This window comes from Malania oleifera, chromosome 4 (genome assembly GCF_029873635.1).
Source record: "Malania oleifera isolate guangnan ecotype guangnan chromosome 4, ASM2987363v1, whole genome shotgun sequence".
Classification (NCBI taxonomy): domain Eukaryota; kingdom Viridiplantae; phylum Streptophyta; class Magnoliopsida; order Santalales; family Ximeniaceae; genus Malania; species Malania oleifera.
Genome location: NC_080420.1, coordinates 104,665,475 through 104,737,563, shown reverse-complemented (window position 1 = coordinate 104,737,563; position 72,089 = coordinate 104,665,475). Strand labels below are relative to the sequence as shown.

At 35.5% G+C, this 72,089-nt stretch overlaps 1 long non-coding RNA gene across 1 annotated transcript; it reads left to right on the top strand.

Annotated features, from left to right (window-relative positions):
* The first annotated feature begins 42,360 nt into the window (after positions 1–42,360).
* On the top strand, positions 42,361–43,507 carry LOC131152656 (uncharacterized). The gene is made up of 2 exons (XR_009136075.1): positions 42,361–42,696; positions 42,915–43,507. It is a non-coding gene; the product is annotated as an uncharacterized LOC131152656 (long non-coding RNA).
* Positions 43,508–72,089: the final 28,582 nt, after the last annotated feature.

The following is a 72,089-nucleotide window of genomic DNA, read 5'->3' as shown; positions in this document are numbered from 1 at the left end:
TTAAAAATATAAGTCGTAATGCCCGGATTAAGATGCCTAATTACACACTTTTGACGCGTAATCAGTAAGAAGCATTTCCTTGTACACAAAAATTGTATTTCAAATCTGTTGTATTCCAGGCACGGGCCTAAAGAGGGAGACTAACCCTGTTGAATAGTCCTGGGCTAGCTTAGACCCGGTTAGGAAAGTTACGTGCACCATTCTAGTAAGGCGTGTTGGTTGATGTCAGCCCCTTAAATTGACCTAAGTGTAACCAATGCCGCTCCACCCGTTAAGTGAGCCTTTAGTGGAATCCTCGGGCTTGCGAGTTATAGGCAGGGACGTAGGCACAGTTGGGCAGACCCCGATAACATTTAATGTGTGTTCTTTACATTTATGCACATGTATGTTATAGTTTGAATGAAGCGTATGATTTAATTTACGTTTCTTATATCTATCTGCGCATTTGGGATTGTATAGAAAGACCCTAGGTTGCCAAATCATATTGACTTCTGACTTAACATAGGAGAAAAGTTTAAAATTCCAATTCACCCCCCCCCTCTTGGGAATACACCAATTCTAACAATTGGTATTAGAGCCTAGTGGCATTGACTTAAACGTTTTTGCTAAAAGATCGAGACGACTCTCATTGGTATATCTCCATTCAGAAAGGGACAGTCACCTACCAATCCCCCATTGTTTTGTGGTGTCGATTACACCACTTGGAAAATTAGAATGAGTGTATTTATAAAATCTATGAATATGAGGGTCTGGTAGGTGATTGTTAATGGAATTTGTATGCCTGTAAAAAAAAATGATATCACCTTGATGCATGCAAATTCATATGCCATGGAACAATTATACTGTGCTTTAGATTCTAACATCCTTCTTGAGATCATGGCATGTCATAGCGCATAGGAAATCTGGAATGAACTTAAAAGAAAATATGGAGAATCCCAAGAGAATGAAATGACCACTCAGGGAGTGGCAAATGATGGGGTTAGTGCATTAACAGAACATGAGGTATATGATTCTCACTCCAGCTCGATTGATGATTCATTTGTTGAATGTTGTGTCGCTACATGTGGTGAATCATCTGCTGAATGTTGTGTTAATCCTGTCTGTGATGTATGCAATGATTCTTATGCTGAATGCTATATTGTGTCACATGCTGAACCATCTATTAAACATAATAATAATTCTATTAATATTGCATGTGATGATTAGTCTATTGATTCCTATAATATACTGAAATTAGGATAGCTTCCCAAGAGGGGGGTGAATTGGGAATTTAAAAGCTTTCTTTTTAATTCCTTTTAAGAATACTTAACTTCTTTTATTGTTTATCTAATTCTTTTACTTGTTTGTTTAATTTGTCAAACAATAACTTGGTTTCTTTTATAGAATCAACAACACAAGCACTTAAACAACTAAATCACCAATCAACCTTTCAATTAACCACACTATCCAAACTAACCAAACACAATTTAAAGGCAAACAACCAAACCAAAATTAAGATATACAGTAGTAAGAAATTAGGATGGTTGTTTGTTTATATATGCCTTATAAATATGAATCAAGCCTTGTAGTTGAATGATATGCTTGTTAAAATAAATTTCCTTCTTTTATATGATTTACAACCACACATCCACACTCTTCCCAAAATTCAGAATTCAAATAAACTCTTAGTTAATTTTCTTTAGGTGTTTTAACCAAGTAACGTACTCCCGTATGGTTTCTGCAAAGTATGGTTTAACCAACGTACTCCCTTTCGGTTTCCACAACCCAAATCAAAATTAAACTTTAAGTTTGTTTGATTTCCAAATAAACGTAGTGTATATGATTTCAAATTTAAACCATCCACGCAATATAAATATGCTGAAAATAAAGAGTAAGGGAAAGAGAGAGTGAGACACAGGATTTTACGAGGTTCGGCTTCAACACAGCCTACGTCCTCGCCTTTGGAAAAACCACCAAAGGATTCACTAAACCTGTTCCTTTATCGGGTAGAACAATACCTTTATACACTCCTTCAGAAGGCTAGAGCAGCACCTCTCTAAGCGATGATCCCTCGCCTAGCCAACGATCCAGCAAACCTGGAATCGTCACAATCTACAAGAATATAATATAAATTCTGCGTACAAAAAATACTCCCAAAATTTAGAGTATGTTGTACAAATTGAAATGTAAATTGTACTTCAAAAAACCAAAGAAAAATAGAATATATGAAGCTCTAAAGTTTTTAGAAGTCACCAATGGTTCGTTTAAAAGAGAAATGGAATTGCAACCCGGAACCAAACTTTGATATTTTCAATCTACCAGAATTGTAGAATTCCTCTCCAGCAAAAGATGTGAGCAAAGAAGAACTTCAGAAGAATTTCAGCACAAGATGAATTTCAAATTTTGTCTGATTTCTCTCTTTTCTTGTGTTTTCAAGTATTGTGTTTTTTCATTACCCAAGGAGGTATTTATAGGCAACTTAAAAGATCAACTTCCACATCAAATTAGGTAAACTTTGAAAAAAAATTTAATTTGTTGACTAAATTTTGAATTTCAAAATTTTTAAAGATCAACATTCACATCAAATTAGGTAAACTTTGAAAAAACATTAAAATTGTTGACTAAATTTTGAAATTCAAAATTTTGAAAGATGTTGTCCATATCAAATTAGGTAAACTTTGAAAAAACATTAAATTGTTGATTAAATTTTGAAATTCAAAATTTTAACAAGATGTTGTCCATATCAAATTAGGTAAACTTTGAAAAAACATTAAATTGTTGATTAAATTTTGAAATTCAAAATTTTAAAAGAAGCTTCCTGTTAAGATCTAAAATTTGCTCCACGTGGCAATCGTCTGCCATGACATGGCAGTCATCTGTCATAGTTAAAATTTAAACCCAGAATACTTTTATTAAACCCTTTAACTTGCCAGTTGTCTGTCCATAAATAGACAGTCATCTGTCAGGTGCACTGCTTATTAGAAACTCACTTTTTATTTTAAACACTTTCCTTCCTTTAAGACCTTTTTTACTTTAATTTCAAAAACAAGTTTTAAGCTCTTTAAAACAAAGTGTTTCTTAGTTTCTTTTGATTTTATAAGAGCTTCACATATCTAAATGACATTTGGTTTTGAAGTACTTACAACAGTTCTTCTAATTATGGTCTTCTTAAATCCTTCAGCCTCCTTCAGCCTTTTGAGGTTCACTTTTGACTTTGGGTTTGCTTGCCCTTAAGCTTCTTCATTTGTTATTCATTGCCTTCAATATTCTGAGGTGCTTTCACTAGATTAACATTGAGATTCAACTTATCAACCTTGAGAGTTCTTTTACCTAAAACGCATCACTTAACATCATATGTTAAAGCATCCTTCATTTTGTTATCATCAAAACAGGATTGAAAAGTCCAGTTAAGTCAACATATACTTTGTGATGAATCATCAAATATTTCTTATAATGATGATGGTATGAATGCATGAAATGATTCATGTGTTATTCAGGTTGATAAATCATATGATGAATCATTTGATGAGATACCTTCATGTGGAAAACTAGAAAAGACTCCATTTAAAATGCATAGAATTCTGGTTGAGATATCAAAAAAGAAAACATTTTTGAAAAATGAAAATGAAAAGGTGGCAAAGCACTTAAATGATTTGAAAGAATATCAAGCCACTCTAAAAAGTAGAAACATTAAGAATGTTTTGAAAATCATTTGCTTAGAAAGAAAAATTAAAAATTATTCTAAAATATTTTTCAAATCCTTAAGTGAGAAAGATAACCTAAACAACCCTTTCGGACTTAAAAAGAAAAATCTTTTCGAAAAGGATTCAAGTTGTTTGCATAAAACCAATAGTCTAGCCTCTCTGAGGAAAAATAGAATAAATAAGGACAATCTTGTATGTATATTCAATACTTGGTTATTTTGCAAAACTATGTGGCACGTATGGTTTAATTGCTTACTTAGAAGTGGAAGAGGCTTAGAAAAGGAAATGAAATAGATAATTAGCAAAGCAAACCCCGTAAGACTTAAGGTAAAGTTGATTCAAATTGAAATTATCTTTTGGTTAATCTTTCCTTAGTTTCTAAGTTTAGGGGTTGTAATGATTCTAAGTCTGGGAAGTGGTCTTCGCTTAAAATATCAAATCTTGGTATATGCTTTAACTATGTAATATTGTTTTACCAAGAACCGTTAGAGAATCACGTCAGTGTGGAAATGCATGAATAAATCCAATATGAACTTAAGGAGGGGTTTTTGGTCAAAATTAGGTAAAATCTGAAAAATTGACCATGCTCGGTTGACCTGGATATTGATCGTGACGATTTTGAATGGCCATACTCAGTGACGTCCTGGATACATGAACAGGATTTAACTATTGCCACTTTTGCCAATTTGACTATGTCTGATCCATTGGCCGCCAATCAGAATCACCCACCTCAGTATAGGCAGTTCATCTTAGAGGCCAAGATTGTATACCACTTGATTACATATAATATCCTGCCTAAGGAAGGATTTAGGGTGCATTTCTCCTTCTTAGACTGCTTTGTCATGTGGTGCCTATTTGCCCGGAAGAAGCTAGATTTACCCAGTTTGATGATATGGTGGATGATGGTCAATACGATTGAGCATAGGATCATAATGCCAAATGGGGGGATTTTGAACAAGCTATTTCGAGCAGTAGGAGTTACCCGATCCAATGTGGCAATGCTGAAAAGAAGGAGGTCTGCAGATATATTCTCCATTGTCACCTTGAGACTAATGGGATATAAGCTATATAGCAACTCAGGAGGAGGCCCCACAGGATATACCACCACAGCCCATGCAGCTAACGAACACTGATATGATGGCTGCCATCACCAGTCTCTCTGACTCCTTCGGGTAGTTCAGAGGACCCGTCCAGTCAGATCTTTGAGATCTAGCATCATCATCCAGTGCACTTCATGACGAGTTTAGACAGTTCTCGATCTCTTCCGCGAATCGGTTCACAGAGATGGAGAGGGTTATCGTGGTTAACTTCAGCGAGTTGAATGAACGGATCCAGGAGATGTAAGACAAGAGAGATAAGATGACGATGGATTTCGACTTCGATGCGGGCTATGGCGCCAATGGTGGCATAGATGGGGGCGAGATCTAGCTTCAGGGGAGCATTTTGCTAGATCAGGAACTGTCTTTATGATTCATTATCCTTTATATTCTCTGGTCTGTACTTATGAAACAACTTTTATTTTTATTTTATGTATTTTCTCTTCTCTTACAGACTACACTTTAACCCATTGTCCATTTTGGATTCTGCGGATAGTTGGGTTATCTGCTTTTATTTATATCTTCTGGTATGTATTGATTTGGGAAAGTCGTGGTTGTCTATTTCTTAGGTTTTGCATCACACTTAGTTTTGATAATGACAAATACTTAGGTATTTGATGGTTTTCAAGTGGTTGTGCTAGCTTAGATGAGCATCTCAAGGAATGACACTTGAAGCAACATGAAGACTCTGAAGATTTTAATTTGTATTGCCAATTCAATTATTGTAATATGTGTAACGACCTGCTATTTAACTTGTCTTTTTTTTTTTTTTTTTTTGTACTATGAGATTTATAATGCTCTGATACCAAATTGGATTAAACCCAACCATCAACCTAAGTAGCAAGAAGCAAAAATCAAATAAACATAACCATATATAATTATATACAATACCAGAGTGCTAAAATGTTTCCCAAAATACCCTTAACTGGCTAGAGCTATACAAAATTACTCCAAAAAATACTCACTTTACTGTCAGGGCAATACTGAGGCCCCTCTACCTGCGAGCTTGATCTGCTCGCCTACCTGGATCACCTGAAAAATGTCAAAGTAATGGGATAAGCCAACGCTCAGTAAGACGAAATATGCTATTGCTAGTGTGTGACAAATGAGTTACAATACTATGAAAATATGTTGCTATATAATCATGTATAACTGAATCTGTAATTACAGTACAATTAATATAAACCATCATCTTTTCCATGTTACTTAACATATCTATACTTTAGGTTTTTACTCAAAATACTTCTAATGTACATAAGTGCATTCTTTGTCTCTATAAATTTGTATATACATAATAATAACTAAAAACTTCCCTGTGGATAACTATGTGTCATGATTTAACCGCTCATGACAGGGTTGTGTGGCCCATATGCAGGATCTACCCTAACTAGCCGACCAGGATAAACCACTATACTCCATCGGTCTGATCAACCCTCCTCAACCCATATCTAATGGGGAGCCTATCCACTCGTGGGCTCTATATGATCGACCTTTATACCACGTATTATTTGAATAGGTGGTTGCACTCTATGTTGTATGTAGCTACGGTATTGTACTCTGTAAACTGTAATGGTCCAACAGGATCTGATACTATATAATACATTTCTGTATATTACTATCTGTTTTACCATGATTATTTAATAACTGTATAAACCATGACGCTGTGATAAACTGTATTTGTATCAACTGTATTTTCTGAAATAAACTGTAAAACTATATGTCATGGTACCGTAATATGTATCTGTATCAATTGTATGATCATGGTATTCTGTAATTACTATAAAATATATTCACCATATGTATAATCCGTAAAACATAGCTGTGAAAAATACTATAAAGCATGTCTCTGTACTATATTTATATTCTCAAGCCACACAGTAATTTAAAACATATTAAACATACTTGATAAACTGTATAAATTTCTACTGTGAATAATAATCTGATAAAAATATACATTCCATACTGAAAATCATTTAAAAACTACCTAGCATAGCATATTTCCCTTACCTAATTTCTTCTAAAATCCCCCTACTGTAGCGAGTCCTACACCCACAGGGTTCTCCACTTAACACGCTGAAAATCATAAATTCCAGAACAAAATATCATTATTTCTACGTCTACTACATTTCCTACAAATGCTACTAAACCAAATTTTGCTTAAAAGACCTTACCCTAAATTTGGGATGAAATCCAACTTCGTCCCATCAATGATCCGCTCCAGAAGACTTGGAGACAACTTCCCTAGGAGTGTCATGGTGGCCTCATATCATCGATTCGGTGAACGACGAGACCGAAATCGAAGAGAGATGGAGGTGGAGCTGTGGAAGAGAGAGAGAGAGAGAGAGAGAGAGAGAGAGAGAGAGAGAGAGAGAGAGAGTGAGTGAATTCGGTGGATTTTTCTTCGAGAAAACCGAGTTAAACACTATTTATACTGCGGGATTCATCGACGAGCCACGTCACCTCGTCGATGAGTCCTGTAGAAAGTTCGCCAATGAACCTGCACCCTCGTCAACGAATTTCAGACTTCCAAAAATCCTCTCTTGGCATATTCTCGTTGACAAGATCCTGAAGAACCCTCGCCGACAAAACTCCTGTATTCGTCGACGAGACTTGGAAAATTTCTTGAAACTCTCACCTTCAAAAAGCAACATCGTTGACGAACTTATTTCCATTTCTCTCCCTCTTTATTATTTAAATACCATTATTCTTCGGGTCATTACAATATGGGTCTGTAATAGTAACTTAGGAAATGGTCTGTGTTAATTACCTGCATATCATGCATATAAGATATATGGTAAGCTTAATAAGACCATAGTATGACTCTAGGTCCCCACACTCTCACACATATCATACAAAATAAAGGAGTGTTACAAAATGCACTTAATTGAATATTTCTAGGGAAATTGAGAGAGCTCGGGTGACCTAACCCTAGGAGTTCAAAACTCCTCGGGCGCCTGAACTATTGATAAGTCAACAGTTGACTTAGGCTCTCAGGCGACCGAACCATTTTGTACATATTGTCCATGGGCGCCCGAACCCTTTGAAAGGGATATTCCACCAACTCGGGCTACCGAGTAATATAGTTCAAATTGAGCCCCTGGTGACCGATCATACGAGTTTAGGCTACCGAACCTATGACTGGGCACCCGAAGTTACGAAGAAATATTTCTGGCTTTGTTTCGAGCCACTGAACTCAAACTCAGGCTGCTGAACTGAATTTAAAGACTTTTATTACTATGTCTATTCGGTCGACCAAACCATGGTTCAGCCACTTGAACCTTGGCAGGTTAAAATTATTTTAACCATGGTAAAATTGGGTTAATAATGTTTTAAATATTTGAAGCTTTTTCAATAATTTCCAACAAGTCCCAAACGGTTATATTTTTTACCTTACCTATAAATATAGGCTCATTTGTGATGATTAGTAAGAATTAACAATTTGATTAGCCAAAAAATCCTCTTTTTTCAAAATACACTCTTTGTCCAAATATTCTCAAATCTTCACTTCCTTGATATATTCTGAGATTGCGAGAACATTTTTGGAGTGCTTGTGATTGCTAGAATTACTAGAAACTCCCATTTGATTGATTGATTGTGATATTGTTTTTGGGAAGTTTAGCTTAAGTTTATCTCACAAATTTTGATATTATAAATCTTGTGCTGGGATAAACTAAGTGAGCTTAGGATATTTCCATTGATATTGCAAGTGTTCAATAGTTTTGATTTTTGTTGTGCAAAGATTTTTCCAACAAGCAAAATATTTTCAAACTAGTATTGTACTTATTTCATTGAAGAAAATCTACTTGGACTAGTTTGATTATCTGATTCATATCTTTGGAATATTGATTTGCTATTGAACTGTGCTTTACTTAAATTCCAAGATATTGCTTGTATTGAACACGCTAGAGTATTTCACGGATTATATCATATTGAGTGTTGATAGCACAACTATTTGCATCACTGAGCTTACACTATATTCATATCATTGATGTGTATGTGATTGTGCGTATTAGGTACATATCTGCTTTACATTAAAGCATAATCACTATACCATTTGATTGACAGAATACTGTTGTATTTCCAAGCGTGGCCCGAGGGGGCGATAATCCAGCCCGATAAGGATTGTGTAAAGGTTGAGGTCAGTCTTGTGCTAATTGACCTGGTTGTTTAGGTGCCGCTCCACCTATTTAAGTGAGCATTATAGTGGTAATCTGTTAGAATTGGTGTATTCCCAAGAGGGGGGGTGAATTGGAATTTTAAAATTTATCACTTAGGTTATGCTGGATAAACAGCAGTATATACACAACCTAGGGTCTGCCTATTCAATTTCCAAATGCGTAGATAAGTATAATGTGAAATTTAAGTCATACGCATCATTCACCCATAACATAAATGTGCGGCTAATATAAAGTGCGGAAATATAAATGAACACACGATATGTTATCGGGGTTCGGCCAACCGTGCCTACGTCCCCGCCTCGAGCTCGCAAGCTAGAGGATTCCACTAAGAGCTCACTTAAGGGTGGAGGGTCACCGTTTACAACCAGGTCAAATTAACACAGGGCTGACCTCAACCTTAACCAGGTCAATTAGCGGGGCTGACCTCAACCTACACGCCTTAACAGGACGACGCACCTAGCTTTCCTAACCGGGTCTAAGCCAATCCGAGACTATTCCAGGGCTAGTCTCCCTCTTCAGGCCCGTGCCTGGAAATACAACCAAAGTGTATTACAATGAGATGGTACAGTGATTATGCTTTCAAGTAAAGCAGATATGTACCCAAATTCGCTCAATAATATACACCACAAGTATGAAATAATTTGTAAGCTCAGTGTGGTCTAAGATGTCAACTCTCAAATAGATTTACTATCGTTGTAATGAGTGCGTGAGAGTGCAAACCTAAATGATCTTTGTATCACAAGATATTTAATCTAAGTGCTCAAACAAAGATATCATCCAGACTTCATATATTTCAATCAACAAGTTTTCTCAATACACATATGTACATGAAGATCTAGCAACGTATAAGTTTGGTTTGCAAAAGGATATTCAATCTTTGTATTCAGCAAAAGATATATGAGTTAACGAGTATTGCAACAAAGATTTTATCACACTATCAAATATCTCATCAAATATTTTCAAGATTAATAACACAGTAGATATTTGAAAATGTTTTGCAATCAAAATACAAATACTATCTTCTTAAGATGTTGCAATGGAGGTGCAAATCTTAGAAGATCTATCAAAGTTTTCTTAGGATAGACTTATTAATAAAGTCCCCTAAGAATACTCAAGGTTTAGCTCTCAAGGATAATAAAACAATCAAATATGAATGGGAGAGCAAACCTACTTAGACTAGCACTCAATCAACTTACAAAGGGTTTAATTTGTATGAGAAGGTAAGTATGAGTGTAGGAGGCTTAAGAATGAGTATTATAGGGTTTTGGATTTTCAAAGAATTTTCCCTGATCAAAGTGGCTAATCCATCTTAATCTTTGCAAATGAAGGCATATATATAGGCAAGGGAGGAAATATGACCGTTGGGGACCTATAGGGTATTATTAGAAAAGTTTAATGGAGTTTAATGCATTTTAACCCTGTTTAGAAAAATATTAACCACGGTAAAAATGGGAACAACCCGAGAGGTCCGGTCGACCAAAAGTGGTTCGGTCGACCGGGGGAATTTTGAACTAAGGGGTCGGTCGACCGGGCAGGGCGATTTTTCAATATTCCGAGGTTCGGTCGACCGGACACTTTTTGAACTACATGGCTCGGTCGACCGGACCGCTGGGAATTTTCCCGAGACCGTTCGGTCGACCAAGTTGTTGACGAACAAAAATGGTCGGTCGACCGGGAGGTCAAACTGTTGACCCCAAGGAGGTTCGGTCGACCGAGGTCAAATGACCTATAAGTGCTCGGTCGACCGGGCCTGGGTCAAACAGTTGACCCGGACGAGTTTCGGTCGACCGGGCCAAATTGAACTGAGTTGGCCGGTCGACCGAAAGTGCACCAAGTGTGCATTTCGGTCCCGAATTGACCCAACTCAATCAATTTTAAGTGCCTAATAAACATATGTGCATATGTGTGTGTCCTAAGGCCACTTGGGGTCCAATTTTGAAGACACCGAAAAAGTCCGGTGTCGGTCGACCTTCGGTCGCCCAAAGGTACACTCTAAGGTCTTTCTATGGTTCGGTTTGAGCTTACAAAGTAAATCATTCATGTGATGTGTGTGAGCTTATTACAAACCGAAAAACCCTAATTACTATTACAGACAATTTCACTGGAAAATATTATAATTAAGAGTTTATGAAATTGTCTTCAAGCCTTTCTAGCTTTGTGCACATCTTGATTTTATCATTCTTGATTCCTGCACAAAAGCTCAACCACTCATTAGATACAATGAGTATTTGTCATAATCAAAACCGGGCGTGACCAATAAGGTCAACATAATCCTTATGCTTGTTAGCCAAGGTAAGGATGTAGGTAATTTACTAAACCTCAATAACACTTCTGCGTGTCAATTCTCTTTACTGCTTTCTAGTACATGCTTAGTTAATTAAATTGCCTTATTTAATTTTTGGTACATATTACAATTGATTTACTTTACTTGCACTAAATTGACTTTAGGTTTGTGAATATACTACTGTTAGGCTACTGACCTAAGGCATTAATTTTAAAATACCAATTCACTCCCCCACTTGGGATCACGGTAAAGCTAACAAAATGGAAAACCGACGACGGTTTTCTGAGAGTGAGAGAAAATCAGCAACGGTTTTCTCTAGTAGTGCTAAAAGTATAAAAATCCTGCAAGCTCATTTGGTTTATAAAATTTATTTCTCTCCCTCTCTCTCTCTAAACCCACAAAAGCCCTCTCACTTCTCTCTAAAATTCTGCTTCGATTTAAGCCCAAATTGACAATGAGAAAACACCAAGACGATCAAGGGTCAATTCTCTACAAACTTACCAAAGTAGAATTTTGATTTGAGGAGTTCAGGCACCATCCCAAAACTGAGGTAAGGATGTTATCTAGGTGTTTATGGTTGGTTTATTTAATTTATTGAAGGTATAGGTTTAGCGTTGTGGATGTGAATGTAATTATGGGGTTTAACTGAGAGATTAGGATTTTGTGAAATACAGGGTTTGGTGCGAACACTGTAGGCATGGGCTAAGGATCTGAGTGGTGTTTCCTCAGGAACTTAGGTAAAGGTGTTAAAAGTTTATAGTTTAGGAAATTATGAAAATAAGGTTCGGGGAAAAGGTTAATATGATAATTATTTTGGATATTCAGTTGATTGACAAGGATATATACATATGTATATAATTTCAGGGTCTTGGAATCATGAACGCCGCAGGCATAAGTTAGAAAAATAGTAAACAAATTTTAGTTAGTTAGGTAAGGGAAATATGCTATGTAGTGACCTGAAGAATAATAGCATTTTCATAATAATGAGGGAGAGAAAATGGAAATAGAAACAAAAGGAGGTCGTAGACTTCTCGACGACATTGCATTTTGGAGAATATAATCATTTCAAGAAATTTTCAAAATTCGTCAACGAATACAGGAGTTTGTTGACGAGTGCATAAGGAAATTCGTTGACGAATACAGGGTTTCGTCAAAGAGAAAATACCGAGAGACGGATTTGGGCTACTCTGAATTTCGTCGACAAATACAGGGATTCATCGACGAATCAGGCCCTATAAATAGCTAAAAATCGGATTTTTATCCATTTTCAACGCCGCTCTCTCTCTTCTTTCTCTCTCTCTCTCTCTCTCTCTCTCTCTCTCTCTCTACATCCCTCTCTCACTTCTCTCTTCGTTTTTGGGCCTATTCCTCGCCGGATCGAAGATTTGAAGCCACCACGACGTTTTTGGCGGAGTTCTCTTCAAGTTTGCTAGGACAGATCGTTAGTGGGATCGAGTTGGAATTCATCCCAAATTCAGGGTAAGGCCTTTTAGTCCACTTTTGGCCTTATGAAAGTTATAAGAAATGATGTAGGTGAAGAAATACTGATTTTTTGTTCTGGCAAACGTTGTTTTTAGGGTATTATGTAGGAGGCCCTGCGGGTGTTTGGCTAGTATATCATAGGGGCTTTTCTGTAACCAAGTAAGGGAAATATGCTATGTTAGGTAATTTTAAAAATATTATATAGTTTATTAAATTATGAATATTATGTATTAAAGTATAGTGTGACTTGAGAATATGAATATAGTACAGAGATATGTTTTATGAATTTCAGTACCGTGATTTTATGAATTTCAGTACCATGATTTTATGAATTTTAGTACCATGATTATATGAATTTTAGTACCATGATTATACCAATTCCAGTATTATGATTATGCAGTTTCAGTAATATGATTATGTAGTTCTCAAATTATGACGTATAAATTACAGTACAGTTTATGTTTATTGCGATTATTTTAGAATCATGGTAAATCAAATAGTTGTATATAGAGATATATTATATAGTATCAGAACCTGTTGGACTATGCAGTTATAGAGCACGATATCATTGCTATAGATATTTATGTTGAGTGCAACCACCTATTTAGATAATACGTGGTAGTAGGTCGATCACCTAGGCCCTTGACGTGGACAGACTCCCCATCAGATATGGGTTGAGGTGGGCAGATTAGACCGATGGAGTATAGTGATTTATTCCTGGTTGGCCAGCTAGGGTACATCCCACTTACGGGCCGCACAACCCTGTCATGAGGGGTTAAATCATGAAACACAGTTATCCACAGGGAAAGTTTTCAGTTGCTATTACATATGTATAGATTTATAGAAACAGGGAACATACTTATGTATAATAGAAGTATTTTGAATAACAACCTATAATACTGTTATGTTAAGCATCATGGAAAGGGTGGTGGATTTTATTACTTGTACTGTATTTACATATTCAGCTATACATGATTATATGAAACAAATTTTCATAATATTATAGCTCATTTCCTACACACTAGTAATAGCATATTTCGTCTTACTGAACGTTGACTCATCTCAGTGTTGAATCATTTTTCAGGCGATCCAAGTAGGTGAGCAGATTAGGCTCGCAGATAGAGGAGCTTCAGTAGTGCCTTGTCAATGAAGTGAGTATTGTGGAGGATTTTTGTATATCCAGTATAGTTGAGGGTATTTTGGGGAACAAATATATGTGTATATTTTGGGAAACTTGTTAGTACTCTAGTATTGTATGGTATTGTATATATATTTACATATGGTTATGCTTATTTGATTTCTACTTCTCGCTGCTTAGGTTAATGATTGGGTTTACCCCCAGTATGGTATCAGAGCATGTTGATTATCATAGTATAAAAAAAAAGCCAGTTAATTAGGTCGTTACATGTTATGCCAGTAAAACTAGAAATTTTACTAATAATTATAGTATTTGGTTATGAGTTTCATAGTGTGATTTTTGAACAAATCAGAGCATAAGGATTATATAGTTTTAAAGATTTTAGTGTAGGGATTTTATTTATTTAACTGTGTGGCATGAGTAAGTATCAGTTCAGTACAAAATTTACACAGCTTTCAAAGTATTATGATATAGAGTATATATATACAAAAAGATGTTTTCTAGAATTTACAGAATCACGATTTATAGAATACACACAAAAATATGTTTTACAGCATTTTAAAAATACCGTGATGTACAGATTTTAGAACCATAACATTCAAATTTTACATGTTCAAATTTTATAGTTTATTCAAATGTTATAGTTTGTTCAGATTAGCTTTTACAGTGTTATGATTATTACAGTTGAAACAGAATCATGGTAAAATAGTAAGATATATTAAATAGTATTATAAATTATCAGGCCCTGATGGGACAGATAAGATTACAAAAGATGGTACTGTAGCTAATTCAGTATAGAGTGCAACCACATATCTTAAATAGTGTGCGGATTTTATTTGTAGTCGATCGTGCCTAGGGAGAGCTTGCAAACTCCTCGGTAGTCTGGGTTGAGGTGGCTGATCTTACCAAGGAGATTTCAGTTGACTTATCCTAGTAGGCCAACTAGTGTTAAGTCCCGCCTGCGGGCCGCACAACCCTGTCATGAGGGGTTAAATCATGACATACATCCATCTAGGGAAGTTTTTACAATTTTATATATATATATTTACATAAAACAACAATTATACCTATAGATACTAAAAGTATGATTAATTAGAAAGTTCAGAAATAGTTGTATTTTATGCCACATAGGTGTGAGTTAAATTGTATTTTATTTTACAAATTATATCAGTTTCGGTTAATTATAAGTATATTGTTTATGTAAACTCAATTGCTACACACTAGTAATAACATATTTCGTCTTACTGAGAGTTGTCTCATCCCAGTAATTTAAACATTGCAGGTGAACCAGTTAAATGAGCAGATCAAGCTCAGAGATAGAGGGGATTTTGTACTGCCCTATCTATAAGGTAAATGTTTTTTAGGGATGTATTTATTAGTAGATTCTAGATGATCTAGTGGAGAATACTGGAGAGATATGTATATAAATGTGTTGGGAAATAGTGAATTATGGTATTATAAATTATGGTTATATGATTTTATGTTTTTCGCTGCATAAGTGTGTTATCTTATAAATAGAGATTCCTCAGTGCCCACTTTGGGACCGAGTTGTTATAATCGATATTATAGGGGTATCAAAGCAATAAGATTTTATAGCATATAGAAAAAAAATGGTATGAATTTTTGGGTTGTTACAGTTTGGTATCAAAGCCTAGGTTTCTAGGTTCTATAGATTGTAGTGTACGATAGAAAACAATACTAGAATATCGGAATAGAATTTTGAGAAGGATAGAAATTTAGATAGAACATAATTTCAGTGAGTTAATGTTGGGAAATTAAGATGAGAATTTAGGGTTTTATTCTATAATTTTGAAGTAGGAACTTTGAGGTAGTTTTTGTGATTTTCTTGGAGAGACGATTTCAAGAAAGCCATAGTAAACTATTGTTGGGTTTTGTTTCTAAATTCCTGGACTGAATCTTAAATTGAAAATAAGGACATTAGAATGATTGATGATATGAGATTTTAGATAGATAAATGTATTAGTTATATTATGAAGATAGGATCCTCAGACCATGTTTATTTTTCTTTTCAGAATGGACCCTGGGAATAGTAATATGAATGCTGGAAGTAGTGGCAACATAGGGGCTTTTAGCATAGGTGGAAGTGATTCTGAACATATGTCGTGTAGTGCAGGCCAGCAGGTCATGGCAGGTATTGTGAAACTTTAGGGGAAACAACTACCCACCAGCTAGCACGGGATGCTTTATCGAGCGATTTACCTATATGAATCCTTTGACTTTCACTAGGGGAGATGATGCAATCGTTGCGAAGGAATGGATCCAAGAGATGGAGGGTATATTGGCAAGTCTCTGTTGAGCAAATAAGCAGAAAGTTTTGTATGCTGTTTTTAAAATGACTAGGGAGACCAAGCGTTGGTGGATGTCGATGAAGCTACTCGAGAAACAATGGCCATATTCAGCAACCCTAACATGGAACTATTTTAAAGAAATTTTCTATGAACGATACATTCATTCTCCCATCAGAGATGCTAAGGTGGAGGAGTTTATGAATTTGAACTAGAGGAAGAGGCCTACGCCTCTTGGATTTCAAGCAGGCTCTAGCCGGGGCCCATGGAGGAGAGGTGGTTATAGCGGTGGATAAAGGCTGGAGGTAGGGATTCGTGAGGTTCAAGGCAAGCAGACCTATCCTATTTGTCTGACATATGGGAGAAGACATAGGGGAGAATGCCGAGTAGGGAGGAGGGTCTTCTACTGATGTGGTAGACCAGGTCATGTAGCAAGAGTCTATCGTACACAATATATTACAGCTCCCAGATAATTCCAAGGTAATGCCCACGCGCCCCATGGAGGCCAGTGGAGGAATACAGCCCCGACAAGGGATTATGCATTGACACAAGAAAATGCCGAGGCTACAGGTGACATAGTGACATGTATTCTTATTGTTTTACTATATAAAGCTGTTGTTTTAATTTGACTCAGGTGCCACCCATTCATTTTGTATCATTGTGTTATGTCAAATTATATAGGGTTGAGGAACAACTGTTATATGATGAGTTTTTAGTAGCCACGCCAACTGGATCAACATCAAGGTGTAGGAGGGTACTTTAAAAAAAACTATCTAGTGGACATTCAAGAGAAAGTATTACCAACTGATCTCGTGGTATTAGACATGCATGGGTTCGATGTGATATTGGGCATGGAGTGGTTGATAGCTAATTATGCTAGCATTGATTGCCATAAAAAAGAAGTGATCTTTAGAGCTCATGTGAGTAGGAATTTAGATTCGTGGGATCACGTGTGCGTGCCTTGCCACAGTTAGTGTCCGCTATTCAGGTGAGGAGGCTGCTTTAATGTAATGACCTGCTATTTATTTTCCAGTTTTGATTTTTTTTTTATACTGTAAGATTTATAATGCTCTGATACCTACTAGACTAAACCAAACCATTAACCTAAGCAGCGAGAAGTGGAATTCATATAAACACAATCAAGATAATATACAATACCAGAGTGCTAAAATTTGTCCCCAAAATATACATATATAACTATTTCCCAAAATACCCTCAACTGGCTAGGGCTATTTATGAATACTCCCAAAAACACTCACTCTACTGATAAGGTAGAACTGAAGCCCCTCTATCTGCAAGCTTGATCTGCTCGCCTCCCTAGATCACCGAAAAAATGTTAAAGTAATGGGATGAGCCAATGCTCAGTAAGAAGAAATATGCTATTGCTAGTGTGTGGCAAATGAATTACAATACTATGAAGATCTGTTTCTATATAATCATGTATAACTGAATCTGTAAATTCAAGGACAAATAACATATAAAACCACCACCTGTACCTATGTTACTTAACATATCTATTTTTATAGGTTTTCCATTCATAATACTTCTACTATACATAAGTACACCCATTGTTACTGTAAAACTGTATATACATATAATAGTTGAAAACTTCCCTGTGGATAATTGTATGTCATGATTTAACCACTCATGATAGGGTTGTGCGGCTCGTAGGTGGGATCTATCCTGGTTGGCCAACCAGGATAAATCACTAATCTCCGTCAGTCGAATTAGCTCTCCTCAACCCATATCTGATGGGGAGCTTGTCCACAACTGGGCACGATCGACCTACCTACCACATATTATCTGAATAAGTGGTTACACTCTATACTGTAAATAGCAATGGTATCGTGCTCTATGAACTGTATTTGTATGGTCCATCAGGGTCTGATACTATATAATATATCTCTGTATACAACTATCTGTTTTTCCATGATTCTGTAATAACTGTATTAACCATGACGCTGTGATAAATTGGAACTATATTAGTTGTATCTCTGAAATAGATTGTAAATCTTTATGTCATGGCACTACAAAACTGTATAATCATAGTATTCTGAAAGATATTGTAAACCATTCTACTGTCTGTATATTTTGAAAAACATAAACCTAAAAACACTGCAAAACCTATTTCAGTATTCATTCCGTAAACATGATTCTGTGCTATATTTATAATCTCATGCCACACAGCAATTTTAAAACATTTAACATAATTAATATATTGTATAAAAATTTCTATTGTGAATAATAATCTAGTATAAATATATATACAATACTAGAAATCATACTAAATTTGCCTAGCATAGCATATTTCTTTTACCTGATTCCTGCTAAAAATTTTCTACTTTGACGGGTCCTACACTCTTAGGGTTCTCCACTCAATACCCTCAAAACCATATATCCCAGAACAAAATATTACTATTTATACGTCTACATCATTTCCTACAACTGCTGGAAAGTCAAATTCCAACAAAAAAGTTTTACCCTGAATCTGGGACGAAACTCAACTTTGTCCCACCGACGATCTGCTCCGGCAGACTTGGAGAGAACTTTCCCAGGAGCGTCATGGTGTCCTCAGATCGTCGATCTAGCGAACGATGAAGCTGAAATCGAAGAGAGAGAGAGAGAGAGAGAGAGAGAAGAAATCCTAGGAGAGAGAAAATGAGAGAATTTCGCTAAAAAATTATGCATTTAACCCGGATTTAGGCTATTTATATTGTGGAATTCGTCGACGAGCCACGTCACCTCGTTGACAAGTCCTATAGAAAGTTCGTTGACAAACTTGCACCCTCGTCGATGAATTTCAGACTTCCCAAAAATCCTCTCTCAATATCTTCTCGTCAACAATACGATACCTCGTTGACGAGATCGTGAAGAACCCTCATCGATGAAACCCCTGTGTTCATCGACGAGGCTTGGAAAAAATTTCTTCGGATTATTGCAGCCAAGGTGCAACATCGTCGACGAATGCTAAGCGTTCGTCGACAAAGTCGGCTGCCTCCTTCTGTTACTGTTTCCATTTCCCTCCCTCTTGATTATTTAAAAACCATTATTCTTCGAGGCGTTACATTCTCCCTTCCTTATATAATTTCGTCCGCAAAATTTACTATTCATATAGCACATCATCCCTTAAAGGCAAAACAATCTACTTTTTTTATTACCTGCCCTCACTTATGGTGGAGGAATACCATGGTTACATGGGTAGTTTTAGGAGATTACAATTATAAAAGAAAATTTCCCTAAAACCAAAATACTGTCTATCCTATACTTTACATTACAATTACATTGTACAAAATAAAATTATCACTACTTTAATTACACATCACTGCTATTACCCACTAAACAAGTGGGGTTATTTCTGTCTAATTTCATCTTCAAGCTCCCACGAGGCTTCTTCTACCGTGTGATTCCTCCACAGGACTTTTACTAGTGGTATTTTCTTACCTCACAATTCCTGTTCTTTTCTATCTGAGATCTGTACTGGAGATTCTTCGTATGCTAAATCACCACCGAGTTCCAATTCTACATAGCTGATGATATGGGAAGGATCTGGGACGTATTTCCTTAACATAGAAACATGAAACACGTTGTGAATCCTGAATAGTGATGGCAGTAAAGCCAGCTGATAAGAAACCGACCCAATCTTCTCGAGTATCTCGAAATGGGCTAATGAACCTAGGGGTCAACTTACCCTTCTTCCCAAACCTCATGATTCCCTTTAACGGTACTATTTTCAGAAATACGTGATCGCCCACTTTAAATTCCAATTCTCGACGGCAAGTGTCTGCGTAGTTTTTCTACCAACTCTGTGCTGCACTGATTCTATCTCTAATGAGTCTAACTTTATCATACGCCTGCTGAACTATCTCTGGCCCCAAAACTCGTCTCTTTCCCAGCTCACTCCAGTGTAAAGGGGAACGACACTTCCTACCATAAAGTGCCTCATAAGGAGCCATGCCAATGCTAGCCTGGTAGCTGTTGTTGTAAGAAAATTTCAGCAATGGCATATACTGAGTCCAGCTACCCCAAAAACCCAATACAGACGCTCGCAACATATCCTCAAGTACTTGAATTGTTCTCTCTGTCTGACCGTCCGTCTGAGGATGTAAAGCGGTGTTGAATGCTAGCTAAGTCCAAATGCCTCCTGTAAACTCCTCAAGAACCGCGATGTAAAATGTGGATCATGGTCCGAGACTATGGTACCGAAACTCCATGAGGTCAAACAATCTCTTGTTTATATATATCTCTGCTAACCTGTTCATTGGGTAACTAACCTTAATGGGTAGAGAGTGCGCTGTCTTTGTCAACCTATCAATAATTACCCAGATGACATTCTGACCATGTGACACCGACGGTATTCCAGTAAAAAAATTCATGGATACATGGGCCCACTTACATTTAGGAATGAAAAGTCGCTACAACTGACCAGCCGGCCTCTAGTGCTCAACCTTAACCTGCTGGCACGTCAAACATTGTTGCACAAATTCTACTATTTCCCTCTTCATGCCACTCCACCAAAAATACTCCTGCAGATCCTTATACATTTTCGTACTGCCAGGATGAACAGTGTATAGAGATCTTTGTGCCTCTTCTAGAATCATCCTCCTGATACTGTCATCCATAGACACACACAATCTAGTGTGAAATCTCAAAGCCCCATCATCAGAAATACTGAATTCTTCTCCTTGACCATCCTGTATTCTGGCTACCACTTCTGCCAATTCTGGATCATTCCTCTAAGTGGCTTTAATCCTTTCATATAGTGTAGGCTGTACAACCAGACTGGCAATAAACGTCCGAGGATCATCTACTACTAATTCCACATCGAGCCTTTCTAAGTCCATTTGAATTGGGTGTTGAACTACTGCTGCTAACTACACTGTATCTTCTGATTTACGAATCAAAGCATCAGCCACCACATTTGATTTACCTGAGTGGTAACTGATGGTATAGTCGTAATCCTTGATGAGTTCCAACCACCTTCTCTGGCGCATATTCAACTCTTTCTGTGTAAAGAAATACTTTAGGCTTTTGTGATCGGAAAATATTTCACATTTCTCACCATATAAGTAATATCTCCAGATCTTCAGTGCATGTACAACCACAGCCAATTCCAGATTGTGAGTAGGGTAGTTCTTTTCATATTCTTTCAACTGCCTCGACGCATACACCACCACCCTACCATGCTGCATCAACACACAACCAAATCCTTTCAAAGACGTGTCACTGTAAATTACATACACATCCTCTCCTGATGGAATCGTTAGTATTGGTGCAGTAAAGAGCCGCTGCTTTAATTCCTAGAAACTCTGTTGGCCTTACAAGGCATAAAATCTTGTTATCTTGTTTTGATGCTAACAAACAAGTGAAATTTAATGTATTTGTGTGAGTAATGATATTTCAGGGTTCATATATGTGAAAGTAAGGTCAAAGTGCCCACAAGGATCAAATATGATGGAAACAAGGTCAAAGTGCTCACAAGGATCAAATGAAGCTTAAATGAGCCAAGACATGAATTACTTGTTGAAGAACATAAGGACATGAATAAGTTGTTGAAAGTCAAGGCATATTAAAGTCAAAAGATCCAAATAAAGGCAAAGTAAGAAAGCTTAAAGAATACGGAAGCTTGAAGAAAAGATGGATTCAATCCAAGGACAAAGCATGAAGACTCAAGAACTTAGAATGTTAATATTTTAGAAGTCTCATGTAAGTGCTTTAATGTTTAAAATATCGTTTGAAATATTTTGAAACTCTTAGATTAACTTCTTAGACCTAGATACTTTTTAAAATACCTGAATAATATTTTTATAAGGTCAAAAATTATTTTAAAAAAGGTTAGAAACATTTTTGAAATAAAGAGCACCAAAAAGAGTTTTTTCCCAAATGCTGTCAGTTTTTATATAGCCGCATTGAGGTGAATTTTTATCTATCAAAAACTCATTATTTTAAAGAGTGGTAAACATGAAAGTTGTATTATTTTCTCTTATCTTTTTTTTGAAACCAATAACACCTAATTTAGAGTTATATAGAAAAAGTTATGGCCAAAATACTAAAATGGGGTAACTGCTGTCAGACATTTAAAAACTGTTCAACGGGCAAATTTTTAAAATTCTAATGTTTTAAATTATAGCCGTTTGAACCTTAAATATTCTAATAAATAGGGAAATTCTTTAAGGAAACTTTTTCAAGTTTTAAAGCCTATAAATACATGGTTTTGCAAAACAAATAAAAATGCTAAGAATTGAAAAATCTGTTTTGAGAAGCTGAAAGTACTCTTGTTCTTCCTAAGTTCTCTTGCTCACTCATTGAAAAATTCTTTTGTTGAGAACTCTAAAGTGCTGATCCTTCTTCCTTTGAATTCCTACTGCTAATCCTCTTTTAAGAAGGATATTGGTGAATTCTACACTTGAGCTTCATTCTATTTCCTATTGATATTTTACATTGAAGTATATAGTGCTAAAATTGTACTAACTTGCTCTTTGAGAGAGTATACTTGTACGCTGATTTTATCTTGTGTTTCTTGTAGTTCATTGACGTTCCGAGGTATTTGGATCGTTGGCTAAGTAAGGGAATATTGCTTAGAGAGACAGACTCTAGCCTATGTAAGGAGTGACCGAACGAGGGAATATTGTTTGGAGAAGGCAGGCTCTCGCCTTAACCAAGGAATGTTGTAATCGGTTTTGTTCCACCCGTCAACGCAACAAGTTTAGTGAATCCTTTAGTGGTTTGCCAAAGGCGAGGACGTAGGCTGGGTATAAGCCGAACCTCGTAAAAATCTCCGTCTCACTCTCTCTTTCCCTATTCTTTATTTTCAGTTCATATACAACTGCGTGGATGATTTAAATATCTAAATTATACATACTACGCATATTTGGAAATCAAGTAAACTTAAAGTTCAATTTTGATTTGGGTTGCAGAAACTGAAAGGGAGTACGTTGGTTACACCATATCTTGCGGAAACCATACGAGAGTACGTTACTTGGTTAACACCCCAAAGAAAAATTTACCAAGAGTTTATTTAAACTCTAAATATTTGGAAAGAGTGATTGCATTTATTTATATAGGGCTTTACTTTAGCAAGTGTAAATTATAATTCATAATCACAAGGCTTATATAAACAAACAAACTATCTCAAGATGCTTATATAAACAAACAAACTATCTCAAGATCTTATATTACCAAAGTGCTGAATACTTTATATCTTGGTTTGGTTGTTTGTTGTTTAACTTATACTTGGCAAATAAATTGATTGTTTGGTTTGAAGATTTTGTTTAATTGATTGGATAAAAGAACTAAGTTCTTGATTGATTAAAGAATTTTAAAAAACAAGTCAAGACTTGGTTAAAAGAAATAAAAGAAGTTTAAGGTATTTTAAAAGGAATCAAAAGAAATTTTTAGAATCCAATTCACCCCCCCTTTTGGAAAGCTATTCCTAATTTCAAACTCTACTCGCATTCTTCATCCCACATAAACTTGACATTTTTCTTGGTCAACCACGTGAGAGGTCTTGACAAAGCCAAAAATGTAACATCCTACTTATCTTAATCATATAATAGAACATAGTAAATAAAATAGTCAACCCGAACCCGTGGATAGCGGGGACACCTATCATACACAGTAGAACCTAGGTAGTAGTAAATGTAAACCATCAACCTCATTACCACAAAATACAAAATACTAGAGTCATCTATAATCCCAAAACACTGTATTTACATACAATCTCCAAAAATACCAAAATATACTCATATCTAGGGACCTACAACATGAATTTCCCGCCCCTAGATCAAAACTTACCCTCCTAACGGGGTAGTACCAGTCTATCTCAACGGCGGCCTTGATCCTCCGGTCTTTCTGGGTTCCCTAAAAATCATTTAATGTTTGGGGGTGAGAAACTTCTTAGTAAGGGAGAATAAACTAAATACAGCTGTGTGGCAACATGAATACTTAATGATATTATAGATATATAGTACAAATATCATACTAGAAACCATTCATCATTTAATAACTGCAAAAAAGTATACTTTCATATTCCTAATAAATCATACTAATCATAATTATTTGGTATACCTAATAATATTGAAAACATACCCAAAATGAATAACTAGCCGATGTCATGTATTACCCCCTATGACGGGTTGTGCAGCCCGAAGGCGGGACCCGACAATGGCTATCCGACCACTGCTGAGTTAAAAATGTATGTAAGTACGATGGGCCCGCCACACTTTGGTCCGGACTATCAGGTGGACGTCTGCACTCTACACTGAAAGCCACATCGATTATCCATCTCCCACCCCCTCGTGGGGTGGTTGCCACCAATTTGAACATAGATATCTGATTTATAAGCTACGGTACCGTGCTCTTGAACTAAACTAAACTAACATCCGGGTTCTGATAATATATAATACATGATAATATAGCATTTAACATAAATTGGATTGATAGCATTTTCTACATTTCATAAATACGGCCTTGTGCCAAACATTTCATAAATACGGCCTCATGCTAAACATTTCATAAATACGACCTCGCGCTGAAATCATACATAAAACACGGCCTCGCGCCGGCTATCAATCACGACCTTGCGCCGAATATCTCATACATATCATTTTGAATAATAAATCATTATCATGTACTTTAAAATCATAATGTACTGCATTCTTTCATAAATTCTGAAAAACATACTTCATTCATAACATTGTCATTTCATAATACTTCTCACGTAAAGTAATATTCATGCCACACACTTGCTGTATAAAACCATACATTGTATTCTAAAATCATAATTTCTGGCTTCACACACACACACACACACACACACACACACACATATATATATATATATATATATATTTCAATATAATAGTAATATCTTCCCAAATGTGCATTTCCTTCGTAATATACAGATATAATACATGTTTTCCTAAAAATTAATTTACTGATAAAGAAATAATAATTTGCATGGAAAATAACTGCTTTAGTTTATTCCCTTACCTAACATTGGAAAGAAACCCCCTAAAATACCGGTCCTACAGGGCTTCCCGAGCAACACCCTAAAACCAACAACTCTCTCAGAACTAAACTTCGGTATTTTTACGTGAATATCATTTCCTATAACTACAATGAGACCAAATTTGGTATAAAAAGTCTTACCTCAACTCAAGGATGAATTTCAACTAGCTTTCACCAACGATCCACTCCAGTAGATTTGGAGAGAACTTCCCCAGGAGCGTCGTGGTGGCCTCAGATCGTCAATCCGATGAACAACAGAGCCGAAATCGAAGAGAGAGGAGAGAGAAACCAAAGGGAGAGAGAGTGTGTGATTTTTCTTAATTTTTTGTGTTTAAATCCGAGTTTTTGCTATTTATAGTGTTGGATTTGTCGATGAGACACGTCACCTCGTCAACAAGTCCTGTAGAAAGTTCATCGACGAACTTGCACCTTCGTCGATGAATTTCAGACTTCACCAAAATCCTCTCTCAGTATCTTCTCATCGATGAAACCTGTCTTCGTCGACGAGGCCCTTTTGTACCCTCGTCGATGAATCCCTTATGTTCGTTGACGAGGACCTAATAAATTTCTTTAGTTATTACTCCCAAAGTGCAATGTCGTCGACGAATTCTGCTGCTTCATTCTATTTCTGTTTCCATTTCCCTCCCTCTTTATTATTTAAATACCATTATTCTTCGAGTCGTCACAAAAAACCCCTCAACAAACCGACCGTAATAACCTACCGGTCCTAGGAAACCTCTGACTTCCTACACGTTCTTCGGCCTGGCCCAATTCATTACTACATCAATCTTGCTGAGATCCACTGAAATACCATCTCCTGAGATCACATAGCCTAAAAATGTAACTTTCTCAAGTCAGAACTCACACTTTCTAAACTTGGCATAGAGTTTCTCTTCCCTGAGTGTCTGCAGAACCTGTCTTAAATGCACCTCATGATTCTCAAAACTCCTCAAGTACACTAGTATATCATCAATAAAAACTACTATAAACTGATCTAGATACTGGTGAAAAACTATATTCATCAAATCCATGAACACAGCTGGGGCATTCGTCATATCAAAAGGCATAATAAGAAATTCATAGTGCCCGTACCTGGTCCTGAAGGTTGTCTTTGCAACGTTCTTTGTCTTTACTCTCACCTGATGATAACCTGATATGAGGTCAATCTTGGAATACACCTGTGTACCCTGGAGCTGATCAAATAGATCATCGATATAGGGTAGAGGATATTTATTCTTAATAGTAACCTTGTTGATTTCCCTGTAATCAATACACATCCTCAAAGACCCGTCTTTCTTCTCCACAAACAACACTGGAGCTCCCCATGGCGATACACTGGGTCATATAAATCCCTTATTCAGTAAGTCTTGCAATCGATTCTTTAATTCTCCTAATTCAGATGGAGCCATATGATAAGAAACCTTAGAGATTGGCGATGTCCCTAGAGGCAAATCTATTGGAAAATCCACCTCGCATTCGGGAGGCAACCCTAGTAGCTTCTCTGGAAAAACATTTGGAAATTCTCGTATGACCGGGGTACTGTTGAGCTTCGATTCATTCTATAACGCTTCCTTTACAAAAGCCACAAACCCCTATCTTCCATCCAGAGCAATTTGTTCACCTGCGTAGCGGATACCAATTGCGACGGTGCATGTACACGTGAACCAGTAAACCTAAATTCTTTCTCACTAAAGGGTCTGAAAACTACTTCTCTCTGATGACAATCAATATTGGCGTGATTAGTTGCCAACCAATCCATACCCAGTATAACATCAAACCCACACATCTCAAACACAATCAGGTCTTCTGGTAGCACTCTCCCCAAAAATTCTATAGGATAACCTTTGAGCACTTTCTGACACTGTATCACTAACCCTGACGGTATAGCCATTGACAATTCCATATCTAATAATTGGGTCTCACTTCCAGATAATTTAACGTAGGATGCAAAGACAAATGAATGAGTAGCACCTGAATCAAATAAAATAATAATGGAATGTGATAAAACAGTAAAAAAACTTGTCACCATATCCATAGCAGTCTCAGCATCACCCGACGTCAACGCGTAAACCCTCGCTGGAGCCACATTCCTCTATTAACCTCCACGTGGCACATGATATCCTCCCTGATAAGGCCTAGGAGCTGGAACTTGGTCTGGCGGACTGGGGCATGCACGTACCATATGGCCAGGTCTCCCACAGCGATAACATATGTCTTTCCTAACTCGGCACTCCCCCAAATGATGTCTCGCGCACGTTTGACATACCAGGACATTCGGCACACCCTGATTCTCACGAGGTCCTACCATCTGCCTTTGATCTCCCCTATCACAACCTCCTCTCAATGGACCCCTACTGCAGCCAGCCTGAAAGCCCTAAGGCGCAAGCCTCTTCCTCTGACTCTGAGCCGTTATACCCCTCTCTATACCACTCTCAACGATCGCAACTATGTCTACAATTTCCGTAAATGTCAGAGCTCTGAAGCCAATCACTCGCTCAAAAAAATTTTGCCTCAGTCCCTCCTCAAATTTCTTTGCCTTTTTCTCTTCATTAGGTGCCAGATGTGGAGCAAAACGTGATAACTCGATAAACTGAACTACGTACTAGGATACAGTCATCTGCCCTTGTACCAGGTGCATAAACTCTGCTGCCTTAGCACTCTGAACGATAGTAGGAAAGTACCGCTCGAAGGACAGCTCCTTGAATCAGTCCCATGTCACTAGTACTGGAACTGGCCTCTACTCCTCTATCAATTGCGCTGATCTCCACTAGTGTTTCGCCTCCTTTGTTAGTTTAAATGCTGCAAACACTACCTTCTGCTCATCCAAACAAGGAAGCACAACCAACGTCTCTTCGATGCCCTAGAACCAATTCTTAGCTACAATCGGGTCATCTCCTCTAGCAAAGGATAGGGGCTTCATCCGCGTAGACCGCTCAATCGAACAGCCATGCTCCCCAGAGCTCCTGGCTATCTCAGCCATCACCTGCTGGGTTTCGCTGCGTAGTACAACATCAGTATCTCCTCCACCTATGCTAGAAGGTCCCGGCCTATCCTCCCCATCATTCGTACCACTGCTTCTCGGGTCCATCTTGAAATAAGAAACACATATAAATAGCTTATCTCCTACACAGACCTATGCTATACCAATTCAAAATTAACTGCCTTCCTTGACCTTAACTCAATATCCAGTTCTGTCACCTAGACACATGACTCAACAATAGCTTACTATGGTATTCCTAAAATTGTCACCCTAGAAAAAAAATAGAAACCACCACGGTAATCTTGTACCCAGACCACAGAAAAAACCTCAAATCCTTTCCTATACTCTGGTATTACTTCCGTTACACTCTAAAGTCTATGGAACCTAGCAACCTAGGCTCTGATACTAAATTGTCACGACCTTCTATTTATTTTCCAGTTCTAATTTTTTTTTTTTTTATACTGAAAGATTTGTAATGCTTTGATACCAACTAGACTAAACCAAACCATCAACCTAAACAGCGGGAAGAGGAATTTATATAAACACAATCAAGAAAATATACAATACCAGAGTGCTAAAATATGTCCCCAAAATATACATATATGACTATTTCCCAAAATACCCTCAACTGGCTAGGGCTATACATGAATACTCCCAAAAACATTCACTTTACTGATAGGGCAGAACTAAAGCCCCTCTATCTGTGAGCTTGATCTGCTCGCCAACCTAGATCACCTGAAAAATGTTAAAGTAATGGGATGAACCAACGTTCAGTAAGACGAAATATGTTATTACTAGTGTGTGGCAAATTAGTTACAATATTATGAAGATTTGTTTCTATATAATCATGTATACCTGAATCTATAAATACAAGCACAAATAATATATAAAACCACCACCTATACCCATGTTGCTTAACATATCTGTTTTTATAAGTTTTCCATTCATAATACTTCTACTATACATAAGTACACCTACTGTTACTATAAAACTGTATATACATATAATTCAACTTCCCTATGGATAACTGTATGTCATGATTTAACCCCTCATAATAGGGTTGTGCGACCCGTAGGCGGGATCTATCCTAACTTGCCAACCAGGGTAAATCACCATACTCCGTCGGTCGGATCAGCCCTCCTCAACCCATATATAATGGGGAGCCTATTTACAACTGGGCACGACCGACCTACCTACCACATATTATCTGAATAAGTGGTTGCACTTTATAATGTAAATAGCAACAGTACTATGCTTTGTAAACTGTATCTGTATGGTTCATCAAGGTCTGGTACTGTGTAATGCATCTCTATATACAACTATCTATTTTACCATGATTGTGTAATAACTATATTAACCATGACGCTGTGATAAATTGTAATTATATTAACTGTATCTTTGAAATAGACTGTAAATTTGTATGTCATAGTATTATAAAATTGTATAATCATGGTATTATGAAAGATACTGTAAAGCATTCTACTGTCTGTATATTTTGAAAAATGTAAACCTAAAAACACTGTAAAACCTGTTTTAGTAATCATTCCGTAAATATGATTCTGAGCTATATTCATAATCTCATGCCACACAATAATTTTAAAACATTTAACATAATTAATATACCATATAAAAATTTTTGTTGTGAATAATAATCTATTGTAAATATATATACTATACTAGAAATCATACTAAATTTGCCTAGCATAGCAAATTTCCCTTACCTGATTCCTGCTAAAAATCCCATACTTTGACAGGTCGTACACCCTCAGGGTTCTCCACTCAACACCCTGAAAATCATATATCCCAGAACAAAATATTACTATTTATACGTCTACATCATTTCCTACAACTGCTGGAAAGTCAAATTCCAACAAAAAGGTCTTACCCTGAATCTGGGATGAAACCCAATTTCGTCCCACCAACGATCTGCTCCGGAAGACTTGGAGAGAACTTTCCCAGGAGCATCATGGTGGCCTCAGATCGTCGATCTGATGAATGACAAAACTGAAATTGAAGAGAGAGAGAGAGAGAGAGAGAGAGAGAGAGAGAGAGAGAGAGAGAGAGGAGAAACTATAGGAGAGAGAAAATGAGAGAATTTCACTAAAAAATTGTTCATTTAACCCGGATTTAGGCTATTTATACTGTGGAATTCGTCGATGAGCCACGTCACCTCGTCGATGAGTCCTATAGAAAGTTCATCGATGAACCTGCACCCTCATCGACGAATTTCAGAATTCCCAAAAATCCTCTTTCGGTATCTTCTTGTCGACGATACGGGACCTTATCTACGAGATCCTGAAGAACCTTCGTCGACGAGGCCTGAAAAAAATTTCTTGGGATTATTGCATCCACTTCGTGTTGGTCGACGAAGTTAGCTACCTCCTTCTGTTACTATTTCCATTTTCCGCCCTCTTTATTATTTAAAAACCATTATTCTTCAGGTCGTTACATTTAGGGTGGTTGCAAAGGGTATGTTGCTTATATAAAGGTGATGCCAAAGGAAGAATTGAAGCAAGTTGATATTCTAGTAGTTAGAGAATTTCCATATGTTTTTCCATAGGAATTACCTAGTTTACCACCAGATAGGGAAATTGAATTAGTCGTGGATTTATTACCAGGGTCAACACCAATATATTAAGTGCCCTATAGACTGGCTCCAGCTGAACTAAAAGAATTGAAAGACCAGTTGCAGGAGTTATTGGATAAAGGGTTTATCTGTCCTAGCGTGTCGCTTTGGGGAGCACCAGTCCTGTTCGTAAAGAAGAAAGACGAGACTATGAGAATGCACATTGATTATAGAGAGATAAATAAAGTGACAGTAAAGAATAAATATCTCCTTCCCAAAATTAATGATTTATTTGATCAGCTCTAGGGGACCCGAGTCTACTCCAAGATTGACCTTCGGTCAGGATATCATCAGGTGAAAGTTAAAGTAAAGGACGTTTCGAAGACAGCTTTCCAAACCAGGTATGGGCACTACAAGTTCTTGGTGATGCCATTTGGATTGACTAATGCACCAGCAGTGTTTATGGACCTAATGAATCGAGTGTTCCATCAGTAATTGGATCAGTTTGTGTTGGTATTTATTGATGATATACTGATCCACTCAAAAATTTTTAAGGAACACGAAGGCCATCTGAGGCTGATATTACAAGTATTAAAGGAAAAGAAGCTATATGCTAAATTCAAGAAATGTGAATTCTGGCTGAGATAGGTCACTTTTCTTAGGCATGTGATTTTTGGGGATGACATATCAGTAGATCTGAGAAAAATAGAATCAGTGGTGAATTAGGTGAGACCAGGGAACGTACAAGAGATCAGGAGTTTCCTAAGTCTAGCAAGGTACTGCTAGCATTTTGTGGATGACTTTTCTAGATTATCGGGGCCGTTGTCATGACTCACAAGCAAAAAAATGTGAGATTGGAATGGACCGACGAATGTGAGTAGAGCTTCCAGGAGTTGAAGCAGCAGCTGGTCACTACACGAGTATTATCTATTCCATCAGGAGAGGATGGATTCGTTATATGTAGTAACACGTCCCAGAAGGGACTTAAGTGTGTGTTGATGTAGCACAAGAGGGTTATTGCTTATGCTTCTCGGTAGCTTAAGGAGTATGAAAAGAACTACCCAATACATGATTTAAAGTTAGCTGCAGCGATACATACTCTAAAGATCTTAAAGCGTTATCTTTATGGTGGGAAATGTGTATCTTCACTGACTATAAAAGTTTAAACTATTTCTTCACCCAAAAAAAATTGAATATGAGGCAGAGAAGTTGGTTGGAGCTCTTTAAAGATTATAATTGCATTATCTGCTACTACCTAGGGAAAGCAAACATAGTGGCTGATGCTCTGAACCGGAAATCAGTGGGAGTAGCAGTGTCAGCAGTGGAGATTTAGCATTCGATTCAGATGGATCAAAGAGGCTCAGTGTGGAGTTAGTAGAGGATGATCACTAGGAATTTATTGCCAACCTAGTGTTATAGCCTACCTTGCAGGAAAGGATTAAAGTTGTTTAGGGGAAATGACGCAAAATTGGTAAAGCTGATAGATAAAGTGCATGACGGACCGGGGGAGAAGTTTTGTATTTCAGATGATGGAACTCTGAGGTTTCATACTAGATTGTGCGTACATGTATATGTTGAGATTAGGAGGACTATCCTAGAGAAGGCACACAAATCCCTTTACACAGTGCATCTTGGAGGCACTAAAAGGTATAGGGACCTTCAGGAATCCTTCTGGTGAAGCGGCATGAAGAGGGAGATAGCTGAGTTTGTGGAGCAATGTTTGACGAGTTAGTAGGTAAAGACTGAGCACCAGATACCGGCGAGACAATTGCAGCCACTCCAAATTCCTGAGTGAAAGTGGGACATATATCTATGGACTTTGTTACAGGGTTACCGTTGGTGTTGCATGGACAAAATGCTATTTGGGTGGTTGTAGACCGATTGACAAAGACTACTCATTTTCTCTCTATTAAAGTTAACTACTCTATGAATAGGCTGGTAGAGTTATATATTTAAGAAATGGTTTGACCCCATGGTATGTCAGTATCCATAGTTTCGAACTGAGACCCACGTTTCATGTCACAATTTTGGAGGAGTTTACCGGAAGTTTTGGGGTCTCGGTTATCATTCAACATAGCCTTCCATCCTTAGACTAATAAAAAGACGGAGAGGATGATCCATATACTTGAGGATATGCTATGAGCATGTGTGCTGGATTTTGGAGGTAGTTGGGCCCAATATGTTCTGCTTGTAGAGTTTGCATATAATAACAGCTACTAGGCCAGCATTGGGATGACACCTTATGAGGCATTACATGGTAGGAGGTGTCATTCTCTACTATACTTGGATGAAATGGGCGAGAGGTGAGTTTTAGGACCAGAGTTAGTGTAGCAGGCGTACAATAAGTTTGATTTATTAAATACAGAATCAGTGCAACTCAGACTCGGCAGAAAAGTTATGTAGATACTCGCTACAGGAAGTTGGAGTTTGATGTAGGAGATCAGGTATTTTTTGAGAGTAGCACCAGTGCGAGGAGCTATGAGGTTTGGGAAGAAGGGTATGTTAAACCCTAGATTTATTGGCCCATTCGAGATACTTTAGCTAATGATAAAATACCAGTGCAGATTCTAGATAGAAAAGAACAGGAGTTGTGCACCAAGAAAATTTCACCAATAAAAGTTTAGTGGAGGAGTCATGCAGTAAAGGAAGCGTCATGGGAGCTTGAGGAGGAAATACAACAGAAGTACTCACATATGTTTGGTGGGGATCAATATTAGTCAAGAAAAGAAAGGTAATAGTTCAGATAGAGATAGTATTGATTAATAAAATAAGTAGCAAATGTTTCTCAGAGGATGGTGTATAGTACAGATAGCAAATTTTGAGGACGAAATTTTTAAAGGAGGGGAGAATGTAGAGACCCAGAAAATATAAAAATAGAAGAAATGAGGAAAAATGGATTTTTGGATGGGGAAGAAGAAAATCGGCGACGATTTTGGGTATTTACGGCGGGACGGTAACAGGTAAATAGTAATTCTGAGCCAGTTAAAGAGAAAACCTACGATGGTTTTATGAGTAGCAAAGAAAACTATCAACGGTTTTGGTAAATTACCACGATCGGGTAAAGGGTAAATGATAAATCTAGGCCGGTTAAATGGAAAACCGACAACGGTTCTCTGAGACTCAAGGAAAATCGACGATGATTTTCTCTGGTAGTGCTGAAAGTATAAAAATTCCAAAAGCTCATTTGGTTTATAAAATTTATTTCTCTCCCTCTCTCTCTCCAAACCCACAAAATCCCTCTCACATCTCTCTAAAATTCTACTTCGATTTAAGCCCAAATCGACGATCAGAAACCACCAAGATGATTAGGGGTCAATTCTCTACAAAGTTACTAGAGTAGAATTTTGATTTGAGGAGTTCATGAACCATCCAAAAACTGAGGTAAGGATCTTATGTGGGTGTTTATGGTTGGTTTATTTAATTTATTGAAGGTATAGGTTTAGGGTTGTGGATGTGAATGTAATTATGGGGTTGAAATGAGAAACTAGGATTTTTTGAAATATAGGATTTGGTGTGAACACCGCAGGCACGAACTAAGGATCCTAGTGGGTGTTTCCTTAGGAACTCAAGTAAAGATGATAAAAGTTTATGGTTTAGGAAATTATGAAAATGCGGTTCGGGAAAAATGTGAATATGATAATTATTTTGGATATTCAGTTGATTGACAGGGATATATACATATGTGTATAATTTCAAGGTCTTGGAATCACGAACACCACTGGCGTAAGTTAGAAAAATAGTAAACAAATTCCAGTTAGCCAGGTAAGGGAAATATGCTATACCAGGTAAACAAGAAATTTTACCCATAAATTATAGTATTTGGTTATGAGTTTCATAGTGTGATTTTTGAACAAATCATAGCATAAAGATTATACTGTTTTATAGATTTTAGTGCAAGGGTTTTATTTATTCAATTGTGTGGCATGAGTAAGTATCAGTTCATTACAGAATGTACATGACTTTCAAAGTATCATGATATACAGTATATATATAGAAATATGTTTTATAGAATTTACAAAATCATGATTTATAGAATATACACAAAAAGATGTTTTATAGCATTTTCAGAATACCATGATATACAGATTTTAGAACCATAACATTCAGATATTACAGTTTATTCAAATCAACTTTTACAGTATTATAGTTATTACAATTAAAACATAATCATGGTAAAACAATAAGATATATTAAATAGTATTATAAATTATCAGACCCTGATGGGACGGATTAGATTACAGAGCACGGTAGTGTATGTAATGACCTGCTATTTATTTTCTAGTTCTGATTTTTTTTTTTTTTACACTAGGCAATTTATACATTATAACATTTATAATGCTTTGATACCAAACTGGATTCAACTCAACCATCAACCTTAGCAGCAAAAAGCGGAATTCAAATAAACCTAACCATATATAATTACATACAATACCAGAGTGTTAAAATGTTTCCAAAAATATACATATATGACTGTTTCCCAAAATACCCTCAACTGGCTAGGGTTATACAAAAATACTCCCAAAAATACTCACTCTACTGTCAGGGCAATACTGAGGCACCTCTATCTGCGAGTCTGATCTGCTCACCTACCTAGATCACCTGAAAAATGTTAAAGTAATGGGATGAACCAATGCTCAGTAAGATGAAATATGCTATTGCTAGTGTGTGGCAAATGAGTTACAATACTTTGAAAATCTGTTACTATATAATCATTTATAACTAAATCTGTAAATACAATACAAGTAATATAAACCACCATCTTTTCCATATTGCTTAACATATCTGTACTTTAGGCTTCCACTCAAAATATTTCTAATGTACATAAGTATATTCTCTGTCTTTGTAAATCTGTATATACATAATAATAACTGAAAAATTCCCTCTAGATAACTATGTGTCATGATTTAACCCCTCATGATAGGGTTGTGCGGCTCGTAGGCGGGATCTATCCTTGCTGGCCAACCAGGATAAACCACTATACTCCATCGGTCTAATCAGCCCTCCTCAACCCATATATGATGGAGAGCCTATCCACTTATGGGCTCTATACGATCAACCTTTATATCACGTATTATTTGAATAGGTGGTTGCACTCTATACTATATATAACTACGGTGCCGTGCTCTATAAACTGTAATGCTCCAACAGGGTCTGATACTATATAATACATTTCTGTATATAACTATCTATTTTACCATGATTCTGTAATAACTGTATTAACCATGACGCTGTGATAATTTGTATTTTTATAAACTGTATTTCTGAAATGAACTGTAAAACTGTATGTCATGGTACTGTAAATTGTATCTGTATCAACTGTATAATCATGGTATTCTGTAATTACAATAAAATATATTCATTGTCTATATAATCTATAAAACATAACTCTGAAAAATACTGTAAAGCATGTCTCGGTACTATATCTATATTCTCAAGCCATACAATAATTTAAAACATATTATACATAATTGATAAACTGTATAAATTTCTTATGTGAATAATAAATTAGAAAAATATACATTTCATACTGAAAATTATTCTAAAACTACCTAGCATAGCATATTTCTCATACCTGATTTCTGCTAAAATCTCCCTACTATGAAGGGTCCTACACCCATAGGGTTCTCCACTCAACACCCTAAAAACCATATATCCCAGAATAAAACATCATTTTTTCTATGTCTATTACATTTCCTACAACTGCTACTATACCAATTTTTTCTTAAAAAACCTTACCCTGAATTTGGGATGAAATCCAATTTCATCCCACCAACGATCCGCTCCAGCAAACTTAGAGAGAACTTCCCCAAGAGAGTCGTGGTGGCCTCAGATCATCAATTTGGAGACTAATGGGGGCAAAATAGAAGAAAAATGGGAAAGGAACTGTAGAGAGAGAGGAGAGAGAGAGTATTTGCTGAAATTTCTGTGTAAAAACTGAGTTTAAGCACTATTTATACTATGGGATTCATCGACGAGTCCTGTAGAAAGTTTGTTGATGAACCTGCTCCCTCGTCGATGAATTTCAGACTTCCAAAGATCCTTCTCAGTATCTTCTTATCAACGAAACTTGTCTTCATCGACGAGACCCTCTTGTACCCTCGTTGACGAATCCCTTGTGTTCGTCGACGAGGACTTAATAAATTCTCCTGGTCATTACATCCCAAAGTCGACCGCCTCCTTCTGTTACTATTTCCATTTCTATCTCTTTTTATTATTTAAATACCCTTTCGGGTCGTTACACTGTAGCTAATTCAGTACAGAGTGCAACCACATATCTCATATAGAGTATAGATTTTATCAGTAGTCGATCGTGCCTAGGGAGAGCTTGCAGAATCCTTGGTAGTCCAAGTTGAGGTGGCCGGTCTGGCCAAGGAGATTTCGGTTGACTTATCCTGGTAGGCCAACTAGTGTTAAGTCCCATCTGCGGGCCGCACAACTCTGTCATGAGTGGTTAAATCATGACATACAGTCATCTAGGGAAGTTTTCACAATTATATATATATATATATATATATATAGTTTTACAGAAATCAACAGTTATACCTATACATACCAAAAGTATGATTAATTAGAAAGCTCAGAAATAGTAGTATTTTAAGCCACATAGGTGTGAGTTAAATTGTATTTTATTTTATAGGTTATCTCAGTTTCGATTAATTATAAGTATATTGTTTATGTAAACTCAGTTGCTACACACTAGTAATAACATATTTCGTCTTACGAAGAGTTGTCTCATCCCAGTAATTTAAACATTTCAGGTGAACTAGTTAAACGAGCAGATCAAGCTCAGAGATAGAGCGGATCTTGTACTGCCTTGTCTATAAGGTAAGTGTTTTTTAGGGATGTATTTATTAGTAGATTCTAGATGATCTAGTGGAGAATACTTGAGAGATATGTATATAAATGTGTTGGGAAATACTGAATTCTGGTATTGTAAATTATGGTTATATGATTTTATGTTTTCAGCTGCATAGGTGTGTTATCCTAGGAACAGGGATTCCTTGGTGCCCACTTTGGGACCAAGTTGTTATAATATATATTACAGGGGTATCAGAGCAATAAGATTTTATAGCCCATATAAAAAAAATAGTATGAATTTTTGGGTCGTTATAATAAGGGTCAATCTACTTCCTATAGAAAGGAAATTTGAGTCCCAGATGTGCCTACATGTTGATTTGGCTCTTAGTGGGAGTCCCAGGCATAAAGTGGGAAAAGAGTCCAGTTTGTAATTAAGAATTCTAGCTTTCTGCTCCACACCTTTTACTCCTTCAATTGGAAAGATGCCACTTTTGGGCAGATTCATGGTCTTTAATTTTTTAGCTAGCACATACGAAGATATGCCACTAAAGGTCATAGCCTTCCACCAATCCTCCATTTTCCTCTGCAGCCAATATATCATTAAGCAACTGTTATCAAATCTGAAAGGAGTTTTTCCCCACTTCAAGCCCTCGCAATCTAGCACTTTAGAGGCTAGTTACACACACACACACACACGTGTCTTTGTGTGTGTGTGTGTGTGTGTGTGTGTATACACATATCCCACTTATTCTCTTTCACCTCATTTCATGGTAGTAGACATCTTCTTCTTTATCGAAGCACAAATTTCCCCAAGCTATCCATTGATTTAAGATTTGTTTCATTTATGAGTAAAAATGAAGAAACTTATTTATGATTCAACCAAACTTCTTGATTTCAAACTTTATAAATATCTTAATTTATAACCAATAAATATGGAGTAGAAATCCTATGCTTTGATACCAATGTGTTGCAAAATGAGGCGATAAATAGTAAATTCTCATTACAGAAAAAGTAGTCAAAGGGCAAGAATATATATTGTAAATTAGAGAAATAAGAAAAAGTGGGAATGAAAACATGTACAAGTTTACACAGTTTGGCTCTAAAGCTAGCCTACATCCGCATGCACCATAGACATTGATTTACATTTACTCTATTGTCTTTGATAAACCCTACTTGCAACTCAAAGAAATCAGAAAAAAGTTTTTCATACTCAAGAAATCCGAAACAACTTTGGACAAAAGTTTCTAAAACATTTCTAAGAAACTAGTTGTCGAGATTCATAGTCTGATATCTAGGAAGCATATCTGTTGATTAAGGTGTAATCCCAAGAGGGGGGAGGGGTGAATTGGGCATTTTTTAAAAATTCTTTGAACCTATTTACCACTTAATCCCTATTTGTATATTTAACAAATCAATTGTTAGGATTTATGACTAACTTAAATTTGATTTTATCAATGAGTTATTTTTAATAAAAATGAATTGTGTGTGCGGAATAATATAATGTAGTGTGGAAAGTAAAGAGTTAAGGAAAGAGAGAAGACAAACACAATTTTTACGAGATTCAGCCAACTCGGCCTACGTCCTCACCTTGAGCAATTCACTCAAAGATTTCACTAAAATCCCTGCTTTTTAAATTGGGATGAAGCTTCCCTTACAATCCATTGCTTACAAGAGGTATAACTTCCTCCTATTCCGCTACTTATAAGAGATACAACTCTCTCCTCAGACCCTGATTCACAAGATGAACCGTGAATACAATGAATCTGTAAAACAATCAAAATTGCTTTCAACAAAAGCTAGTGAGTACAATTCAAATTCTTAATATATTAACATATGATTAAACTTGAAGTTCAGAATGTATGAAACGATGCAATCGTTTATGTATGATATGCTTCCACATACAAAATTCTTTTTATCAAATCTCCCAAAAATATTTATATAAATCACTACTATGCACTTCTTAGGATATCTAGTCAACTAGTTTAGAAGTAATCAAAATATCTCGTTTTTAACTTTGAACACACTTGAATGATTACTCTTTAAACAATGGCCAAATAAAAACTTTCTTAAGTATTCAACTTGTCAAAAACTATCCTTATATGAATATGAAATACTCAATATCAAACTTCTCTAAAGATATTCAATAATAGATATTGATATGAGAATCTCTTGGAAAAGCTAAATGAATCAACCAAACCTTAATACCAAGATGACAACAGTATGTGTAACGGAATCCCCTTTGATTTTCGGAGTAGACTTGCCTAAGCTTGATGAATATAAGTTTGAGTGCAGGCAATCGTATAACTTTACGATTAGATTTCTCAATTCTCTTTCAAACAAAGTTCTCTTCTCTTCTCTTTGATCTTGACTTTCTTTAGCTTACGTACTAGCTTTTAGATATTCAGTATAATTAATATAGTGTCTTACCCTTAGAATTGATCTCAACCGTTGGATCAAAGAAATATCTCGCGAGTACTTTTAATAAAAATCAGATTTTTAAGTTTTCCCACAAGTTCAAGCGATTGAGGTCAAAGCCTAGGCGATCGAAGTCCCTTAAAGTTTTGAAAAATTAACTTGAATTACAGGGTCAAGCGCCTAAAGTGAGGTTCAAGCTCCTGAAGTGGCGAGTTCAGGCGCTTGAAGTACTAGGTTTAGGCGACCGAAGTGTCTCGGCCAACTTTTTGTGTTTCCCATTAATTTTTCAAGCTACCGAACTTAATCTTCAGGCTCTTGAAGAAATTCTTTAGGAGACTGAGGTTGAGTTCAGGCTACTGAAGTGTCCTTTTCTGAATTTTTCTTTTCTAATTTAAAAATCTTCTTTACTCTCTTTCTTGACTCTTTTATAAAAATATTTTTCAAGGTTTTAATAATATTTCTAAGTCCATGAATGTCCCCTAATGATGTTCATGAAATGTATGAATCCTAAAGTCATTCTAAGGTATATGTTGAGCCTCAAGTTAAATCATACGAAAATGTAAATACATGAGTTTTAAGTACCCATGCCTATGACGTTCTTGAACTTTGCTGCTTGCATCTTGATTCTTATACTCTTTGAGTTCCATAGATCTCATCAAAACATGTATGTTTTACTTTATGACTTTCATAACTCGTTATCCTTCCGTGCATGCTTAATATAGTTCATGTTCACAAACTCAATGCACAGATCAAATACCAAGTGATTTGTTATTATCAAAATCGGATTGAACTCGTAGAGTCAACAATATCCTAACTCCTAAGAAATATTCTTGTAGATATCACAGAAGGGCACAAACTTGAACTGACATCTAGATACGAGTCACACTTTGGGAGAAGGAGACCGATATGCTAATTGGTAGGCCAAGTGTCTGGTTCGAACGGGAAAGCTCGAGTTCAAAATATGACATTTTGAATAAAAAATCTTTTCTTTCTATTTTTAGTTGACCAATTCAAGACTATTTTCTTTAGATATCCTTATTTTACTCCTTGCCCATATGCCAAAAAAAATGGAAAACAGTATACCTAGTTAGAAATCAGTCACCCTATTTTCAAAATCAGATGACATGTATATGTTGGCAAAATAGGATGACATAAATTGGTAGACCTCAACCACTGCATATGTAACACCTTTAGATTTAATGATTCTTTAATACACACAATTCAAAGGAGCAATTAATTGTCTCAAGAAACAGAAGTGCATATAAAAACCAAATATATATGTTTTTTAAATGCCAAAGTCAGACCTATCACTTTAATCACAGAATATTATATAATGCTCTAAATTAATGACACCTATATATATATATATATATTAGCTTATTGGCATTGATAATTGCATTTAGAGGTATAAGGCATAGGTGTCAATCAAACACAGGACCCTGCAGGCATTCTACCAATCAACTACAAGTTTCATTTATAAAATTATATATTACAGGAGAAAACCCTTAACTTACTTGCCATCACCAATTAAGAAACGAAAATTTGGAGATAATTAACAAAGCAAGTAAATGCAGAAGGAAGGCCAAGTAGCACATAGATCCAAGAGACAGAGGGATAAAGAGAGGGATGACTTTGATAGCCTGAGATGCTTTCCCTTTTTTCTCCTTTTTGTGTATGAAACTTCAACACCGGCCTAGGAAGTGCATGCAACATATCTGGTCCCCTATATTACTCTTTTATTTGTGTTTTATACTCTTTTTGTCCATTTTTGATGCTTACCTTACGATCCACAGTCACACAAGGAGAGAGAGAGAGAGAGAAATAGAGAGAGAGAGAGAGAGAGAGAGAGAGAGAGAGAGAGAGAGAGAGAGAGAGAGAGAGAGAGAGAGAGAAAGAGAGAGAGAGAGAGAGAGAGAGAGTTTTGTGCATGAAAGGGTCTTCCAACTAAAGTTAATAAAGGCTCTTAGGAAATTTAGAAACTCTCAAAGACCTGTCTGCATGTGGGGCGTGGGCGTGACAATATTCAATTTGTTTTGCTTTGGGACCACTTGCATATATCTATTCTTGGTTTTAATTTCTTTTTCAAAAAAAAAATAATAATTTAGTGTTTTACTTTTCATCCCTTCTATCTTTTTCAGTTTTCAGTACTACTCCCCATTTTTGTATTGTTAAAAGTTACCAAAATGAACCAATTAAAATGAAAACGTATGACCCAAGCAATTAATAAAATTCCTTTAATATAATTTTTTTTGTTATACGTTTTTGCCATTAATTACAATTAGTCACAGTTATGGTCTTTCCCCTATATGACCATAATTGTGGCTGTAATATCACATAAGACAAAAGAAAATGACACTGGAAACAGCAAAGGTTTGTCTGGAAGAAGTGATGCTCTATAGAACCCCTCATTTAACTCTTCTCCTACTCTCTTCTATTTATATCCTCTCATCTCCTTCTTATCTCTATATGAACTTGTCTCACTGATAAGAAAAAGATAAAGAAGAAGAAGAAGAAGGAAGAAAGGAGAGGTGTAAGGAGGATCGAGGCATTTCAATATTGATCCTTATCGTGCACCACTAGCAGCTGAAGCTGCCAGCATGATCTGAGCTATCCTTCACAACAGGAAAGACTAGATCATGTGGCTGCTTCATCCGTTGATGGGAGCACGAGCACGAGCATGGGCTTAAACCCTAATTCGATCTTCTTATCCGCTTTCTGCTATCCACCCATTAGTGTTTGATTCCCTGGAAACCCCAAGAAAAGGTGTGTTACCTTCTTTGGCATGATGTATTCCATGATTTCTCATAACTGTTTCTTTCTGGTGAAGTATATATACGTCTCTACATGATTTATTCAGAGCAGATTTTTTATGTTTTGTTTCTTGTGCTTTTTCTTTTCTTCTGTTTTCTTAATTTCTATTGTTCTGGAGAATAATGATATGGGTTTTAAGCGATAGAAGTTTTCTGTCTTAAACCCTGTAGGTTCTTTTGGGATCCCTGCAGCTCGATCGCGATGGTGCCTTGGGGAGATGACCCTCATGTTCATGTACTGTGCATTTCAATTTGTGTTACATATTTATTAATTCTTAATTTGTATTCATGTCTTAATCTGACTATTTATATATATTTTTAATTAATTTTTTTTTTTTTTTTTTTTTTTTTTGAAGTGGGGTTTCCTCATACACATGATTTACCATTTTTAAGTTTCCAATCAGAGAAGAGGTTAAAGTGATGCTCTATTCCTCTCTCTCTCTCTCTCTCTCTCTCTCTATATATATATATATATATATATATTTGAAATTTACATATTTCTGGATATGTAAAGATTGGGAAGCCTCATTATTGCAGTGATGATATATGGTATGTTCATGAAAGGGCAGGGTATCGATCTGGAAAGGAAAGTACAGACAATGCAACCAGCTAGTCTATGACTATACACACTGAAGTAAATGCATAAAGCTGCAGATCTGGAGAAAATGGGAATTTTTCTATCTTCTGGTTTCCATGTTTATTTATTTATTTTCTTGTTGCTCCAACCCAATTTAGGAAATAAAGGATTTGGCATTTCCCTCGAAGCAGAAACCCCATTTGGAGAAATTTTCCTACAAAAATATTAAATGAGAAGATTTAATAGAATACCCCATTATGATTCTGTGACATGACCTATATATCTTAAAACTCCCTATTCAAAATAAGCACATCATTCACAATGATCAATTGCATTGAATTTCCTCTTTCTGAACTTCTATCTTTTAAACCCACTTCAATTCTCTCTCTCTCTCTCTCTCCATTCGCTGTTTGAATTGTGCTTATTTTCTTGGTGTGGTATGTAGTTTTCTACAGACGAACATGGAATATAGGACGGTATTCCAAAAGTTTGGTTAACATGCGAGACAATTTTCACCTCCAAAGTGGTTAGGGCCGTAGCCTTGATGATAAGCAATGTAGAATAAAGACCCAATAAGGAGTAGATCACTACCAAGTCAACTTTCTACGCTACATAGATGTAAAACTCTACTGCCTAATTTCTGTGACTTTGACTCTTTCATTTCTGTCTCTTTGTCTTGGAGAGCACTCATCATGAACATGAAGGACAACAGAAACTTTGATCTCTCTCGTTCTCGCTCTCTCTCTCTCTCTCTCTCTCTCTCTCTCTCTCTCTCTCTCTCTCTCTCGCTGTGTTGGGGTTTGCCTAGTGGAGTACTTATGTCATCTGGTTTTGTTAGAAAGCTTCTACTATTCTTCATGGTTGCTTTAATTTCTGTGTGTATTGATATGATAAAAGCTGAAGAGGGTGTGGTTGGGGGTTGCTTGCTAGCTAGCTAGCTAGGGTTAATTTGTTTGGGTGCCACTAATGGGAGTTTCCCATTAAGTGAAGTTAACCCCCATAGCCTATTTATGTTTCTCCTTTAGGTTTGCAAGCTGGCATCCATCCCACTATTATCGGTTTAATTTGCATCTTTTGTTTTAACTTGTCTTTGGAGGTCCGTAGGGTTTTGATACCATTAACCACTCAAACGTTGACATATATATATATATATATATATATATAGATATATATATATATTTACACTGTTATCTACATTAATTCATCATAGCTAGGTACACAGATATAATATTATTCTCTCTCTCTCTCTCTCTCTCTCTCTCTCACTCTCTCTCATACACATGAAATGGAAAGCAGTGGGTAGACAGATAAAATATTATTAGTTTGGAATAGTTTAAGCGAGTTTTGGGAGAGAATGGCGGTGGAAGAAGGTTGCCATTGTCGGGGTTTGATGGTGCTTTTCATGGGGGGTTGTCCATAGAATATGCCTGGCGAATGTTTAGGAAATACATGTGCCAGCCTGCCTACACTCCCAATTTGGGCTCCAAGATCTAATAGAATTGATTAGAATTTGATTAACACTTTTTCGGTCTTATAAATTTTGATTATTGTAAATGCAAAGTCAATGTGTGCTGCCTTTTTAAAATATAGTTCATTAGAAATATATTATAACATTGTGTATGTATGTATATATATAAGCGCCACCGAAACTTTTTTATTTATTATTTTTGAAAGGGCAGGCAATGACACCCATAACCTAGTTTTCTCCTCTAAGCCATGTTTAGAATTTGAAAAATTTTAGAAAAAGAAAAAAAAATATGAAAGAAATCACTTTTTTATGATTGACTATCCAATTATTTTTTATATATCATTCAATTAGTAGTTGAAAGCAAAAATATTGATAGCTTGTATACTTTTGTTGTGAATGTATTTTACTTAAAAATAATACAAATTATGTAAATAATGAGGGTTTGAATAAAAATAATGGGTGATATATGAAGACGTTTTAAATTTTTAAAAATTAAAAATATTTTTTATTAGGTTATTTTCATATTTATAATCTATGAACTTTATTTTAAAATAATAAAGAGAAAAAGATATTGATAAGAGAGAGAAAGATAGAGAAGTGAAAGGGCCGGATTATATAATTAAATTATTTAAATATTATATAATAATACTTTCGTAATATATCAAGCATGTCATATTTACTTGAAAATAATATGTATAACAACCTAGAGCACAAGGGTTCCATGCCATTGACGATTAGAAAGGGCATTGGTGCATGTATGCAATCTTATCTCTGCACTAATTAAAGAGCATTTTCATATTTTCAATGGAAGTTTAGACATTAAGTTTGGATTTATAACACCCTTACCATGAAGTCAAGGTCAATAAATAAACAAATTTGTGAAGGAAAATTTTGTAAATAGTTATTTATAATTCACCTTTACTTATTGAAAAAAAAAATAAAAAATTAAGAATCGCCCAATCGGGTTGGTTAAGTGGTAAGGATGATTTGTGACTTTAGTGACCCCAATTAAGGTCACGGGTTTGATTCTCCCTTGAGAATTTACCTAGGTGAATTACTTGTGGTGTATTAATAGGCAAGCAGCTTCCAGCCCCGAAATTTGGTATCACACCATAATATTCAAAGTGGCACGATATGATGATGATTGGAATTCTTGGGGTACAAAAATTCACTTCTATTAGTCAAACCTTGTTTACAAAATTAATTCCGATGCCATTGGGGTATCATTCCCTTCTCCACTAATACTTTGCCTCGTAAGCTTGTATAGGGTGAAGCTCGCCTAAACAACACAATTTTAGTTGAGGGGATACAATACTCCCATAGCATGCAAATATATCTCTCCTGTTTACTTATAGAAAATAGTTTTCTTGTTACATTTCTAATTTTTAAATTACAAAATTGCCACATTGGCAATTTTTCAACATTTATATAAAGAACTTGAAAATAATAAAAAAGATGTTTTTTTTTTTATTTTTTTATTTTTATAATAGATAAAAGTGGCATTCTTGTTATTATTTGAAAAAAAAAAAGAAATGAAAAATGAAAATAAGGTATGGTTACATGAAGAAAATAGTTTTCATTTTCATTTTCATTTTCAATTACTCAAAGACAGTAAGAATTTCTGAGGGTGCACCTCAATTGTCTGAGCAGACCAAATTCAAATTTTTCATTTTTAGTTTTCAAAAACATTTTTGCTCTCTTACTTTGGTTTCTCATAAAAATTTTTTCAGGGTTTTAAATAAGGTCTCCAAGTCAATGATTAATCCTAAAAGAACTTTCAACATATTTCATAAGATATTTAAATACGAAATACTTACATAAAGACTTCTTAGGACTTTTGACAATCTAAAGACTTAAGTCTTCTTGCTTGTCTTCCATCTTGTCTTCAAGCTTCAATATACTTTAGCAAGTTCTCATTCATGCTCTCATGATCTTCAAGTTTTAATATACTTTAGCAAGTTTTCATTCATGCTCTCATGATTTTCAAACTTTAATAGATCATCTTTGAATCCATGCCCTTTAAGTTTCATTTGATCATCTTTCTTTGGAGTATAAGCTTTTAATGATCTTTATGAGCAATTGACCTGGTATTCTCATTCTTGAGTCCTGTCACATCATCAAATAACAAAATATGTTAAGTTCCCATGATTTTTTATCATCAAAACAAGATTTTAAGCCTTATAAGGCCAACATCCTATAATCAAATGTATTTTCATAAGGACAAGTTTTAAATGATATTAATATTATAATATCTCATATACTTGATCCTGGTTTAGCATGATTGAGCACCCAATGGAAAGAAACAAGTTAGATGCTTCAACGGTTTCAGCAAATAGGCTAAGTTGATTCTGGCCTACAAGACACTGTCGACGGTGGGGGAAATCGTTGATGGTTTGCTCCAGAAATTAAACTCCAATGGGTAGAAAACGACTAGTTTTCAAAGTAGTTTATTATTCTAAATGCCCAACAGCCATAAAACGGTTGGTTCGTCCCTTTTCCTATAAATACAATCCACTAGCATTTAATAAACACCTTTGTTAGTTATTGATTAATTATTGCAAACATTTAGTTCAGCATTTATTTCTTAAATCTCTCTTACTCTTTATTCTTGTGAAGAATCTTTACTAGAGAGAATATTGTGAGGCTTTGTGTTGTAATAAGCTCAAGAAGGAGTATCTTTTGTATCGACCACATTCTTTCCACTTTTGTTTGATTGTAGAAAAGGGTTCTTGGTAAACATGGGTTTTTTGGTGAATCGGATCAAAGGAGTTCTTGGTGAACATCGAAGATCAGGCTCTTGGTGAGCGTAAGGGGATTAGTTCCCTGATCGTAAAGGCTTCTCTGTCTTCAAAAGAGATTGGTTAGTGGATTTCGCAACCTTTGAGTGTGTCTCAAGGTGTGGACATAGACAAGAGGTCAAACCATGTTAAACTATGGTGTTAAGCTTTTCTATCTTACCTCTTTTATTTATTGTGTTATTCAATTTGCTTACATTTTGATTTAATTGCTTGTATCTTGCCAAGTCTTATTATTTTTTAGAAAAATTTATTAATCAGCAAAAGATTCTATTCACCCCCCTCTAAACACGACTCTAGGTCCAATAAGTGGTATCAGAGCAAGGTGCTAAATTTATCGGAGTAAATTCCAGAGCTTAAAGATCAAAGGGCGGATATGATAGAGGCACCACTCACCCATGGATAATCTGTCAATCGTTCATCAAAGTTAAGTGGAAGTAACTACCCAGCATGGAAGAATCGAATGACCATCTTCATGCAGTCACACGATCTTGAGATGTGGCAAGTCATCACAAAGGGAGACTAGATTTTCAACAATGATAAAGAGGAACCAAAAGAAATAGAAGAGATGTCAACCACGAAAAAAAGGTTAGCACAACTTAATTTTTAAACAAAGAACTTTCTTTATTGTGCTTTAAGCGATGAAGAATATAATCACATTTGCCGGTGCGACCCCATAAAGGAAATCTGGGAAAAGCTTAAGGCAACATATGAAGTCACATCTCAAGTCAAAGAATCTAAAATTTACATGTTAGTGAAAGAATATGAAATGTTTAAAATGGATAAAAGGGAATCAATCAAATCCATGTTTACTCGTTTTACTCATATAACATATGGATTGAAAACATTTGGTAGAGATTACTCTATGGAAGATAACGTGCAAAAAGTTCTTCGTTCATTACCAGAGTCATGACATGCCAAATCAATAGCCATCGAATAAGGAAAGAATTTATCTAAGGCATCCTTGGATGAGTTGATTGGGTCTCTCATGACCTATGAGATCAAAAATTAAAATACAACACTTGAGCAAGAAAAGCCCAAAAAGGCAATAGGTATTGCGTTAAAGTCAACAGACCAGAAATAAATAGTTGAGTAAGATGAGAGAGATAGTGAAGATGAAGTTGCTCTACTCACAATAAGATTTAGAAGATTTCTACTAAACAAGAAGACGGGAAAGCAAAAATAAAAGGGGGGAGCCAGTAAAAATGATAGCATGAGATGCTATAGTTGCAAGAAAGTTTGGTATAAGATGGCTGATTGTCCTTACTTAAAAAACAAAGGTAACTATATAAAGGGAGACAACAAGAAGTACAAAGCCATGAATGCAACTGTGTGGGATGAAGTAGACGAATGTTCAATAGATGAAGAAGTTGAAGAAGAAGTAACTCACGTTTGCCTCATGGCAGAGGATGAAGAAAAGGTAAGTTCTTATGACAATTATGCTCCTTCTTACGATGAATTAAGAAATACTTGTAGAAAATTAATATATGATGAATTAGTATTTATCAAAATAAAACATAAACATCTTGAAAACAAACACTCAAAATGCAAACAAAAAGAAACTTTTCTTTGTTCCTCTCTAAAAGAAGAAAATATTTCCTTCAGAATGAAAAATGAGGAGCTTATTAAACGTGCTCAAGAAGATCATGAACTTTTTCAAATAAAAGTGAAAAATCTGAAAATTCAAATTGATGAAAGTTCAACAGAAAATATATTCATGAAAAAGAAAATTAAGGATCATAGCAAAACTATTTACAAATTCACAAATGGAAAATAAAATTTGATAAGTTATTAGGGGCTCAAAGAATTGGAATCTATAAAGAAGGATTAGGTTATGGATTATCCTCATGTAAATCTATTGGTTTTGCTAACCTTTTTGTCAAAAGAAGTTCCCTACCAAATAAAGATAAGAAACCTAAGCTGAACCCTTTACATGCAAATAAAATTTGTTTATATTATAGTAGAAAAGGTCATATTAGGTATTCTTGTCCTTTTAGAGGTAACAGAGGAAAGGAAAGAGAATATAAATGGGTTGTTAAGAAATCTAACCCCATAGGAGCCATGAAAGAATGGGTACTAAAGCAAGCTACTTAATTATGTTTTATAGGTATGCTTGAAGACCAGATCCAAGAGGATAGGTGGTTTCTTGATAGTGGATGCTCAAGACATATGATAGGTGATGCTAGCAAATTTTTCTCTCTCACCTACAAAAAAGAAAGATTCATGATATTTAGGGATAATGCCAAAGGTAGAATAATTGGCAAAGGAAAGGTAGGTAACTCATATTTAGTGTTGATAATGTAGTACTTGTTGATACCTTGAAGCATAACTTGTTGAGTATTAGTCAGTTATGTGACAAGATACTTAATATTATCTTTCAATCCACTCAATGACTCATAAATAATTTAGATGGAAAAACTATCCTAGTAGGACATCGAGAATCTAATATTTACACTATTGAGTTTGATGACATTGAAACTAGAGATATTAAATCCTTGGTTGCAACTAATGAATCTAGTTGGTTGTGGCATAGGAGACTTGGTCATACTAGCATGGACCCATTGTAAAGATTATCCTCTAAGGACTTAGTTAATGGTCTACCAAAAGAAAATTATGTCAAAAACAAAGTATATGATGCATGTCAATATGGTAAACAAATCAAGTCATCCTTTAGGACCAAAAAGGTAATCTCCACATCTAGACCCTTTGAGTTAATTCATTTTGATCTATTTGGGCCCAACGACATTGCAAGCATTGGTAAAAAAATTATACGCATTTGTAATAGTTGAAGATTACTCTAGATTTTTTTAGGTAATGTTTCTGGAAAATAAAAGCGAAACTTCAATCTAATGCTTTCATAAACTTTTGTGGCAAAATTCAAAATGAGAAAGGGATGTCCATTGTCAACATTAGGAGTAATAGAGGATGAGAATTTAAAAATAAAGAGATAGAAAACTTTTGTGATGAACATGGTTATTCACACAACTTATTCACACCAAAAACTAATGGAGTAGTCGAAAGAAAAAAATCGAGCACTTCGAGAGTTGGCTAGAACAGTGTTGAATGAACATGATATTTTCAAGTATTTTTGGGCTCAAGCGGTAAATACCGCATGCTATGTAAGTAATCGTGTAGTCATTAGATCTAAAATTGGTAAAACACCATACGAAATATAGAAGGGTCGAAAACCCAACATATCTCACTTCAAGGTTTTTGGATGCAAATGTTTTATTCTAAATGATAGAGATTATCTAGAAAAATTTGATCCAAAGTCTAATAAAGGAATTTTTCTTAGGATATGCTATGAACTGCAAAGCCTAAGTTTTCAATAAAAAACTCGAACTATTCAAGAGTCAACTCGGGTAGTTTTTGATGAAGCAAATCCTTTCGGCTTAAAAGCCTCAATTCATATAAAGGAGGATGATCAAGTAAATACCTTTAGAATTGAAAAGGAGCTTGAAAAACTTAAAATAAACAATGAACAAGAAGAAAATTTCCAAAATAACATGTCTGAACATCAAGAGTCACAACCTCAAGAAGAAGTTCTGAAACCAAATGAAGAAGATTAAGAGCTTCCTAAAGCCTAGAAATTTATCAAAAATCATCCAACTAGTCTCATCATAGGAAATCCATCTAGAGGAGTTGGCACTAGATCACACCTTAAGAGTGGATGCCACCATATAGCTTTTGTATCCCAAATTGAACCAAAGAATTTCGAAGAAGTTGAAAATAATGAAAGTTTGGTCATGGCTACGCAAGAAGAACTTAATCACTTTGAAAGGTGGAACTACTCCCAAAACCCAAGAATACTTCCATAATTGGTACAAAATGGGTATTTAGGAATAAGAAAGATGAATATGGTAATGTAGTAAGAAATAAAACAAGACTAGTTGCACAATGGTACAATCAACAAGAGGGTGTTGATTATGATGAAACATATGCCCTAGTAGCTAGAGTAGAAGCTAATAGAATGTTGCTTGCCTTTGCTTGCTACAAATATTTCAAGTCATTTCAAATGGACGTCAATAGTTATAGAGACTCGACAAAATAAAATAATAAAAATAATTGAGAAGAGGAGAATTTTGGCCAGAAGGGCAGAAAATCGGTGACTGTTTTCTGGAGGGAATAGAAAACTAGTGACAGTTTTGGATTCTACCGCGGAACGGTAATGGTTAAATGGATAAAAATAGGCTAGTTAAATAGAAAACCGGCGATGATTTTCTGAGAGTCAATGAAAACCGGTGACATTTTTCTCTACAGTGAGGGTTATATGTAACTCTCCCGAGCAACTCCATTTTAAGAAATCAAAATACTCTCTCTCTCTCTCTCTCTCCCACGCAACCCATGAAGCTCCCTCCTACTGTCTTCGATTCCGGACTCATTTAAGCCTGGATTGACGATCAAGAACCACCACGGGATTCCTGGGAAGATTATCTACAACGTACACTGAGCAGATTCTCAAGTTAGGGTTCTGGAGCACCATCCAAAAACCAGGGTAAGTGGTGTATTTTAGGGTTTTTAAGTTAATTTGGAGTATATGAAATGTAGGAGGTGTTAAATGGAAGTTATTATGGGAGTTGTGTTGAATAATTTGGGGAAAATGTGTTTTGCAGGTTTTTGGTCTGTGAACGCCAAGGGGCATGGAAATTTGGTGTTTTAGCGAAATCTCTGTAAGTTAGGTAAGGGGAATAAATTATAAGTCTATTTTTGAAAATTATGGGTTGAAAAATATGAGAAACGGTATTATGTTATTTTACTAGAAATTTATTATGATATAAATAACAGATGATATTTGTGTGGCATATGATTTGTATTGGAATATATTTAAAATTAAGTTGAATGATTTACATTAAGAATATGAGATTATGAGATGTGAAATGATAAATGGGATTTGAAATGTGGAAAAATAATGAAAGTGAAATACACTGGAAAATGTATCTTCTGAGAATGGATGAAACGTGAAATGTGGAAATGTGTATTGAGAAACATTGAATTATGTGAAATGAAATATGTATATGTTATTATGAGATGAAATGAATTTTGAACTGATGAAATGTTAATGAAGTGATGAAATGAGTTGAGAATATTGGATATGTGAATACTGCAATGTAAAATTCTACAATACTGATATATGAATGTGATATGAGAATATTGAAAACATGAACATTGCAAGGATAATGCTGCAATGAGAACAATGATATGTGAATACTGATATGAGAATATGAAATTGAGAATATGTGAATGTGAGTATTGTAACGTGAATACTACAATTCATATATTGAAATATGGAATTGAGAAAATGTAACGACCCAAAAATTATACCATTTTTTTTTCCATATAAAATATAAATGATTATGATACCCCTGTATTACCTTTTATAACATCTCAGGCCTAGATGGCATTGAGGTATCCCTGTGTTGACCTTATAGGTCACACCCAATTTTGACAATGAGAAATACTCTAGTATTTGATAGTTTTCAAGTTTGTGTGCAGGTTTATATTAGCAAATCAATTGATGGTACATGAAGTATAGCCTGAAGACCCTAAGGATTATTTCTTGTTGTAATTTATATTATTTGTAATAATTTATATCGGTCTGTAATAATGTCTGCATGTCATGCATATAGGTTTTTGGAAGCTCAAAATGATCGTAGATTGACCATAGGGATCAAATGACCTTAGGGCACCCTTCGGTTGACCGATGCTGGATTTTTCGGACTATCTCAAAATGACCTTAGAAAAGACCCTAGTAAGACCTTAGGTCCCAACACTCATGCACATATATCATACAAAATTCAGGAGTGTTAAAAATGAATTAAATTGAATATTATAGGGAAGTTTGAGAGAGCTCGGGCCACCAAACCCCAGGAGGTCAAAACTCCTCGAGCGCTCGAACTGTTGAAAAGTCAACATTTGACCTAGCTCTCGGGCGACCGAACCGTTTTAAACATATCTTCCCCTGGCGCACGAACCCTCTAAAAGGGACCCCTCACCAACTCGGGTTGCTAAGGAAAACAGTTCAAAATAGGCCCGGGCAACCGAACCTCTGAGTTCGGGCTATCAACCCACTAACTGGACTACCGTATTAGGACTCGAGCTATCGAACTATTTTAAAGCGATTTTGAAAATGAGTCTGTTCAGGCGACCAAACCTCAGTTCAGCCACCCGAACCTTCTCGGGTTAAATTTATTTTACCCAAGGTTGATATGGGTTAAAATGGATAAATTATTCTTAACTGTTCTTAGACTTTTCTAAGAATTCCTAATAGGTCCCAAATGGTTATATTTTTTACCTTGTCTATAAATATGGGTTCATTTGTGAAGATTAAGATGAGATAAGCCAAAATCATTAGCAAATCCTCCTTATCTCAAAATCTCATTTTGCCTAAAATACTCTCAAATATTTATTCCCTTGATACATCTTGATATTGTGAGAGTTTATTGATTGTTTTTGTGCTTATTAGATACTACTAATACTCCCACTATTCTTGTTTGATTGTGTGATTCATTTTTGGGGAGTTAGTTAAGTTTATCCCACAGATTTCAATATTATAAATTTTTTGTTGGGATAAACTAACAAGCTTAGGGATCTTTGCATTGTCATTGCAAGATTCCCTTAACTTTGATTTTGTTGTGCAAAAACATTTTCTACAAGTTATAATATTTTTAAAACTACTCTTGAGCTCATTACATTAAAGGAAAATATTTTGAGTTAGTTTGAATATTTGATTAAGCATCTTTGAAACTATGATTGAACATTGAGATTTAATATTAACTTATTTCAAAGATACAACTTGTTTAGAACACTCTTGAACATTATTTTGATTATATCTTGTTGAGTGTTATTTGCACTTATATTCACATCACTAAGCTTACATTACCTATACCGTTGATGTGCATGTGATAGATTATATTGGGTACATATCTGCTTTACTTGAGAAGTATAATAACTTTACTAGTTATGTTGTGAAAAATACTGCTGTATTCTAGGCATGACCTGAGGGGTGGTAATCCAGCCTAGTAAGGATTGTTTGTAAAGGTTGAGGTCAACCCTGTGCTAATTGACCATGTTGTTTAGGTGCTGCTCCACCCGTTAAGTGAGCTCATAGTGTAATCCTTGTGCGGTTGTACCAAGGCGGGGATGTAGGCAGCATTGGTCGAACCCTGATAACATATCTAGTATCAGTTTATTTTCTGCAATTTACCTTCTGCACCTATATGTTTATGTTTATTTTTTGAGTACTTGATTGGGTTTGCAATTTCATAGAAAGACCTTAGGTTTGTGTAATACTTATTATTGGATTAAGTTAAACCTAGGAAAAGAATTTTTAAAATTCCAATTCACCCCCTCGTGGAAATACACCAAGGCTAACAATTGGTATCAGAGCCTCGCAGCATTTACTAAAACGTGTTTGCTAAAGAACAGGATGACTCAATTTGGTGTATCCCCATTTGGTGAGGGTTAGTCACCTTCTTGCCCTCCTGTGTTTTGTGGTGTCAGTTATGCCCACTGTAAAATCAGAATGAGCATTTTTATAAAATCTATGGAATGGAGGGTCTAGTAGGTGATTGTCAAAGGAATTCGTATGCCCTTGAATGAAAATGATATTAGGTTAATGCATGCGAATTCATATCCCATGGACATGTTATATCTTACATTAGATTTTGATATTTTTGTTGAGTTTGTAGTATCTTGGACTGCAAAGGGTGTCTGGGATGAATTCGAAAGGAAATATGGAGAGTCCTAGGAGAATGAGACCATCACTCAAGGAGTGGTGAGTGATAAGGAAATGGCATTAACAAAGGAAGAGGTATATGATTCTAACTCAAACTCAATTGATAATTCTTATGTTGAATGTTGTGTTGTATCAAATGATGAATCATCTGTTGAATTTCATGATATTCTGTTGTTGATGCATGCGATGATTCTTATGAAAAAATTTTATGATATATCTTATAATGAGTCATCGACTGTTTCTGATAATGATATTGTATGCATTGATTCATATGAAAGTTATAGAGATAAATCTTGTATTGAATCATGCTATGAAATCAAGCTTAGGGATCTTTGCATTGTCATTGCAAGATTCTCTTAGCTTTGATTTTGTTGTGCAAAAATATTTCTACAAGCTATAATATTTTTCAAACTACTCTTGAGCTTGTAACATTAAAGAAAAATATTTTGAGTTAGTTTGAATATTTGATTAAGCATCTTTGAAACTCTTATTGAACATTGAAATTTGATATTAACTCGTTTCAAAGATACAACTTGTTTAGAACACTCTTGAATATTATTGTGATCATATCTTGTTGAGTGTTATTTGCACATATATTCACATCACTAAGCTTGCATTACGTATACTATTGATGTGCATATGATAGATTATATTGGGTACATATCTGTTTTACTTGAGAAGCATAATAATTGTACTAGTTATGTTGTGAAAAATACTGTTGTATTCTAGGCATGGCCTGAGGGGGCGGTAATCTAGTTTGGTAAGAATTGTTTATAAAGGTTGAGGTCAGCCCTATACTAATTGACCTAGTTTTTTTGGTGTCGTTCCACCCGTTAAGTGAGCCCATAGTGTAATCCTTGTACAAGTGTACCAAGGCGAGGATGTAGGCAGTATTGGACGAACCCCGATAAGATATCTGGTGTCAGTTTATTTTCCATAAATTACTTTCTGCACCTATATGTTTATGTTTACTCTTTGAGTACTTGATTGGGTTTGAAATTACTTAGAAAGAGCCTAGGTTTGTGTAATACTGATTGTTGGATTAAGTTAAACCTAGGAAAAGAATTTTTAAAATTCCAATTCACCCCCTCTCTTGGAGATACATCAAAGTTAACACCATGTACAAAAACCAACACACCTATGCAGCGGAAAACAAAAAGTCATACATCCATATTTACAGTACCAGAATTCAGTGTTTCTAAACCATATATATGTAAGTATAGCTACACATCACCCTAGTATCATCTACTCAAAAATGTAATCCCCTGAACACACTAACCCTATGAACAGGGCAAAATAAAAGATCTCTCTATCTGCGAGCCTGATCTGCACGCCTAGCTAGTTCACTTGAAAAATGTTAAATCGCTGGGATGAGACAACGCTCAGTGAGTGGAAATATGCTATTACTAGTGTGTGGCAACCGAGCTGCATAAATACTATACTAACAATATCTGAAATTGTATAAGCTGGTAAATCAATATAAAGTATAACTCACATTTATCATAGTTTAAAGTATAATTTTATTATCTGAGGTTTCTTCTTTTTACTTCTAATATCATACTATATCTGTTGAAAATTCTGTGAATTTGTATACATATACATAACTGAGATCTTTCCCCTCGAAAACTGTATATCATGATTTAACCCCTCATGACAGGGTTGTGCGGCCCGTAGATGGGACTTAATCTTGATTGGCCTACCAGGTAAGTCAACTGTACTTTACCAATCCTTTGCCCGGTCAAACTGCGCCCTCTCCTAGGAACGAAACTGGTAACTACCTCGTCAAACTGGCCCCCCTCAACCCAAAGTATTGGGGAGACTACAAACTCTCTAGGCCCGGTTGACGGAATCCACATACTATTTGAAATATGTGGTTTCACCCTGATATGAAAATAGCAACGGTACCGTGCTCTACTAACTGAATCTATCTAAAATAATTCATCAGGGATCTGATACTGTATATACTGTTACTATAATTACCCTACTATTTTTATCATGTTTCCAAAATAACCATAACACTATAAATATGATCTGTAAATACTGTAATATTTGAATAAAATAAATGTATGTCTGACTGTAATATCTGACTGAATAATCTGTAATATTTGAGTGTTATGGTTTTGGAAAACATGGCATTCTGTAATTACTGTAAAATACTGGTTTTAAAAATATTTATAATATCTGTTTGATAAAAATCTATCTGGTAAATATATGTCTATATATGTAAACTATAAATCATGATATTATGAAAAACTATGTAGATTCTGTATCAGGAAAATATCTACTCAAGCCACAAAAATAATACAACTCATATTCTGGAAAAACTGAAAAATAAACTAGCGTAGCATATTTCCCTTACCTAACTGGCTGGGAGGCTCGCCTTCGACTTAATCCTCACGATGTACTATTCCCCAAAATCCTGAAATAATACACATATGCATATTTTCAAAAAATCAACTAGATTTCCTCGAGCCTACATACTCATAAAATTCTGAATTATAATTTACCTAGGTTTTTAAAAATACTCACTGGGATCTCCAACCCATATCTACAGGGTCCCAAAACACCCTATTCTTGAAAATATAATACTCAAATTTTACTTCACAAAACTCCAGTATATTCTCATATAACTTAAAATCTAAACTCAAATAAGTTTGATACAACTAAAAATACCCAATTATTCAACTTACCCAAATTTTGGGATAGTACCCAAGTTGGCCTAACCAACGATTTACTCCAGTAGACTTGAAGAGAATCTTCCCAAGAATAGCGTGATGGCTTTTGATCGTCAAACCGGCGAAAAACGAAGCCGAAATCGTAAAGAGAAGGGGAGAGGGTCAGTTTTTATAGAGAGAGAGAGAGAGAGAGAGAGAGAGAGAGAGTTTCCTAGACGACTTCTTGCTGAAAAATCCTATTTAGGCCTACTTATAGACCTGGATTCGTCGACGAGACACGTCACCTCATCCACGAGTTTATAAAGGAAGTTCGTCGCCAAACACAAATCCCTCGTCGATGAACTTTAGGCTCTGCAAAACCCCCTCTCGGTAAATTCTGGTCGACGAGACACGTGTCCACATCGACGATCCCGAGAAGAATACTCGTCGATGAAATCCCTGTATTTGTCAACGAGACCCTTCAAATTAGGAATAGCTTCCCAAGAGGGGGGGATGAATTGGCTTTTAAAACTTTCTTTTAACTTCTTTTAAGAATCCTTAACTTCTTTAAACACTTAACCAATTCTTTAACTTGTTTGTTTAATTTAACTAATCACACAACAACTTAATCTCTTTAATTAACCATACAACTAATAAAACATTCAAACAATAAATCACAATCTCCAAACCAACACAACCACAATTTATTTATCAAATATAAGTTCACTGCAGCATTATTAGATTGATGAAAACATTCAAGATTTAGCACTTTTGGAATACAAACACTATCCAATCAATCTCAAGCTTTATACCATTCAATCACAATATATCTTTTGTTGTCAGCCCTGGATATGAAATTTTAAGCCCTGTAGTTGAATTATAATTTATACTTCACTGATATAGATTTGTTTCTTCAATATGTTTTTTAAAAACACATTCACACTCTTCCCAAATACTTAGAATTCAAATAAACTTTCTGTTGATCTATCTTTGGGTGTTTAACCAAGTAACATACTCCCGTATGGTTTCCGCAAATAATGGTTCAACCAATGTACTCCCTTTTGGTTTCCGCAACCCAAATCAAAATCAAACTTAAAGTTTACTTGATTTTCAAATATACGTAGTTTATATGATTTTCAAATTTAAACCATCCACGCAATTTAAATATGCACTGAAAATAAAGAATAGGGAAAGAGAAAGTGAGATGAAGATTTTTATGAGGTTCGGCTTCAACACAGCCTACGTCCTCACCTTTGGCAAAACCACCAAAGGATTCACTAAACCTGTTTCGTTGACGGGTGGAACAAACCTTTACAACACTCCTTGGTTAAGGCTAGAGTCCGCCTTCTCCAAACGATATTCCCTCATTTAGTCACTCCTTACATAGGCTAGAGCCTGCCTCTTTAAATAATATCTCCTTGCTTAGCCAACGATCCAAACACATTGGAACATCAATGAACTACAAGAAGCACAAGATAAAATCTATGTACAAGTATACTCTCTCAAAGAGCAAGTTAGTACAATTTCAGTACTATATACTTCAATGTAAAATATCAATAGGAAATAGAATGAAACTCAAGTGTAGAATTCACCAATATCCTTCTTAGATGAGGATTAACAGTAGGAATTCAGAGGAGGAAGGATTAGCACTTCAGAATATCTCAGCAAAATAATTTTTCAATGAGTGAGCAAGAGAACTTTGGAAGAACAAGAATGTTTTCAGCTTCTCAAAATAGATTTTTCAATTCTTGGATGTATTTTGATTTTCAAAACCATGTATTTATAGGCTTTCAAACTTGTTTCCATGTTGCAAAAGTTTCCTTTAAGTGTTTCCCAAAATTTTAGAAAGTTTGGAGCTCAAACAGCTATTTTTTAAAATATTAGATTTTAAAAATTTTTTCGGTTGAACAATGCTCAGATGTCTGAAGGTTCGAGTTTAGTCATTTGAAGTTTCTAAAACCCCTTTAAAAATGTACTGGACACAGGGTCAGATGTCTGAAGAGAGGATTCAAACGTCTAAGGTGTAGGGTTTAGATGTCTGAAGTGTCGGGTTCAGAAGTCTGAATAGCTACTGCCTCTTTCAATACTGTCCAGAAAATCTTCAGATGTCTGAGGTATCGAGTTCAGATGTCTGAAGTGGTTTTGTGTGCTGTTCAGACAACTGAAGTCCCTTCCTTGAACAGTGTTCAGATGTTTGACAACTGTGACCTCACTTTAGTGTTGTGGCCATAACTTTTTTTGTATAATTCCAAATTAAGTGTTCTTGGTGTAAAAAGAAAGATAAGAGAAAATTATACAACTTTTATATTGAACACTTTTTAAAATAATACATTTTAGATAGAGAAAAATTCACCTAAATGCGGATGTATAAAAACTAATAGCATTTGGAAAAACTCTTTTTGGTGTTTTTCATTCCAAAAATGATTCTAACTTTTTTAAAATAATTTTTGACCTTACAAAAATATTTTTCAAGTATGTCCAAGTATGTTAAAAGGTATCTAGGTCCAAGAAGTTAACCTAAGAGTTTCAAAATATTTCAAACGATATTTTAAACATTAAAGCACTTACATGAAACTTCTAAGACTTTTCTCATTCTAGGTTCTTGAGTCTTCATGCTTTGTCCTTGGATTGAGTCCATCATTTCTTCAAGTTTTCATATTCTTTGAGCTTTCTCACTTTGCCTTTCTTTGGTTCTTTTGACTTTAATATTCCTTGGCTTTCAACAACTCATTCATGTCCTCATAATCTTCAAGGTTTAATATATCATCTTTAAATCCATGCTTTGACTCATTTAAGCTTCATTTGATCCTTGTGAGCACTTTGACCTTGCTTTCTCATATATGAGCCCTGAAATATCATTACTCACACAAATACATTAAATTTCACTTGTTTATTAGTATTAAAATAAGATAAAAAGATTTTAAACCTTGTAAGACCAACAATCTGCCCATTTTTGATGATGACAAACACGAAGCAAAAATGTGAGTAAGCCTTAAAAAGGCTCCCCCTTTCAATAAGCTTCTTCTTAATAAGATCAATATTAATTTTTTCAATCATGTTCATCTCTTTCTTTTGGTTTTACAAGCTTTTTCAATCAATATTAAATACTTAAATACTTCTTTTGAATAGATATTATGTTCATGCTCAATTTTTGCTTCACAATTTCTCCCCTTTTTGACGTCAATCAAAAAGAAAAGAAACGATTTAAATTCAAATACAAATCATTTTAAACATATCAATAACCATGTATTCCAAACATATGCACACACTCAAGTTATTGTTTTTCAATATAGCATGGGTAGTGTGTAGCTCACATCATTTATTCAAGATACCAGCTGATATTAATTTGACGGTTTTTATGATACCAATTTAAAATTTAAAAATTAATTCAAGATATCAATTGATTAATGATTCATGACACTCCCCTTGAATTCAATACATTCAGTTTTGTTATTAATATTGCTTTTATCATCCCATGTAAAATATTGAATCATATCATGTATCAAATATCAATATCATGCTAAGATCATCAATGTCACATCATGCTCATAGACATAAACATGCTCATAAATAATTTGACTTCGTGATACCAAGTGAGCTTTTAGATTTGATATCTATTGAAAATTTTAACATGTGAAACCAAAAATACTTTATAGATACCAAAGCTTAATATCACATAATGTATAGTTCATGGATACCAATATAACTACTATATCTTTCATAGCTCATAGATAAAGAGCAGTATGTTTATCCATGTGATTCATTTAAAATCATGCATGTTCAAGAATTATCCTTGTATAAAAAATTTATGCTTAAGCTCAATAATCTCATTCTCAATTTTCAACATAGTGAGCCATACTTTTCAATATAAATCAAGTTAAGTTAATTAATACACATGTAGCATATCAATACATCACATGTAGGCAAATAAGCATGTAGCATGTAACATCAAGGCGCTTATATAATAAGCTCAGATTTTATATTTTCTTTATATTTTCTTAAGTTAAGCCTTGTAAAAAGTCATCCTATGATTTTGGCCAAGAATGTCATTTTCTATTTTATATAAGTGTGAAGTCATTATTTCATTTTTGGTACCCATATTTTCTTGGGTCCGGAGGATTTTTCAAGGGAGGTTTCTTTTATTTTCCATACTTGTTTGGTTTTAACACCTTTCCTCTTAAACAGACATTCAAACTTTATATGCCCCTTTTTCTTGCATTGATAGCATATGGTATTTGTGTAGGCATTAGAAGATGTGCAAGTATAGTCTTTGGATTCTTTTTAGAAATATCCCATGTAAGAATTCTTCTTTATTTTATTTTCAATTCCATTGTAACCAATGTCTTCTTTATTTAGAGACATTCTTTGTAAGCCAATCATCTTATCAAGGTTTTCCTTTCCTTTTGTGAAGTTGTAAATAATTTTATCCTTATCCTTGATTTGATTCTTAAGATCATTTAACTCTATATCTTTCTTGTTATCAACCTTCTTTAATGATTTCTCTAATTCTAGAGATAATTTTCTAATTCTATCCTCTAATTCAGAAATATACATATCTTTCTCATATACGATAGAGGATAAGGATCGAAGGTCTTCTATCATTTGGTCATTCTTGCTTTCTAGTTTCTCAATTTTCAAGTTGTTTTCTTTTTCAGCAAGATTTTTGGATTCTATTTCTTTCATTGCTAATTCATACTTATGTTCTAATTGCTTGAGTTTTGAGTCTTTATCTCTTTCAGCATTCTTTAAGAATTCTAACTCTTTCATTAAACTTTCATTCTTATTCTTCAATGAGGTGTTTTGTTTATTTGCTTTCATCAGCATCTTATGTACTTTGAATAGATCATTTTGAAGTTCATCTAAGATGGCATACCCTCATCACTTGATTCATAACTACAAGAATTGTTTGAAGATTTAGTTGAGGAGCTTTCTTCGTTATCCCATGCCGTAAAGCACGTGTAAGCAACCTCTTGGTCACTTATTTCATTCTCCGAAGTACTTGTACTATCCCAAGTAGTGGCTTTCATGGCCTTCTTGTTTCTTTTTAGACTCTCTCTTTAATAGCAGACATTCTGGTTTTATATGTCCGACTTTATTGCAATTATAGCATGTAGGAGTTTTATTTTTAGATTTCTTTTTGCTGATTTCTTCTTCTGATTCATTTGATTCAGAATTTTGATTTCTTCTCTTGAATTTGTTTCTCCTTCTTAGTATCCTTGCTAGCTTTTTAGATATGAAGACTTCTTCATCTTCATCTATATCACTACTTGAGTTTTCTTTTAAGGCTTTAAAGGCTATTTTTTCTTGAGCTTTGGTTTTTCCATTCTTTTCATTCATCGCCATTTCATATGTAAGGAGAGAACCTATAAGCTCATCTAAAGATGTGTTTTTCAAATTTCTACCTTTCGTAATAGCAGTAGCCTTTGGTTCCCACATGGAGGGAAGACCTCTTAAAATTTTTCTTATTATCTCATAAGTAGTGTAGGTTTTTCCTAAGGCATTTAGGGAATTTATTATATGAGTGAACCTAGTAAACATATTTGTAATTGATTCATCCAGGTTCATCTTAAAAGCTTCGTACTCAATTGTGAGCAAATCAACCCTATTATCCCTAACATTCGTTGTTCCTTCATAAGTAACTTCTAGCTTATCCCATATTTCCTTAGCTGATTTACAAGCCATTACTCGATTAAATTCATTAGCATCCAAGGCACAATATAAAGCATTTATAGCACTTGAATTTGTTTGGAGCATATTATAATCTTGATCGGTCATATATTTCTTCCCTTTTGGGATTTGTTTTCCATCTACTATCTTAGTGGGAATTTGATCTCCATCTATAACAACTTCCCATACTTTCCAATTCATCATTTGAAGATAGATTTGCATTCTCTTTTTCCAAAAAGTGTAGTTCAAACCACAAAAGATAGGAGGCCTAGTTGAAGATTGTCCCTCTCTAAAGCGAGCTACGCCTAAGTTAGCCATTTAGATCTTTTTATAGCTTCTAGTTTAAGAGTTGCTATAACCCCGCTCTGATACCAATTGAAATTAGGAATAGATTCCCAAGAGGGGGGGTGAATTGGCTTTTAAAACTTTCTTTTAACTTCTTTTAAGAATCCTTAACTTCTTTAAACACTTAACCAATTCTTTAACTTGTTTGTTTAATTTCACCAATCACACAACAACTTAATCTCTTTAATCAACCACACAGCTAATAAAACATTCAAACAATAAATCACAATCTCCAAACCAACACAACCATAATTTATTTATCAAATATAAGTTCACTGCAGCATTATTAGATTGATGAAATCATTCAAGATTTAGCACTCTTGGAATACAAATACTATCCAATCAATCTCAAGCTTTATACCATTCAATCACAATATATCTTTTGTTGTCAGCCCTGGATATGAAATTATAAGCCCTGTAGTTGAATTATAATTTATACTTCACTGATATAAATTTGCTTCTTCAATATGTTTTTCAACAACGCATTCACACTCTTCCCAAATACTTAGAATTCAAATAAACTTTTTGTTAATCTATCTTTGGGTGTTTAACCAAGTAACGTACTCTTGTATGGTTTCCACAAAGAATGGTTCAACCAACGTACTCCCTTTCGGTTTCCGCAACCCAAATCAAAATCAAACTTAAAGTTTACTTGATTTCAAAATATACATAGTTTATATGATTTTCAAATTTAAACCATCCACGCAATTTAAATATGCACTGAAAATAAAGAATAGGGAAAGAGAGAGTGAGACAAAGATTTTTACGAGGTTCGGCTTCAACACAGCCTACGTCATTGCCTTTGGCAAAACCACCAAAGGATTCACTAAACCTGTTTTGTTGACGGGTGGAACAAACCTTTACAACACTCTTTGGTTAAGGCTAGAGCCCGCCTTCTCCAAACGATACTCCCTCGTTGGGTCACTCCTTACATAGGCTAGAGTCTGCCTCTCTAAGCAATATCCCCTTGCTTAGCCAACGATCCAAACACCTTGGAACGTCAATGAACTGCAAGAAACACAAGATAAAATTTGCATATAAGTATACTCTCTCAAAGAACAAGTTAGTACAATTTCAGCACTATATACTTCAATGTAAAATATCAATAGGAAATAGAGTGAAGCTCAAGGGTAGAATTCACCAACATCCTTCTTAGATGAGGATTAACAGTAGAAATTCAGAGGAGGAAGGATTAGCACTTCAGAGTATCTCAGCAAAAGAATTTTTCAATAAGTGAGCAAGAGAACTTTGGAAGAACAAGAGTGCTTTTAGCTTCTCAAAATAGATTTTTCAATTCTTGGATGTATTTTGATTTGCAAAACCATGTACTTATAGGCTTTCAAACTTGTTTCCATGTTGCAAAAGTTTCGTTTAAGTGTTTCCCAAAATTTTAGAAAGTTTGGAGCTCAAACGGCTATTTTTTAAAATATTAGATTTTAAAAAAATTTCTTATTGAACAGTGTTCAGATGTCTGAAGATTTGAGTTTAGTCATCTGAAGTTCCTGAAACCCTTTTAAAAATGTACTGGACATAGGGTCAGATGTCTGAAGAGAGGGTTCAGACGTCTGAGGTGTACGGTTCAGATATCTGAAGTGCTGGGTTCAGAAGTGTGAACAGCTACTGCCTCTTTCAATTCTATCCAGAAAATCTTTAGACGTTTGAGGTGTCAAGTTCAGACGTTTGAAGTGGTTCTGTGTGCTGTTTAGATTGCTGAAGTCCCTTCCGTGAATAGTGTTCAGATGTTCGATAGCAGTGACCCTGTTTCAATGTTTTGGCCATAACGTTTTCTGTATAACTCCAAATTACGTGTTCTTGGTGTCAAAAGAAAGCTAAGAGAAAATCCTACAACTTTCATGGTAAAAAAATTTTAAAATAATGAGTTTAAGTAGAGAAAAATTCACCTCAATGCTGATATATAAAAACTGACAGCATTTGGAAAAACTCTTTTTGGTGCTTTTCATTCCAAAAATGATTTTAACCTTTTTAAAATAATTTTTGACCTTATAAAAATATTTTCGAAGTATGTCCAAGTATGTCAAAAGGTATTTAGGTCCAAGAAGTTAACCTAAGAGCTTCAAAATATACGATATTTAAAACATTAAAGCACTTACGTAAGACTTTTAAGACTTTTCTCATTTTAAGTTCTTAAGTCTACATGTTTTGTCCTTGGATTGAGTCCATCATTTCTTCAAGCTTTCATATTCTTTGAGCTTTCTCACTTTGCCTTTCTTTGGTTCTTTTGACTTTAATATTCCTTGGTTTTCAACAACTAATTCATGTCCTCATAATCTTCAAGGTTTAATATATCATCTTTAAATCCATGTTTTGACTCATTTAAGCTTCATTTGATCCTTGTGAGCACCTTGACCTTGCTTTTTCATATATGAGCCCTGAAATATCATTACTCACACAAATACATTAAATTTCACTTGTTTGTTTTCATTAAAACAAGATAACAAGATTTTAAACCTTGTAAGGCCAACAGCTCTATGAATCCTCTTTGAAATTTTCCTTTCCTTCTTCTTTTTCTTATTATTTAATTACTATAAATTCTCTGGGTCTTTACATTCTCCCCTCCTAATAAAATTTTGTCCTCGAAATTTACTATTTGTACTGAACAACATCCGTTAAAGAAAATAGGCTACTTATTTAATTAATTACCCTCACTTGTGGTAGAAGAATACTGTGGTTACATTCAAGGTCCTGGGAGATTACAAATATACTCATAAAAGAAAATTCTCCCAAAACCAAAACATTACCTATCCTATAATCTAAAACACAACCATATAAGTATCACTTTACACTAAACAAACTTTGTCTTTATTTAAACAACACTGACTAATACTATAATTCATTAAATAAATGTGCATACTCTTGTCTAATTTTTTCCTCAAGCTCCCACAAAGCTTCTTCTATACCATGGTTTCTCTACAAAACTTTCACCAGCTAAATTTCCTTGGTGCACAATTCCTATATCTTTCGGTCTAAAATATGTACTGGTGCTTCCTCATATGCTAGTGAATCTCTAAGCTCTATTTCTGCATAACTGATTATGTGGGACAAATCTAGGACATATTTCCTTAGCATGGCAACATGGAAGACATCGTGTATTCTAGAAAAAGCTGGTGGCAGAGCTAGCCTGTAGGCAACTGACCCCACTCTCTCGAGTATCTCAAAAGGACCAATATACCTAGGGCTTAGCTTGCCCTTGTTCCCAAACCTCATAACCCCTCTCAGAGGAGCTACCTTTAAGAATACCCGATCCCCCATATCAAATTCTAACTCCCTGCGGCGTGTGTCTGCATAGCTCTTTTACCGACTCTAAGTTGTACTAATTCTTTCTTTAATTAGTTGAATTTTATCATACGCCTACTACACCATCTCCGAACCCAAAACTCGCCTCTCGCCTACTTCATCCCAGAAAAGAAAAGAACGACACGTCCTACCATAAAGTGCCTTCTAAGGTGCCATGTCGATATTGTCTTGATAGCTATTATTGTAAGCAAACTGAACCAACGACATAAACTAGGTCCAGCTTCCGCCAAAATCCAGCACGCATGCACGAAGCATATCCTCTAATATATGGATCGTCCTCTCAATCTAACCATCCGTCTGAGGGTGAAAGGTAGTGTTGAATGCTAACTGTGTTCCCATAGCCTCTTGAAAACTTTTCCAAAATTGTGAAGTAAATCGGGGATCTCGGTTTGAGACTATGGATACCGGCACACTATCGGTGTGAACTATTTTCTGAACATATATTTTTGCCAATCTATCCATGAAATAGTTGAATTTAATAGGGATAAAGTGAGTGGTCTTCATCAGACGATCAACGATCACCCAAATAGAATTCAACCCCTGTCGCACTGGTGGTAGCCCCGTAACAAAATCCATAGAGACATGATCCCATTTCCACTCTGGAATGAAGAGTGGCCGCAACTTCCCCACGGGTCTCTGGTGCTCAACCTTTATCTGCTGGTATGTCAAACACTGCTTTACAATTTCAGTGATATCCTTCTTCATACCGCTCCACCAAAAAGATTCTCGTAGATCCCGATACATTTTAGTACTACCTGGATAGACAGTGCATAGGGATCTGTGCTCTTGATCTCGGCATCTACAGGAACACATAGTATGGTAGGAAACCGTAGGGCTCCATCATCTGATATGCTGAAATCCTCTCCCTGACCATCCTGTACACTGACTATTACCTCTGCTAATTCTATATCATTTCCCTAAGCAGCCTTAATCTTTTCATATATCGTAGGCTACACAACCAGGCTAGCAATAAATGCCTGAAGACTATTTTCTACCAACTCTACACCATGTCTTTCCAAATCCATCAGGATCGGATGTTGAACCTCCATAGCTACCCGTGCTGGTCCCTCTGATTTCCTGCTCAGAGCATCAACTACCATATTTGCTTTCACTGGGTGGTAATTAATAGTGCAGCCATAATCTTTAATGAGTTCCAACCACCTTCTTTGCCTCATATTCTGCTTTTTCTGGGTAAATAAATACTTTAAGCTCTTGTGGTTTGTGAATATTTCGCATTTCCCACCATATAGATAATGCCTCCAGATCTTTAAAGCATAAACCGCTGCAGCTAATTCCAAATCATGCACAGGATAGTTTTTCTCATATTCTTTAAGCTTCCTAGAAGCATATGCAATAACCTTGTCATGCTGCATCAATACACATCCAAGTCCCTTCAAGGATGCATCACTGTATATATCATGAATCCATCTTCCCCTGAAGGAATAGCCAACACCGGTACTAAAACCAACTGCTGCTTTAACTCCTAGAAACTCTACTCACAATCATCGGTCCAATCAAACTTTAAATTTTTCCTCGTGAGTTATATTAGTGGACCCAATAATCTAGAGAAACCATCTATGAAACGTCGGTAGTAGCCTACCAAACTCAGAAAACTCCTGACCTCCTGGACATTTCCTGACCTTACCCAACTCACCACTGTCTCTATCTTACTCAGGTCAACTGACATACCATCCTCGGAGAACACATGTCCGAGGAAAGTAACCTACCATAACCAGAATTCATATTTCTTGAATTTTTCATACAACTTCCTTTCTCTGAATGTCTACAACACTAGCCTCAAATGATACTTGTGCTCCTCAAAACTTATTGAGTAGACCAGTATATCATCAATGAAAACCACAACAAACTTATCCAGATACTGATGGAACGCCTGATTCATTAGATCCATAAATGCTGCTGGTGCACTAGTCAACCCAAACAGCATCATCAAAAATTTGTAATGCCCATATCTAGTTCGAAATTCTATTTTTGGAATATCCCCTACTCTAACTTTCACCTGATGATAACTAGACCGCAGTTCAATTTTGGAGTAGACCTAGGTCCCCTGGAGCTGATCAAATAAATCGTCGATCCTGGGAAGAGGATATTTATTCTTGACTGTCAATTTGTTTATCTCCCTATAATCTATACACAACCTCATGGTCTCATCCTTCTTCTTCACAAATAGAATTGGTGCTCTCCAGGGTGACACACTAGGCCCGATAAATCCTTTATCTAACAAATCCTGCAACTCATCTTTTAATTCCTTCAATTCAATTGGAGCCATACTATATGGTGCTTTAGATACCAATCCCGACCTAAGTAGTAGATCTACAGTAAATTCAATCTCTCAGACTAGTGGTAAGCCAGGAAATTCTTTTAAAAAAACATCTAGAAATTCTCTAACCACTAAAATATCAACCTATTTTAGTTCTTCTTTTGGCAATTCCTTTAAGTAGGCAACATACCCTTGGCAACCACCATGTAGTAGTCTCCTCACCTGAATAGCTAGCACTAGTTGTGGCGAGGCATGCACACGTGAACCCACAAATTTGTATTCTTGCTCACCCGAGGGTCTGAAAATCACTTCTTTTTTATGGCAATCTCTACTAGCATGATTAGCTGCTAGCCAATCTATACCCAATATTACATCAAGCGCCTGCATATCTAGTATCACAAGATCAGCTGGTAGTACTTTCTCCTGAATACTTACTGGAAAGTTCCAAAGCACCTTCCTACACCTTACCATAGTTCTTGTTGGCATGACTATAGACAGCCCTACATCAAATAACTGTGCTTCTACCCTAGTTACTTTAACATATCCCATCGATATAAAGGAATGGGAGGCACCTGTGTCAAACAAAACAATAACTTTATATGATAATACAGTAAGTGTACCTATAACAACGTCTATAACAGTCTCAGCGTCTCCCAGCGTCAATGCATATACCCTTGCTAGCACTGTATTCCTTTACTAGCCTCTACGGAGCACCTGATAACCACCTTAGTTCAGTCTGGGTGCTGGTGCATTAATTGGCGGTATCTAACATGATTGAGCCATATGGTCGGGTCTCCTACAACAGTAGCAGACATTCTCCCCCAATCGGCACTCACCTAGAATTCTCCGTCCACATCTAGGGCAGGTGGGATATAACTGTCCACCTTGGAATCCATTGTGTTCTACCATCTGCCTCTGACCCCCACCAGATCTACCTCCTCTCCAAGGGCCTCGACTAGAACCCACCTGAAAACTCAAAGGTGCGGCCCTCTTCCTCTAGCTCTGTATTTAAGTCCCTCTCGCAATATGGCTCATGTTGGTGTATCCCAATCATGTAAGGGTAGGTTCACTGCAAACCCTCCAATGTTTTCTGGTCAAAATTTTTGTAATTAGAAACTTAGAATGGCTATCTTTATAAAATCATTGAATTGGATGACTTAGAGAGCCATTACTCAAGGGGATATCGCACCTATGAAAAGTATCAATAATGTTGAAATCCCCAAATCAGAAATTGAGCTGAATGATAATGATATGAGTTTAATTCAAATAAATTTTGATGCCATAAATGTTCTATTTTATGCTTTAGATACTAATATCTTCGTGAAGGGCATGTCAAAACACTAAAGTAATATGGGAGGAACTTGAAAAGAGATATGGAGCATCAAAGCATGAAAAGTCTATAGCTCCATGTGACTGCAACTCAAAAAGCCATGAAGGAGGTAAATCATGCTTCATAGCTCTAGCCATCGATGAGGTAAACACGTCTCCTTCTATGTTATTGGATAACCCTGGCAATGATTCTTGTGATGATTTGAATGATGCATCTGATTCTAAATCATATGATAGTAGTGATAATGAGAGCATGCCTACTTATAAAGAATTACAAATTGAATATGTTAGAATTCATAAGTCACTTGTTAAATCTAACAAAAGATATACTGCTTTGAAGAACAAGCATGAGGCATGTGAGAAAGAATGTGAGTCAAAAGTTCTTGTTGAAAAGGAAAATGATTTTAAAATCAAAGAGTTAGTAAACAAGAATGAAAAATTAGAAAAAGAATTGAAAGCAATAAGATCTCAAACTTCAAATGATAATAATAAAGATCTTCTTATTGCAGAACTTGAATGCAAAGCAAATAACATGACTAAGGAGATTATTAAATTACAAAGTGTTTGCAAAGACTTGAAAGAGTCAAAAATGCAAGATCTAAAAAAGAAAGTAGAAGATCAGTCTAAGATCATCCATACATTCACTAGACATAAAGAAATTTTGACAAACTCTTAGGTTCACAAAGGATGACCTTAGATAAAGAAGGTACAGGTTTGAATGGAATTGAAAATAAGAAAAAGAAGAACCTATACATGGGGTACTTTGTAAGAGCATCAAAACACTATGCTAGTACCTCCTCTAGTCCATATACTCACACCACATGTATCTTATGTAAAAAGAAGGGGCACGCAAATTTTGATTGCCCGTTTAAAAGGAAATGTTATAAATGCAAACAAGTATGAAGAGTCAAAGTACCACCTAGTCCTAACCCATCAAGAGTCAAAGATAGAAAAATGGTATGGGTTGTTAAGAAAGAAAACCCCTTGAAATTCAAGGAAGAATTTACTCAAATAGGAATTACATGATCACATAATTCTTCCTTAGCATTTAGGTTTAACCATAGGGGATAGTGTTGACTAAAGGCTTAGGAAGTGGTTCGAGCTAAAAATGTAAAATCTTAGTATATGTCTGACTCACTCGAAAAATGAGCAGCTCAGAAGCTATCCCAAGTATAGGAGTTCT